The 72,089-nt window shown below is 38.1% G+C and overlaps 1 protein-coding gene across 1 annotated transcript; it reads left to right on the top strand.

Moving 5' to 3' along the window:
- The first annotated feature begins 12,715 nt into the window (after window positions 1–12,715).
- LOC145996778 (uncharacterized) lies at window positions 12,716–48,431 on the top strand. The gene is made up of 2 exons (XM_083133312.1): window positions 12,716–13,100; window positions 48,121–48,431. Exons 1-2 carry the CDS (start codon window positions 12,716–12,718, stop codon window positions 48,429–48,431), a joined length of 696 nt encoding a protein of 231 aa, XP_082989438.1.
- The last annotated feature ends 23,658 nt before the right edge of the window (window positions 48,432–72,089 follow it).

Genomic DNA, 72,089 nt, shown 5'->3' on the forward strand with positions numbered 1-72,089 from the left:
GTGCCGTAGACTATAAGTTTACGTCTACATGCGTTGTCTACACGTAATCTACGCGTAGATTACATTGGGTTGTAGTTTACATAGACTACGTAGACAATCTAATGTGCATTAAAATTAATTTTCAAGGTTTTCATGAAAGGAAAGTGACATTTTCAACTATATTGGTTCCTAACGAACTGAAAGGAATCCTATTTACAACAAAATTTATCTTCTCTTCTATCATTAACTATGGAAGAAGATAAATAGTATGCAAAAAACAACAACAGATGGCAGTCGTGAGGCATTAGTGGTCTTTTCCCCATAAAACACTAGAATATTTCCTATATTAGGTTTCTTCCTAGGTGAGAAATTGTTCGAATTTGGAAGAAAGAGCATGAAAAGTTCTCTTCATACATCAGCAACTGATACGTAATATAATTTTCTTTTACTTCCACGGCGCCCTTTGTTAAGTAATCACCTACCGCCATGTTGTTTACATAGATTACGTAATCTACGTGTATAAAATAGTCTACGTGTAGAATGTAGACTATCGTTGTTTACGCGTAGACGCACATCACTGATCTTGCTCCGTGTGACTTTTCTTGGTCTCCTGCCTCAAATTTAAAATATGAGTTAATTCAATTGAAAGAATGTTGTGAAGACCATGACAAAAGATAAGTTCCCGCACTTATTCTGAATCTGGCAGACACGTTGGGCCAAATTGATACTGGAAAATGCATTTGATGACTAATAAATTGATTCTCTTTTTTTTTGTCGACTAGCCTCGTACTTTCTGTTTTTGTACATTCGAATATATTTCGATTTTTTTTTTCTTAAACAGGTATATCGTTACTCCACAACTTGAAATATAGATTTTTTTTTAATGAAAATGTCAATTCAAAATACAAGAACAAAAATCTATATGTGGAAACAACATTTGTTCCTAAGATCACTGAGCTTACCTCCTGTGAAACGCTCCAATTATAAATAATAAAGAATTTGTGTCACTATATAAGTTATTTTCTAGTAAGGTAGTGCAGATTTAAGTGCATGTCTTGAGCATTACATATTTCTCACTATTGCATACTAGGTGGTCATCTATTGACAGGAAACGGAACGAAAAGTAGCACAATTTTTTCAGGTGATTTAAATTTCAAGAACTTACAAAATGAAGTGCTACATCTGTATGGCGAATGTGTGTTGCCTTACTCTGTGATGATTGATAAGCGAATATTAAGAGCACGTTTAGCCGGCCTTCGTGGGAGAGTGGTTAGCACAACGCACTGCGACAGAAGGGGTCCCGAGTTCGAATCCCGGCCTGGGCATAGGTGTTCTTCGTGAGTCTTCATATCATCAATCATTCTCATCGTCGCGATTATTCAAATGTTGCAGAAAAGCGACGCAAATAGGAATCAAATCAGCTTTAAGAGAAAGTTTAGTCATAGCCGTATAATTTGGCAACACACACACCACTAGCTTTCCCTTTCATGCTCCTTACAAAATATTATATATATTGATATATTTACATATATAAAGTATTGTTTATACCAACTTAGCGCACCAAAATTTATTGTAAATTGCCACTTCTGCCAACTAGGGTGGATAGTTTCAGAAACTAATCGATTTTGAAACTAATCATCACTTATGAATGACTAATGAACACCATCTTATTAATATAACCTGTTCATCTCCGACCGCGTAAAAGTACTGAGTTTTTATCATGTTTACGGTAAACATTTGAAAGAAACTGTTAAAATTGCATATCCTGTTTTTAGCCTTGAATAGTTATACAAATTATTAATTTTACGATTAATAGGACGAGCATATCCCAGTTTTGATTGGCCAGGACCCACTTTACCCTGTCGATAACGCCACATGTTGGCAATTATTTCGTGACACCCAAGGCTTGTAGAATGTAGTCATCTTCGCGACCGCAAGATGGCACCACTGAGGCAGAAGTGGTTTGTGACTGAAAGGCTCCTGTTAGAGGAAGTGGAGCGCTTTGTGGAGAAAGGCGACAAATTTCACTTGCTTTGAAACGCAGAACTATTTCCACTGAATAGAGCGGAAATGAAGGCTGTGTATTATTCCATTTACCACTTTATTCAATGCGTTTCGCGAGATTCCATTGTTTACCGTGTATTAAGCTTCAAGATTGCCTTCGCTGTTTATACCAATTCGTTTGTTCCCAAGCTTTTCTAATTAACGTCAAATTTGCTTTGTGAAGAATGAACTTGCTGTGATGTGAAGTGTATAGATGCATGCCTGAAGTATGGGTTTTCCGTACGTATCTTCATTGAAACTTAGATAGCTATTATGTGATAGCTTACGTATTAAATGTTTTGTTATTTCTCACCCCATTCCCTCGACCAAAGACGTCGGCATTTTGAAATAGTCTTGCCGTATCCTGCTTCCACCCAAATAGCTTATAAAATAGCTTTTGAGAACATTTAGACTCAGAATCACACGTAGAAAGAGGAATAAAGGGATACGACGTGATAGAAAGTCAGAGAGAGAGAGAGAGAGAAAGAAACAGAGGAGCAGAGAAGTAAGGATAGAGAGAAATAAGGAAACAGAAGAAGAAGTTAAAGATATAGAGAAAAGAGAGTAAAAAAGAAGAAAGAGAGAGAGAGAGAAACAGAAGGAAAGATCGAGAGGGAGAGAGAGAAAAACATACGAAAAGTAGAAAAGAGAAACAGAAGAAGAACGAAAGAGATAGAGAAAGCAAGATAGAAATGGAAGAAGAGAAACAGAGGGAAGAAAGTGGAGAAAAACACGTAAACAGAAAAAGAAAGAAAGGGAGAGAAAGAGAAAATATATGGAAAAAAAGAAACAAGGAAAATGAGAGAACGAGGTAGAGAAACAAATAGAGAAAACAGAAAAGGCACTAAGAGAAAGGAAGAGTGACAGAGAAGGAGTTAGAAAGAGTCAGAAGAAAAAGAGAAAGGAGAGAAGGAAGGAGAAAAAATAAGATACCCACACTCGTTAATTTTTCGTATACAACTTGTATATAAAATTGACTACTATGGCGAGTGTGTTGGCTGCTTAGCTCAGTAGATCACCACCCAACCTCTAGGCATGAGTAGCGTGTGCTACCTCTAGGCCATGTCAAACTCGCGGCCCGGCTTGGTCCTGTGTACATTTCATGCAGGATTACAGAATATGCCAATCCACTTTTCATTTTCTCATGAAACAAGCATCAACTCATCAAAACTTCACCAGAATGACTTATTTTTCCTACACATATACATTCTTGCATTCCATTAAGGGATAAGTGTTGTGTTCACTAAGCTAACTGATTGACAGATTCGTGCTGAGGTACAAAAAAAAATATCTTACTGGCTGGTGGAGGGAAGTGTTCATAATTTCTGTCGCCAATAAGTAAGTCTCTTGATTGTGAAGAAGAAAAGTCAGTTTCCGGAAAAAGTTTAATGTAACCGTGTCGTGTCGCTTACTCTTTGGCACACACAGGAGAAAAGGGGAGAAGAGGAATGTAGATTTTTCAAGTGAAATGGGAGATTGCCAATTTTTGTTGTGAATTGAACAGTAATATCGTGGAAATGTTGTGACCTGATGAAGTGAATTAATTCAGAAACCTTTCCTTGTTACGAAATACAGTTGCTGCCCTCGGTCGTGGAGTGGTTAGCTGGCGGTTCTGTGTTCGAATCAAGGCATGGCATGGCTTCTCTTTGTATCCCTTCATCAATTGCATCATTTTATCACTCATCCTCATCGTCGTGATTACCCAAAAGAGGCGGAAAAGCGACGCTAAATAAAAACAATTAAACCAAATCAAAATTTAAAGAAAAGAAAACTCACTTGAGATAATTGATGACTTAACAGGCAATATCAACGAACAATTGACAGCGAAAATGGATGTTGCATTTTCACTCGCAATTATGAAAGCACATGGTGTGTATCTCATTCGTGGACGCGATTCTCAGACATAGCGATTAAGGCGGGAACCCCCGAATATAACCAAACCTCCACCCGTACACATTCGAGGGTATACGCTGTGTCCCAGTGCCTTTGTAAATAAACCGGGACGTCAATTTCTCGAATTACGGTTCTCCCGTTAACCGTTGCTCTACAACTTTATTGGTAAATTTCAAATACAGATAATAATACGAATAGAATATAATATATGCATGATGCATTTACAATTGTGTTGATTGATTTTTTTTAAGTATTCACAGATATCCAAGTTAAGCCGTGTTTATGATGAAAAAAGTCTGTATTGATGATTCTGGCAGCCAGAATTACATTTAGTCTAGTTACCTGGGGTCCAGGTCTATTTTTAACTTGACTGGTGTTATGAGGTCAGCCATTCAACGCGCAGCTGAGTTTAGTTTGCACATTTGGTTAATTTATCTTGATTCTATTTGGTTGTAACTCCACCCCAAAGGCAAGGTGTTTCTGTCGTCAAATGGCTAGCCTCACCATGTTTTTATTTATTGATGCGCCTTATGATTTATCATGATGATAGGGATTGTGTTTTGCCTGTGTTGTTCAATTGTTGTGTTAGGTAATGATCATATACAAATGTTGATCGCGATTCTCAGACAGAACTGATTAACGTGATTTATCTCCGTGACACAACAACAGGGGATGATGTTTGCAAGGAAGTGGAAGACATTTTGCAAAAGTACAGCCTCCTTTATCTAAGTTAGTAATATGTAGTAATATAATTTATAAATGTAAGTTACAATTCAGTCATTTCCAAACTTCTCAAGAATACCAATCCTCAATCTGTGAACCTGAATTAAGGCAATACTCGTTCAAGGTAAAAATCCTACCTGATGAATTTGAAAACAGGTTTCAAGACTACAAAGAATGCGAAGGGCAATTTCCTTGTTCACTGCTCACTTTTCTTTTCATGCTGCTTGTCAAGCCCGGCTTTCCAATGGAACGTACTGAATTACATTGTGACTCAATATTGAAAGAGAAATATTACGATTTGAGTGACAATATTTTTTTTCTAATGACTCCCATAGCAGTATCCTCAAATAAGTAATTTTGTTGCTGAAAATTTAGCGATTTTTGGCAGCATTTTACCTTTGTGATCAGCTATTCTCCATCATGAAGATTAATAAAATAGACCAACAATCAATGACTGACAAGCACGTGTTGCATGCATTAAGAGTTTCTTGCTCACACAAACATAATGACGACATTGAGAAGCAAGTCTCTTAAAGAAAAGGACTGAAATTTGTGGGAAACGAAACTAGGATTGTCCGTAAACAGTTCATTTTAAAAATATGTCAATTTATTTTTGAAACATGTAAAATACTACGAAAAAATATTCCATTTTCTTTACTTCAATAACATATTAAGAATTCTCATTAAAATATGTTTATTTCAATTACAGACACATGTAATCATTTAGTTCTGAGCAGGGTTGTATGTGAAAGGGGATGGTGTGATTTCCCCCCCCCTGCTTTATTTTCCTTTATTTTTTTCATCTCCCATCGGTTGCTAATTTTTGGCACTTGGGGACTCTACATATAATTTATGTAATATATAGATGCTGAAAGAGTAATCACTAGAACCCCCCTTGGGGGGCGTGTGTGTGTCTACGAATAGGTGTATGATTGATTGATTTACTTCATTTTACGTTGCTTTTCTTCCACTTCTGGCTAATTGCGAGGATGGGGATGCGAAGTTTTACAATGAGAAAGATGAATGGTGCTGGAAATTGGAAAGTATGTATCAGGCCCGTAGCTAGAACTGACCTCCAGGGGGGGCTCACGGGTTATCAGGGGGGCTTTGTAAACCAAGTCCATTTTTCAAAAGTTTAATAGTATTAAATGAAGGTCAATTTTGTGTGTCGGGGATCATTAAGTTGATTTAAAATATAAAATTTAGAAATATCATACAAATACTATTTTTTCTATATCTCCTAAAACATCTCTTGAAGTGCTAATGACTGCTACTGACACCATCCCTTAATACACACTCCATACTATTTTTGATGGTACAGATATTTATATCATACATGTTAAAATGTACAATATTCACTTCAATCATAGTGCCTACCCTACATTCCACCCCCGGCCAAAGAATTAAAACTTGGGATCTGTTCTCATTTGACGCAGATGCAGAAGGAATGTGGATGATGACATCAAAGTCGCAGATTTCTGTCAAGCGAAAGGCTGCAAGCGGCAGGGAAGGTACAGATAAAGAGGGCTCCCTATGAAAAAACTTTCTAAAGTCTAGAGAATCTTCTAAACACTTGTCGCTGCTTAGACTTCTGCTCTTAAACAAGATGAATGAACGAAGTTGTGAACAAAATAATATATTCTGTATACAATTTCACTCTTCACGTCAAACAAATTAAAATACAAAATAGTTTTACCTAATGTCAAGGGGGCTGGCGACCCTGTCAGGGGGGGCTGAGCTCCCCTGGCCCCTGCCTGGCTACGGGCCTGGTATGTATGTAAACGTGTATTTCTTTGTAAATTCTCTGGCCTAGGTTGCTTTTTGCCCGGTAGTCGGGGAAGCCAACGGTTGGGTTCTCTCAACGGCTTCCCCGTTTGAAAGGTAACAATAGGACCTTGCCCCGGTTGTTGATGGTGGGTCGTTTGTCGGAGGTATAAATACCAGGTTCCGTATTGTTACGAGCTCTCTTATGCTCTCAGATTTTCAGGCTCTCGAAAGTGGCCGTCCCTCAATGGATTAAGACAGATTTTTGGATGCATCGATACACATAGAGAGTAAGCACCGTATGCGTAAGGACCTTTGCGTGATAAACTGCGCGGGCGGGTTAGCGCTATGGTAAATAGTGTGCTCGTGGCTCTAATAAGATGTACTGCACTTAATACGAGGACGGCGTAGGGATCTCTGCGTGAAACTGCGGGGGCGAGTTCGCGCTATGGTAAATAGTGCGCTCGTAGAGTGAAGTCTTGATATGTGCAATTCTCTGTGTTATGGGCAGTGATGTGCCGTAGATTATAAGTTTACGTCTACATGCGTTGTCTACACGTAATCTACGCGTAGATTACATTGGGTTGTAGTTTACATAGACTACGTAAACAATCTAAAGTGCATTAAAATTAATTTTCAAGGGTTTAATGAAAGAAAAGTGACATTTTCAACTATATTGGTTCCTAACGAAATGAAAAGAATCCTATTTACAACAAATTTCTCTTCTCTTCTATTATCAACTATGGAAGAAGATAAATAGTATGCAAAAAACAACAACAGATGGCAGTCGTGAGGCAAGAGTGGTCTTTTCCCCATAAAACACTAGAATATTTCCTATATTAGGTTTCTTCCTAGATGCTAAATTGTTCGAATTTGGAAGAAAGAGTATGAAAAGTTCTCTTCACACATCAGCAACTGATACGTAGTATAATTTTCTTCTAATTCCATTGCGCCCTTTGCTAAGTTATCACCTTTCGCAATGTTGTTTACATAGATTACGTAACCTACGTGTATAAAATAGTCTACGTGTAGAATGTAAACTATGGTTGTTTACGCGTAGATGCACATCACTGGTTATGGGGCAAAAGACAACCAGGAGCAGTTGATATTGGTTTGTTATGAAAATATGTATATATACGGCGAAGGGCAGAAGTGTAAATAAATGTTGTACATAAAGAGATAACTGTGAGACGGGAAAACATACATGGACGATACAACACGAGCCCACAAAGGATTATACTGACTGTGTAGGGTGACCAGACATACTCTACTTTTTGAGAATTTTACTCTTTTAGAGGTTCATATACTCTATACTCTTTTCAATTTGCAAAAATTTCCAAATATACTCTTTTCCTTGCTATTTAATTTCATTCATTATTTTACGAGTAAAAATGCCTTAAAATCCACAGAATGGAAAACGTCAAGATGTCAAAAAACTAAATTATTTACTCCTTGACTCAAGAATTTCCTATAAACAATTTCAAGTCATTTTCATATTCCATCAACAAGCAAAACATATTTCAAATTCATTTGAATTTAATAATAATGATTAGGGCTGAGACGATACCACTTTGAACAGATACCGATGCCGATACTCTTACCGATTCCCACAGATACCGATACTTGAAAATTGCAATAATTAAAATCTGTTCAAAATATTGATCAATATTGGTGTGTAAATATTCTCCTCCAATTACATGCATCAACATACCAAGAAATTTGCTTTAGAATATTCAAGAATTGCATCAGAATATTAAAATAGATATTATGTAGTCACAAAATATAGTTCTCTGTGCAAAATTGGTGTAAAATAAAAAGGAAGTTTTAATTTTGCATAATTTCCAGGATAATTAGACTGTCAAGAAGTCGCGCGGTATTTTTGCGGACCCCGTGAAAGAGCAAAATGCATGCGCACCTTCAACCTATAGACTATACTCTTTTTGGTCAACAAATATCTGGTCACCCTATGACTGTGGATCCTGACGCCAGACCTGTAAAAGTGCTGTTACAGAGGTGCACTACGCGAAAGTGAGATTCGCTTTTGGGTACCTTCTTAAAAGTAGCCCGCAGTTTGGGCATGGGAATTCTATCTGGGTGTCCGTTCATCAATTTAATCGCATCATCACTTATCATCTTCGCGATTAGCCACATGTTGCAGAAAAACGAAGTAAAATAAATAAAACCAATCAAGGGTCACATCCTACACCACTATCACGTACATCTGGATGTGTGTAGTACACATATACATACATACACACGCAATCCCCTCCCATTCATGGGCACAGACAGTCTGCTTTGTACTGACAAAGGAATAAAATGGGAAAACCTATCAGAAACTACAGAAGACTTTGATATAGCGTAGTTAGGAAAAATAATAAACGGTTTACACTTAAAAATAAAATAATTTGAATGTTTCATATTTCTCTCTGTTTATCGCTTTCAAAATTATTTTACTATATTTTGCATTTGAATATCATAGCAAGAACAACATTGGTTTTAAACTTTGCAGTCGCATAATATGTCAATTTCATATTGTACATTTACCCTTGATCTTGCAAATTTATTTAAATTTATTATAGTTTTAGTTCATTCTGGTATAACATATCTGTGCATGGATGCAACTTCATTTGCAAATGAAATTGTTCCAATCCACGAAGCATTTAATTGATGTTTTAACTACACAATCGCGCACTGAACAAAAAAATAAACAACTAAATATATTATGGATCCGCAGCATGTTCAACTGCTGATACCTAAACCAATGATTCCCATTCTTTTTCTCCAGATGTAAAATCATTCATCCCTCCGCAAGAAAACAATAGTGGGGAGGGAATATTTCTTGAGGGGGGGCAGTCACATTTAATACACCCCGATTTAGCATACAAAAATATGTATATGAGTTAAGATGCATTTATCTAGTTTAGTTATTATCTGGGGGGGCTGCCACCACGGGACCCTCCTCTGGCGCTGTCAGTGTTTATTATGTTCCAATTAATTTAAGTACCACCCACCTTCAACACTTGCATAGGCGCCGACGTTATGAGGTACAAGACTCTTTCTGCCCTCCCTAAATTCCCCATGAAGTATGCACATTATACATAAAAAATATTGTTGTAAATCTTGCCGCCGCCCCCCGTAATATTTATATGATGCCTGCTCTGAACATTTGTCTCCTTCTCGTGGACATTTTATGGCAGTGTTCATAAATGTATGCAACCGCGCTGAACAGTTAATGGATTGGCCTTGTAATTACTATAAACAAAATATAGGATTTATATTTAAAATAATCATGTATGCATCCTCTTTGCACGAAGCCTGAATATGTCTCAGAGTATAGTAAAGTAAACTTGATTCTTATCAAAGTCTTGTGCAAAGAAAAACTTATTTCTTTGAATTAACCCAGGTTCGAATCCAGGATTGTGCATATGGGTGTTCTGTGTGACTGTTCCTATATCAAAGTCATCACATCATTATCATCGTCGCAATTAACCAAAAGTGACGGAAAAAGCGACGTAAAATAACCGAATCAAAGTTCTTTGAGTTAACAAATTATTTGGTAACTATAAATAAGTGTGCACAATAACGGTATTTTATTTGGTACTGATGGACAATTATTAAGAAAGGATTTGATTCTGTTGTATAATTACTAGATAGACTTTGTACTGGTGAACAATTTCTGAAAGAATTTGGTTGTGGTGAACAATTGCTACAAATGATTTTGTTCTGTGGGCGAACATGAAAAAAAATTGGTACTGGTGAATAATCATTTGTTTAAACATTTTTTTTTCAAACAAACATTTTTCTCTGTGTAACGAGACAAACAATCTCGGACCCTAGTTTCCCCTGTCTCGATATTGACTGAACTACTGATGAACAATTATTAAGAAAGGATTTGATTCTGTTGTATAATTACTATATAGACTTTGTACTGGTGAACAATTTCTAAAAGAATTTGATTGTGGTGAACAATTGGTACAAATGATTTTGTTCTGTGGGCGAACATGAAAAAGAATTGGTACAGGTGAATAATCATTTGTTTAAACATTTTTTTTTTTCAAACAAACATTTTTCTCTGTGTAACGAGACAAACAATCTCGGACCTTAGTTTCCCCTGTCTCGATATTGACTGAACTACTGATGAACAATTATTAAGAAAGGATTTGATTCTGTTGTATAATTACTAGATAGACTTTGTACTGGTGAACAATTTCTAAAATAATTTGGTTGTGGTGAACAATTGCTACAAATGATTTTGTTCTGTGGGCGAACATGAAAAAAAATTGGTACTGGTGAATAATCATTTGTTTAAACATTTTTTTTTTCAAACAAACATTTTTCTCTGTGTAACGAGACAAACAATCTCGGACCCTAGTTTCCCCTGTCTCGATATTGACTGAACTACTGATGAACAATTATTAAGAAAGGATTTGATTCTGTTGTATAATTACTATATAGACTTTGTACTGGTGAACAATTTCTAAAAGAATTTGGTTGTGGTGAACAATTGCTACAAATGATTTTGTTCTGTGGGCGAACATGAAAAAGAATTGGTACAGGTGAATAATCATTTGTTTAAACATTTTTTTTTCAAACAAACATTTTTCTCTGTGTAACGAGACAAACAATCTCGGACCCTAGTTTCCCTGTCTCGATATTGACTGAACTACTGATGAACAATTATTAAGAAAGGATTTGATTCTGTTGTATAATTACTAGATAGACTTTGTACTGGTGAACAATTTCTAAAAGAATTTGGTTGTGGTGAACAATTGCTACAAATGATTTTGTTCTGTGGGCGAACATGAAAAAAAATTGGTACAGGTGAATAATCATTTGTTTAAACATTTTTTTTTCAAATAAACATTTTTCTCTGTTTAACGAGACAAACAATCTCGGACCCTAGTTTCCCTGTCTCGATATTGACTGAACTACTGATGAACAATTATTAAGAAAGGATTTGATTCTGTTGTATAATTACTAGATAGACTTTGTACTGGTGAACAATTTCTAAAAGAATTTGGTTGTGGTGAACAATTGCAACAAATGATTCTGTTCTGTGGGCGAACATGAAAAAAAATGTACTGGTGAATAATCATTTGTTCTTTCCAAAAAAAAAAAAAAATTCTCTGTGTAACGAGACAGACAATTTCGGACCCTAGTCCCCCTGGTCTCGATATTGACTTGTCTCGTTAATTTTGGAGACGAGTCCGAGACTTGTATCGCTTCCATCCCAAACTGTTTCCGGCATCATTTTAAAATTCTACCCGTGTTTTAAAACCTTGCCCACCATGGGCGCGGGCGTGGGGCCAGGGGGACACTGAGATTTCTGTAAATAGTTAATGTAATTCGAATGCTGAAAATAGAGATATATTTTATAACAAAAAGTATTGTTTATTATTATTTGAAGTAGGGTTACATTTAAGCTTAGAGTCTATTTTGCACTGATTATCTAACTTTAAAAACAGTTTCTTGTCCTACATGAATTAATGTTAAGTATAGAGTATAGTAGTATAGTAGTAGTAATGCAATGATAATAATAATAATAACAGCAACAAAAATAAAAAACATAATAATAATAATAATAATTATAATAAAAATAAATAATAAAAATTATATGACTCTGCCCCCCCCCCGAGAAAAAATCCTGCGGGCTACCTTGTTGCCCACCCTTCTTTTACCGCAACATTTAATCGCGCCGTCTTCCCAGCAGCGCTATGCGTGACACTGGTTGAAATCTTAATTTCCTCTTTTCAAGCTTAAGTGGTCAAATTCTGCAGAAGCAAAAATCTAGGTCTTTGCGTTTAATTGTGGTGATACTTTGTCAATTTTCGTCATTACTTTCTACCATTTGTGATTGCTCAGCTTGTTGCTGGTTTCCGGTTTGTTTCCCCAAACATGGTGCTTCAACCATGACACAACGTGAAAGCCATATAGTGTTGGCATTTTCTTAGGTCCCCATGGTCAGTGTTCACTTCCCCTATCTCTGTCATTCATCTTTTGGCACCTTGTAGCCTCATGATTGCCTACTTTCTCCTAATCGGTGTTTTTTTTTCTTGTAAGAGTTTAGCAGAAGAAATGCTGTTTTTTCTCGACGGCACGCGAATTCTACCCTATAAATGTGTTTTCTTGACCTGTCCGATATACTCACGTTGCGGAAACAATACTCTTGTAGTAACATCTTTGTTTTCTTGTTCCTGTATATAATACTGGTTTTACCGGTTCAATCTTCAGTTGCAAGTAAAAATCTCGTCTGGTTGGTTTTGCAGTGTCTACAATGCTCGCTGTCTTGTCACTGGTGTTCCTAACGCTCAAGATGTCAGCGTGCAAGATGACGATACCAGAGTACGGACTGTCGGCACCCAGGGCACCATTGCGCACCATCAGCAGCTGCTTAGAGAATGCAGACTTCGGATGCATAAAGATGAAGATGCTTGACAATCTGGACAAGATTCTAGCACGGAAATCCTTCACGCTGTTTCAAGGAGTTGAGTTGGAAACACTTCCTGGGAAAGATGAAGAATCGGACGAGGACAGTGCTGTTGAAGATGAGAGAAGTCTGGACGATCTTCTGCTATCCCGTTTCTCAAGGATGATGAGCAGCGTCTCCCTGAAACTCAGTGTTCTTCCAGGAATTGCGGTTAGAATATCCAAGGCAGAACATCAGCCTCTCAAATTTGCTCTTGAAAGCGACGATGAAGGTATGTTAGAATTTACTACTGATCGATTTGGTTTATTTTACTTCACTTTTCTGACACTTTTGCCTAATCGCGAAGGTGAGGATTGGTGATGATGTGATGATGTGAAATTAATGAAGGAACACTCACAAAGGACACACATGCCCAGGTCGGGAAAACATTTTTTTTAAAATTGTATTTATTAATTAAATTGAAAATAAGGAGGGGCTACATGCACGTACCCAAAGGGGGGGGTCGTCGTCGCCTTGTAAACGTCCAGTCCCTATTAACCTATCTGCACAGGCGGATCTAGAATGATTTTCTTGGAGAGAGACAGTGTATCTGTAGGATATTATACATATGGGCAGTGGCGGCGATTGGGTTCCAAAACCGGGGGGGGGCAAGGTACAAAACTGGGGGAGGCAAATACAGTATATTTCCCTTTGTAGATAAGGTTTAGCATAGTGGTGGGACAAAAGTGGCGAAAAGTGTGGGGGGCAATTGCCGCCACTGCAATTGCGGAATTCTATGGTAATGGGTGGGACGCCCAGACTTCATGTTTGGCATTAAAGTAACTATTCTACTGATAGTTAAGCAATAGTTTTCTTATAGTTTCTGTGCAGTTAATTATGAAACTAAACACTCTTGATTCAACATTACCTTTAAAATACTTTCACAGATTTATAACTATAGTTGAACAATTTTGTGCCACGGGTGGAACAGATAAGACACTGCCTCTTTACATAATAAGACATCTATTTAAATTTCTGTGAATTGTCAAATCATGAAAAATAAATTATTTAAGACAAAGATAGAAGGTAATTGACCTTTGAATCTTCTAGTGGAGTTGAAGGGTTAATGTAAAAGGTAAAGGAGAAATTAATAATCTTTTGGTGCCACGGGTGGGACACAATGCCTAGGTACAAAACAAAAGTAAATCAAAAACTTAATTATGTATAATATTTGAAATTTTATCCAAATTACAAGACTTTGTTGACCCACAAGTTACAGCATTTAATTTCATTTCAAATTAGATTCAGGGACACACACACAGGCATATATGTGTGTGTGTGTGTGTGTATGTGTAAAATATTCAGATCAAGACAATTACAATGGATAGTACCTACCACGTGACTATACATCACCCTGTACACCACCTCAGAACATAATGCAAACGGTACAGACACAAATTCAACGAACTAGACGAGTCGGTGTTGAACTTTGTAACCAACAAGTCGCGTATTTGACTTCCGGTCTCCATTTATTAAAGTGTCAAGTAAATGTAGTTCTGATTAATGCATTTGATTCAGTCTTTTACTCTCTGAAAAAGGATTGCTCGAACGTTGTTCGTTGGAATACAATGCTACGAATACATTTTATAATATCCATTATTCCATTTTGAGAGGGGGAACGAACCTCCGTGCCCCTCCCCCTGTATCCAGCAATGGATAAAGTGGTCTTAAAGTTTGACCATTGACCTAACGTAACAGCATTCGTCGAAAAGTGACGTATGATATGAGTTTCTGTTGTCAACAAAATACGCAAAATCAGAAAAAGTGAAAATGCTTACTTCGTTTTTCCGATTTGTAGCGACACATTTCTACAAAACCATAACAATATTCTACTGACAGATCATTGTTTAGTGTAGAAAAGAAATTACGAGAGCAAGTAACACGAGAGAAAACAATACTTTGTAAAACTTCCTGACAAATATAGATGTCTCTCTCAGCTATGTACGAACCCATGTTGCTCTAATTTTCAAATCACAGCAGTTTTCTTTTTCGAAACGTGCTTTTTTGCGAGTTTTTTAATTATGCAGCCATGCGGTGATTGTGGGTCACAGAACCGCATTGATTTTTCCCAATTGAACGAGTAAATATAAGCTTTGTGTACATTCGCTCATGCTGTGCTTATGGTTTGTTCTGTGGACGGTCAACGGTGCTTGGTATATAAGGGACGCCCAGTCAGCGAATTTTTCACTGTTTGGGTACGCTGTCAGGTATGAGTTCGACATTGGGTTGATTTATTGGTGCTTCTACTCCAAGACTAGGATGTCGATTATGGATGTATGTCCTAGGTATCGTACAAAGTATAAATATTTGGGGATCATTGATAGGCTATGTGAAGCCTGATATTCGAAGTTAATTGGCTGCGAGAGGTGTATCGTAAGAGGGGGTACAGCTCTGAAGAGCTACGTCTACACTTAACCAAGCAAGGGGGGCTAGCCCCGTGAAATAAGAACAACACTCACGATTAACTTTAAACACTACAATTGACTGGTCTGGCAGGGGGTGTGAGAGAATGAAAGACAAGGATAGAGGAACGTTCGTTACCTGTAGATCTCGAAGTGACGATCGACTCGCTGGTTCATTGATGAAACTCTGATGAACTCTCCTGAAATAAAACTCCTTTCCGATAGTGTACTACTCCTCGCTGTAACTCCTTTTGTAACGTTCGGTAACAACTATTCACGCCATAACTTTCTTAGTTCAACAACTTGTATAATTCCGAGGCACCAACTGTGCACGCGATAGATTTCAGATACCGACTGTTTGTAGAAATATTCTCCCAAGCTATTTAAACGAAATTCGAACTTCGGCCGTTGAGAGACCGCGTCTCTCAATAACGATGCTTTCAGCGTAAAGCTGTGTTTGCAGTATCTTTCCTGCGATTCCGGAAGAATTCGTATCAGCGGATTTTTACATCCGCTGAAGATCGCAGGTGGCTTTTGCTTGAAAGAAGCTCTTATCAGCTTCTTTCATACTCGGGCCCTTTTAATAAAATGATTTTACTATCGGACTATGGCGCCCGGGGTCCCGGATTCGAGTCATGCCTTCGGCATGATACGACACACCTGCCTGGGGCAAAAAATTAAGTTCACGCAGGGAAGTTAATTTTTTGGAACACGAGCCCGACCATACCAGTCAATTCTAGAGGACAATTTATTTACACCAACCCAAAAAAATACTATTATACAAGGGTGGATGTAAGGAAAAATAAATTTTACACACAACCAAAAATCATGCACTTAAATATCTAAACATGCTGGATTGTAAACAACATTGATGGCACCCGAACTACGCGGGGTCAGCTGATGCTGAGTCGCCATTTCTCATGGGTCACCGTAGCGGTGTTTATCACTATACACACGGAGCACACGAAAGCACTGTAGCACACGGAAGAAGAAAAAAATGTATCTTCGCTTCCTGGGCAAGGGCAGTTCCATTGCATATAGTTAAGGAAACGCGGAGTATGTTTATACACTTTCGATTATTTAAACATTTCCTGGAAATTAGTAAAAAAACTTAGGAAGCAGAACTAAAAAAAAATTGGCATGCAATATATACAGCAGGATCAACCTGAAGGGTTCAAAAGTACAAACATTCAAAATTATATACGAGGAATTTCCAAATTGCGATATGATATATATATACATGGGGCGTTCCGCCCCCAAACTATGGTCTGTTTAATTAATACACATCATTTAAAAAAAAAAATAATAACAGTAGTGGCAGAAATTGAGGTCGAAAAATAATTTAAGTCTTTCTGCCGGTCTGAAAAAAAACTGTTTCCCGGTTATACACTTCGAGTTTGTGTTTTTGGCATATAGTACTGGCCGAAATGTTGGTTGGCCAGAGGGAAACAGAAAAAAACCCACTTAATTAGCGTTCTTTATGCAGCGGAAGGATACTCCAGTAGCAATCGCGATAGAGAGCGTTCATTGGCTAGCTGAAGATCGTCGAACTGTTCTGGAACATCCGCCGACGAGAGTCGAATCGGGAGCACACGAATCGACGCGGACACACGCATTTGTATACGCGACGCGACATACACACAGGTGAGATATACCGGAAACTGGAAACAAGTTTATCCAATGAGTCCGAAAAACGTCACCGAAAGGCTATTCCTGGACGAAGGAGAACACACTGGCAGTTTGTGCGAGGGAAAAAGTTCTGGCTCGCGAACAGTGGGAGTCCAGAAGGAATAGACACACGAAAACGGCACTGGTAGAGCGTCCATTTTCACGTATTACGGTGATTGGACCCAAACACACGACGCGCGCGATGTATGGAACCGGTGTCGAACCCAGGAACATGTGTGAAGAGACCTTGCCATCTGGAGGAAGGGGGGTGAAACTGTCGACTGCAGACTGGGTCTTTCCTGGGGGTTAAGGGTGAGCACTGGACGACGCACTTGGAGGTGAGATGAGGTGCGGAGATGGGCACTGGGGCCAAATAGTGAATGCTCGACGAGGGGGAGGGCGTCGTCTGGAAGATCCTAGAATGGCGGAAGGACGGGGGCTGCAACGTGAATCACTGAAGTGTGACGAGGGCACTGGGGCGTTGCTGGTCATGAAACTGATGACTCGGGGGGGGGGAGAGGCATCCGGTAAGTAATGGTCATCCCCATGATAAAAGCTGACCGAGGGGTCGGAGGAACTCCGCTCTCCAAACTGATGAATCCTGATGGGGGTTCTGGTGATGGCTGCCCACCAACACTGACGACTTCTATAAGGTGCTGATCACTAATGGTGATGAGTCGTTGGGGTTGGGGTGCATTGCTGTACACGAACAACTTCTGGGGATCGCGGATCGCAAGAATAACTGGAGCTTGCGTCTCAGGAACGTGATGATCACGAAGATGAAAGGTCCCGGGGGGATGATGCGCTTCTGAAGGGTGCTGATCACAAAGATGAAAAGTCTGGGGAGTGAAGTGCACTGCTGGACGCGAACAACGTCTGGTGATCAGGCGTCCCAAGAATAGTTCCAGTAAGGTGGGGAGTGCACTGTTGTTCTCGAGGGGATGAACCTCTGGAAGGTGCTGATCCGGAACATGATGATTCCTGGGGATGCTGGATGCATCTCTGCTTCAAACTGTCCTTGCTGGGCTGAGACGAACGGTGTGAAAAGGTAGGGTAAGGGGCAGCTGAAAAAGGAACAGGAAAACCAGACCAGATCGTTTAAAAAAAGTAGGGGCGCAAACTCAAACGTTACTTCTTGAATAAATCCAAAATATCGCGATTGAAGCGAAAATCTAGGAAATGTAAAAAAATTGCAATAAAACGCAAGGTATATGGGGGGTTAAGTTGAGAAGTTATGCTTTAAGATAAACAATTGCAAACTCAAGGTACTAGCCCAAAGGTTATTCGTTAAGATGGGGACGGGTGACCGTGGCTAGAACGATAATAGGAATATAAATAATAAAAAAATAATACATTGAGAAAGGACGTCATCTTCCCGAGGGTTTTGACGATCTTGCAATAAATAAAATGTCCCGTCCTCTGTAGTCAACGTTGGGGTAATAAATTGATTAAAAAACAAAGATGGCGTAAATACGAATAAAATGGAGGTTAGAAAATGAATCAAAAACACAAGGGCAATAAGGCAATCTATATGTTCCTTCACGACAGCGTGAATGCTATGGTAATAAGATTCTTTGCGATTAGACAAAGGTATCGGTTCAAGCGACGATTTATTTCAAGAATGTAACCGATTGTAGGTCCCAGTACGGGCGAGCGTACGCAATAAACGAAGGAAAATTTAATTAATGTTCATAAGATGATGCCCCTTAAAAAAACTATTAGAGAATACATTTCTGTAACGTTGTTCTAAAACTCGAGAATTTATTGTGGCTGAATTGAAAGCATAAGTGGAATATATGAATTACAGGTATTAAATTAAATGTGCTTGCCACGAGAAGGGAGTGTGGAAGTTATAAATAACTGAAACATAATTGAAACGGTACCGCCGAAAGGCGGATATTGTCGTCGTGGTTAGCCAAGGTAACAATTTTCTGAATGCCGCTGAAAAGATTAACCCAAATGCAAATTCCCTGGGAGTAACGTAATAAAATTCCCGAAGGAAAATTGCTTTTACATCCGCTGAAGATCGCAGGTGGCTTTTGCTTGAAAGAAGCTCTTATCAGCTTCTTTCATACTCGGGCCCTTTAATGAAATGATTAGACTATCGGACTATGGCCCCCGGGGTCCCGGATTCGAGTCATGCCTTCGGCATGATACGGTATATTTTTCATCCCTTAGAAATTGTAGCATTCTAAATATAGTTATAGGCAGGGTGTCATAGGACATGTAAAAATAATCGAAAACGACCGATATTAGCGTGGAATCCATAGTTTTCGTGGTCGCTAAGATGAATAGTGACACTCCCAATGCCGTTCAACTCCACGTTCATCACCTATCGGCATGGGGGATGAGAGGGGGTGAAAAATAAAATGTCAAAAATAACCTAAATTATTGTCGAATCCATAGTTTTCGGAGTCGCTAAGCTAATTGGTGACATTCACGATGACATGAAGAAGTTCGGGAAAATAAACAATCAAATACTAGCCACGTTACCAGGTGTAGTCACTGAATACAAGTCTGTCGATGCCGTAGTAGGTGCCGATGAGGTCGTCAATTTCCCACCAGAGTTCCTAAACTCACTTGATCCGGGTGGATTGCCACCACATCGTCTTTTGCCTAAATTGGGATCTCAAATTATTTTCCATTCTAATAGAAGATTGGGATAAATAAATACCCGGGCAACGCCGGGAAATCAGCTAGTTGAATGATGAAAATCACTTCTATTTTCCTTTCCATCTGTTATCTATTTTCTATTCATAGTTTTCATATTTTTGTCATCTGTCTACTTTCACTGAATAGATACTTCTTCTCCAACAATTTATTTATATTCTGTCACTTCATATTGCATTCTATATTTATTGATTGAAACTATTTTCTTTCCATCTCGTGGTTATTGAAATATCTGGTTTGTAAAAACTCTTTTTGAAACAAATAGCGGACCAAGTTCCTTTTGTTTTATTGCGATTACATCATTCTACGTATGTAACTTCTACATGGTTCCATTTCGATTTACGTCTGTTAACTCATACTGCGAAGTTTTAGCGATTACTTACTGCATGTGTCCTTGACATTGGTTTGTTGCTTCCATATACAGTACAACCTCATTAATACGGACCCCGATAAGCACGACTTCGCTTAATCCAGACAGGGAAAAGCCCCCCCCCCCAAAAAAAAGAGAGAAAAAAGCGGAATGTAAGGTTTAAATGTGGGTAGAAGTCAACAAGAGAACTTCCCAAAGAAAAGGCAGTCAACCACTGATTAAATTCTATTTCCCGCAGACTTTGTACTGTTAGCCTGGTGCAAATTCTCAGAAATGTGGCTGTAAAAAGTGTAGGAAGCATTTTTGAGGAAAAGCGGGCAAACAACATTTTCTGAATGTAATTGATGTGCTGATTCCGAATATTTTGTTTGCCACTCTCGTTTTTGATGTTATGTGCTTCAAATCGCTATAAAACAAAATGGCGGCAATACGAAATGAGCTCCAAATAACTTTTGAAGGAACAGAAACAAAATAGTAATCTTGGTGTCAAACATTATGTTTTTGGGTATGTTGAATCCAAATATTATGTTTAGTAATCTGAAATTTGAAGCCATTTGCTCGAAATCGCTAAAAAAACAAAATGGCGGCAATACGAAATGAGCTCCAAATAACTTTTGAAGGAGCAGAAAGAAAATAGTGATCTTGGTGTCAAACATTATGTTTGTGGGTATGCTGAATCCGAATATTATGTTTTCTAATCTGACATTTTTGAAAATTGTTGTTGTTTTTTTCCTCTTTTTTAAACAAAAGAACCACAAAAATGACTAAACCTATATATATATATATATATATATATATATATATATATATATATATATATATATATATATATATATATATTACTTTATCTCAGAATGATAGAAACATAGACCTGCACCTATGAGCCATCATCTTAAGATGTTTCTTATCAGTTCCTCCAGAACATTGCCACAAACAAAGAATTTAGCTACTTCAGATATTCAAGATACTCTCCTCGAAGCTGAAACACTGGGCCAGGTAAAGCTAGACACCTTCGTGAAGGAAAGGATCATGGCCCCTGGTAAAAGTCACACACAAGTCAAGTGATTCTCTACATAAGTCAAATTCAAAGACCTTCAAGTCCCTCTATGAAGTTAAATTGGTAGTAAGTGGCAAGGGAACCATTTTGAAAACTGACAGGAATATTCTCCAGCGCCTCGTAACTGCCTATGAGGCAGGTCGTAATGTGGTTCTAAATCGCATTTTGTGTCATGAACTAATGCCATTCCAATCTCCCTTGCCAACACAAACAGAAGTCTGAGAACAGGAAACAAACCCATTCTAGCTGATGTGATGACCAAGGATGTAATTTGTCCACCTGATATATCAATTCCGTCTCCGTCATGCCTTATAATAGATGGTCAAGCATTAGTTGTTGCACTTGGAAAGCCTGCAGGAGTTTTAAACTTTGGTCAACTGGCAGATGTATTTCTTAACCTTGTTCTTTCTATGGGAAGAAGCTTTAAGAGGATTGATGTCACCTTTGATCGGTATAACGAAATTTCAATCAAGGCTGGAACAGGAGATAGGCGCTTGAAACATGCTCATTTAGTAAGAAAAGTAATAGAAAATGGATCCGTGCCAATCCCCAACAAATTCGGTGACTTTCTTGCTAACTCGGAGAATAAAAAAGATTTGGCCTGTTTTCTCTCTAATCATTTGATCAACAATGCTGCTGAAGACAAAATATTTGTGGTTTCCGGTGGATTTCACAAGGAGGATGACGTACGAACAAACAATCGTGATTTGTCTATTGAAGGATTGCAGGCAAACCACGAAGAGGCGGACACGCGTATTATAGTTCACTGTCTTAATTCTGGTGCTGATAACATTGTTGTCTCAGCACGTGATGCAGATGTATTAGTGCAATAGGTAGATTAGATGTACGAAATTGTGGTTGCGAGCAGGAACATACATTCCAGTACATGAAGTCAGGCAGAAGCTTTCATTTACGGATCCTGTCTTCGAAACTCTCATCCCATTCCACGCCATAACAGGATGCGACACAGCATTCTACATTGCTGGGATCAGTAAGAAGACAGTATGGAAAATATTTAACACTATTAAATCTTGGTGTTGACAAATTGAAACAAGAAACAGCACACAATGCAGAGAAGTTCGTGCAAGTTGTATGGTGTACCGGATGCAAGCAGCTGTGATGAAGCCAGAGTAAAGCTGTTCAGCAAAGGAAAAACACCACAAGCACTGCCCCCTCCCCCCCCACTACCGATGCTCTACGGTTACATGTACAGTGTCTCTCAAAAGTTTTAGGACAACGACATTTTAAACTAGGCAACCCAATTTACACAAGCCGTTGGTGGGTTGCGTGCAGAGTTAGGCTCAATTTCAGGGTTGCCACATGCACAATAGATATTTATAAAACACGCGAAAGAAATATAAACAAGTATTATTGTATAAAATTATTAAAAATATCACTATTATATCGCAAATGACAAAATTCTTTCTGAAAGAGAAAAATAGGTTTTCTAGTATTTCATCGCTGATGAGTCTACAGTAAGGAAAAGAGGTGAGAGGAAACGAAAGGTCACAAAGGAGAGGAGAAAGAGAAAGCGAAAGGAGAAGAGGAAAAGTAGAGGAGAGAAGAAAGAGAGGATAGACGAGGAGAGGAGATGTAGTGAGGAGAATGGAAAAAGATTCGAGGAGAGATGAGGAAAAAAGAACAAAGAAGAGAAAAGAGGAGGAAAACGAGAGGAGAGGAGAGGAGGAGACGAGAAGAGGGAAGTGGAGAGTAGAGTAAAGGAGAGAAAAAGAGAAGAACGAAAAAGAGAGAATAGTGCAGTGGAGTCGAAAATCTAAGACAGGAAAGGAGATAAGACGAGTGGAGAAGAGTGGGATGGAGATAAGATGCGAGAAAAGTAGGGAAGGCGATATGAGATAAAAGCAGAACGGAAAGAGGGGAGAGAAGAAGGAGAAGGAACTGGAGAGAAGAGGTAGTTGCAAAAAAAAACAAAAAAAAACGTCTGAGCGTCAAGAATGGATGCATTGGTCAAATTATCGACATGAAACATTCAATGACATTTTGAAATGTATTGGAGAATATATTAGATCGGTGCGAAATGCCTTTTGGCCGAGTTCAGAGCAAATTAAAATCATCCATGTAAGATCTTTGATTTTATCTGCAATTACACCACTAAAAAAATGAACGTAATTTTTAATATTTATAAGAATTATTCAATTTTTCTCCACTTCTCGGTTCGTTGAAATGGAGATTTTGTAATTCAATATTTCCCCTCCCCCCATCGTTAATTCCAAACTGAATCATTCCATTTCACACGGCGCGGACAATGAACACAATGGGATATGTCTAAAACTTACGAAAATTTTCTGCCAGCGGAAGGGTTTGAACCTACGACCTTCAAATTGACAATCCTGAACGGTAACCACTACCCTACAACCTTTAGCTCCTTAAACCAGGTAGAAGAACCACTACACTACGCATTTACCTTCGAATGAAACAACAACTTTTTTTAAGTATTCTGTCCCTCCAATATTGTAAATGTCGTTTGGTATACGTGTAGTTGAACTTTTACTTTAATTTTGATTTGCTTTCTTGTAGTATAACCGATATCTTCGAGAAATAATTTTCGAAGTAATTAAAAAATGAGAATATTGGTAGTTGTGAAAATGCGAGTTATTTCTTCTAACTTATTATTGTGATTAGGCATTACTAATGGAAAATATCTAGAGGCTTGAATATTACAGGACGATGTTCTTTTCCTGTGATACTCTAACAGACAAAATGCTTGTTTACTGATGCATGTCTTGTGTCCAGAACAGTCTTATGAAATGTATTTGCTGTTGAGTAAGATAACACGAAATAATTACACCGTTTGCGAACTATCAAATCTGTGCAACGTTATACGTAAACAGGCGGAAAATTTTATTCATAAAATCACTTCACATTTGACAGTGTTAGTCAAGAGAGACTCGTGGGACACTGTGTTAAGGTGCTGGACTAAATCCTTCTAATTTTTCTTCCTCGAAGAGCAACAATTTCTATGGAAGAGCAACAGTGATGATCTTTCTTATTTCTTTTAAATGCTTACACTTTCCTTTAATTGGGTTAAAAATAAATAAGAATATTGCTTGCATTTCTGTCATTGACGTAGACCAGAGAGAGAGACAGACAGACAGACAGATATTACAAAATAGTTCAAATAGTGCGAACGCCATTAGAAAGTCATGATAATTCTATGTTGCGTACTTAGAATTATTCATACAATAAAGAACATGTCTAATTGTGAGTTAACAAAAAAAAACAATAATAAAGAGACATTTTTGCATCACGAATGCAGTTCGAAAAAGTCTGGACAGGGATTGAAAGTAACGCACTATCCTGACTAAATCGGTGACATCGGTGACGTCTGGTAGCCTTGCATCAATGATTATAAAACTAAAACCACCCAATATTGCAGCTTGAAGACTTATGCGCAAGAAACAGATTCATTTATACAAGAGCAAAATTGAAATTTTTACACATTTCAAAAATCGACGATGTTATTTTCGTATTTATTTATTTATAGGTTCACAGTTAAATATTTTAGGGTTCGAGGGGGAAGCATGGCCCACATGGCCCCTCCCCTGGGTACTGACCTTACGTAGACAGTGGAAGAGAAATTTTGGAGAACCTTTCTATTAAATTTAGTATTTACATTCACCTTATTCTCAGATAGGTTAAACCGTTTATTGACAATCGTGAACTTTTCGTTTAATAGATAATATTTGGTTTTAAACGACGGGAGAACATTGGTCGAATTTCCTTTCTTGCTCTTTTGAGAGAATATATACTTCTACAATAGCAATCGCGTTCGGAAACCATGAAAAAAAAAATGACTTGGTTTTCAAAGGCACACAAGCTTGGTAGTCTAGCTTGCTCGCGATCAAAGTGACTCACTCACGCTATTCAAGGCCGCTTCTTATCGCACCCAGCACGTTACAAGTGACCAGAGTCTAATTTTAAAGAGAATCTGAAGAATGGTAGATTTCATCAGAGGCGGCTAGGTAGGCACCAGCTCAACATGCAATAGTTTAAGTGATAATTCCTGACAAAAAAGAAACGTATTGAATAATTATTGGGATAGTAATACGTGTATCCGCTCTTTTTTAACAATGTAAGCTCGAAGACAATCTGTATTCCATTTATTTATATTGGCAACTTGGTCAACCGGAGGTTATTTTATCGCCTTCGATAATCGAATTGTCTGATCGATTATTTTTTGTTTACCAAGGAACATGCCCCATAGGAGATTTCCGAGACTGGGTTACGCTACTCACTCGTAGCTCCCCAATTTCTTCACGATGGTGGGTTGCCACCGGTCCCATACACAGGCCGAGAACCTAGAGAGTGAGCATAGGCAGACTCGAATCCATGCCGTCCTGCAGTCGGAGGTCACGGAGGAGGACTTTTCTTATTTTACCTTTGGCCACGCACAAAGTAGAGGACGATCTTCAACCTCTTAGGTGACGAGTTCAAGCCTTAAATATGAGGATTTCAACCTTAGACGACCTCAATTTCAAAATTATAAACAAAATGCCTACTTAAACTAAACTTCTCATCAAGGCCAAAATAGTTTGTAACTGTGAAACTACCCCTGAATACAAATTGACATTTTTTTTTCCATGTGAGTAAGAATTAAATGTGTGGCATACAGAGATAGGTGATACCTTTTGAGAAACAATTAACTGTACCCTGTCCCGGCATCTCTGGAGCAAATCCGCGCATAGCGGAAGAGAAGTGGAGAGAGGGGAGAGGAGATCGAGTGGACAGAGCGAATCAGTGCACGCTGCTGGGAAGGCTGGTAACTGCAGTGGCTTTCCTCCCTCCACGCAATCGCATTCCTCTCACGTGTTCATTGCTGCTCAGATACTTGTTTTCGTTCACCTGCTCCTGAGATAAGTGGGACAGAGTGTAGTTCGCATACATGTAGCAAGTAAAGAATCTTATCCCAGAATGAAAATTCCACATAGTTTTAAAACGTTTGTTTAAGCAATGAATAACTGGAAACAGATCACACATAATTCCCTTGCCAAAATCTAGTGGTCGAAAATTAATTTCAAGACATTTCATATCTATTCACCATATTCCAAGTTATAAGGAACTTTTTCGTAGATGTTCATGAAACCGTTTAAAATTACATATAAAATATATTCACAAGCTTAGATATACTAATACGAAGAAAGAAATTCAGAGTTCAATTTCAAATGCATGTGTATCAAGTAATTTTAGAAGTACAGAGCTATATCTGAGTATTTAACTTCTTTTTTGCAGATAACGTTTACAATATTGAGGCGACAGAATAATTAGGAACAGTAGCTCCAAGAAAACAAAGGGCGTAATGTATTGGTTAGAGTTCTTGAAAGCATTGCGGTCCCACGTTCGATCGTCCATACTAGATGTTCCTTAAAAAAGAATCCCTTCCATTAAACAAGAGCATGGTAACATTATTTGTAATAGCAGTATATAGCCTAGTGGCTACATTGTTCTGCATATGGAATTTATAAAAAAAAATAAACAAATAAATGAATTGACACACGTTCAACGGGATATTTTTATATATAAGATCATGAATAATGATACTCTAACGATAATTGTGTACTGCTTCAAAGACATTGACAAATATTAATGAAATAACTATTTATATGTGTGGCAATTCAGGACATGCTAATTTTACCCCTTTTCCCACTTGAGTTCAATGCAAGGATGCAAGGATGTGTAAAAATTTCAATTTTGTCTGACCTTCTTGATTTTTCAATTCATTATTCATCCTCATCGTCGCGATTAGCCAAAGGTAAAATAAGAAAAGTCCTCCTCCGTGACCTCCGACTGAAGGACGGCATGGATTCGAGTCCCCCTATGCTCACTCTCTAGGTTCTCGGCCTGTGTATGGGACCGGTGGCAACCCACCATCGTGAAGAAATTGGGGAGCTACGAGTGAGTAGCGTAACCCGGTCTCGGAAATCTCCTATGGGGCATGTTCCTGGGTAAACAAAAAATAATCGATCAGACAATTCGATTATCGAAGGCGATAAAATAACCTCCGGTTGACCAAGTTGCCAATATAAATAAATGGAATACAGATTGTCTTCGAGCTTACATTGTTAAAAAAGAGCGGATACACGTATTACTATCCCAATAATTATTCAATACGTTTCTTTTTTGTCAGGAATTATCACTTAAACTATTGCATGTTGAGCTGGTGCCTACCTAGCCGCCTCTGATGAAATCTACCATTCTTCAGATTCTCTTTAAAATTAGACTCTGGTCACTTGTAACGTGCTGGGTGCGATAAGAAGCGGCCTTGAATAGCGTGAGTGAGTCACTTTGATCGCGAGCAAGCTAGACTACCAAGCTTGTGTGCCTTTGAAAACCAAGTCATTTTTTTTTTCATGGTTTCCGAACGCGATTGCTATTGTAGAAGTATATATTCTCTCAAAAGAGCAAGAAAGGAAATTCGACCAATGTTCTCCCGTCGTTTAAAACCAAATATTATCTATTAAACGAAAAGTTCACGATTGTCAATAAACGGTTTAACCTATCTGAGAATAAGGTGAATGTAAATACTAAATTTAATAGAAAGGTTCTCCAAAATTTCTCTTCCACTGTCTACGTAAGGTCAGTACCCAGGGGAGGGGCCATGTGGGCCATGCTTCCCCCTCGAACCCTAAAATATTTAACTGTGAACCTATAAATAAATAAATACGAAAATAACATCGTCGATTTTTGAAATGTGTAAAAATTTCAATTTTGCTCTTGTATAAATGAATCTGTTTCTTGCGCATAAGTCTTCAAGCTGCAATATTGGGTGGTTTTAGTTTTATAATCATTGATGCAAGGCTACCAGACGTCACCGATGTCACCGGTTTAGTCAGGATAGTGCGTTACTTTCAATCCCTGTCCAGACTTTTTCGAACTGCATTCGTGATGCAAAAATGTCTCTTTATTATTGTTTTTTTTTTTTGTTAACTCACAATTAGACATGTTCTTTATTGTATGAATAATTCTAAGTACGCAACATAGAATTATCATGACTTTTTAATGGCGTTCGCACTATTTGAACTATTTTGTAATATCTGTCTGTCTGTCTGTCTCTCTCTCTGGTCTACGTCAATGACAGAAATGCAAGCAATATTCTTATTTATTTTTAACCCAATTAAAGGAAAGTGTAAGCATTTAAAAGAAATAAGAAAGATCATCACTGTTGCTCTTCCATAGAAATTGTTGCTCTTCGAGGAAGAAAAATTAGAAGGATTTAGTCCAGCACCTTAACACAGTGTCCCACGAGTCTCTCTTGACTAACACTGTCAAATGTGAAGTGATTTTATGAATAAAATTTTCCGCCTGTTTACGTATAACGTTGCACAGATTTGGTAGTTCGCAAACGGTGTAATTATTTCGTGTTATCTTACTCAACAGCAAATACATTTCATAAGACTGTTCTGGACACAAGACATGCATCAGTAAACAAGCATTTTGTCTGTTAGAGTATCACAGGAAAAGAACATCGTCCTGTAATATTCAAGCCTCTAGATATTTTCCATTAGTAATGCCTAATCACAATAATAAGTTAGAAGAAATAACTCGCATTTTCACAACTACCAATATTCTCATTTTTTAATTACTTCGAAAATTATTTCTCGAAGATATCGGTTATACTACAAGAAAGCAAATCAAAATTAAAGTAAAAGTTCAACTACACGTATACCAAACGACATTTACAATATTGGAGGGACAGAATACTTAAAAAAAGTTGTTGTTTCATTCGAAGGTAAATGCGTAGTGTAGTGGTTCTTCTACCTGGTTTAAGGAGCTAAAGGTTGTAGGGTAGTGGTTACCGTTCAGGATTGTCAATTTGAAGGTCGTAGGTTCAAACCCTTCCGCTGGCAGAAAATTTTCGTAAGTTTTAGACATATCCCATTGTGTTCATTGTCCGCGCCGTGTGAAATGGAATGATTCAGTTTGGAATTAACGATGGGGGGAGGGGAAATATTGAATTACAAAATCTCCATTTCAACGAACCGAGAAGTGGAGAAAAATTGAATAATTCTTATAAATATTAAAAATTACGTTCATTTTTTTAGTGGTGTAATCGCAGATAAAATCAAAGATCTTACATGGATGATTTTAATTTGCTCTGAACTCAGCCAAAAGGCATTTCGCACCGATCTAATATATTCTCCAATACATTTCAAAATGTCATTGAATGTTTCATGTCGATAATTTGACCAATGCATCCATTCTTGACGCTCAGACGTTTTTTTTTTGTTTTTTTTGCAACTACCTCTTCTCTCCAGTTCCTTCTCCTTCTTCTCTCCCCTCTTTCCGTTCTGCTTTTATCTCATATCGCCTTCCCTACTTTTCTCGCATCTTATCTCCATCCCACTCTTCTCCACTCGTCTTATCTCCTTTCCTGTCTTAGATTTTCGACTCCACTGCACTATTCTCTCTTTTTCGTTCTTCTCTTTTTCTCTCCTTTACTCTACTCTCCACTTCCCTCTTCTCGTCTCCTCCTCTCCTCTCCTCTCGTTTTCCTCCTCTTTTCTCTTCTTTGTTCTTTTTTCCTCATCTCTCCTCGAATCTTTTTCCATTCTCCTCACTACATCTCCTCTCCTCGTCTATCCTCTCTTTCTTCTCTCCTCTACTTTTCCTCTTCTCCTTTCGCTTTCTCTTTCTCCTCTCCTTTGTGACCTTTCGTTTCCTCTCACCTCTTTTCCTTACTGTAGACTCATCAGCGATGAAATACTAGAAAACCTATTTTTCTCTTTCAGAAAGAATTTTGTCATTTGCGATATAATAGTGATATTTTTAATAATTTTATACAATAATACTTGTTTATATTTCTTTCGCGTGTTTTATAAATATCTATTGTGCATGTGGCAACCCTGAAATTGAGCCTAACTCTGCACGCAACCCACCAACGGCTTGTGTAAATTGGGTTGCCTAGTTTAAAATGTCGTTGTCCTAAAACTTTTGAGAGACACTGTACAACTGGTCCACTATCTAGCCATGGTGTGGAGGTAGTCGGTCATACCAAAACCTGTCTTACCACCACCTACTATCTTGGGATGTAAAATGGTTGACGGACAGCTCGTTCCAAAACTTCAATCGCTGCCACCAATTCCACAATCCTGCTACGACATTGTCACCTGTGGATGTTTGGGTGGTTGTATATCCGCTACATGTTCCTGCAGGAAAGGCCAGCTTGTATGTACTGCAGATTGCAAATGCGCAGATACTGGCACTAAGGAGTGCATGAATATCCGTGACTAGAAAAATGTTATACTATTTTTGTAGACAAAATAAGGTTGAATAAGGATAACGTGCGGATTTATCATACACTGGTATTGTTAATATTTCAATATAGTCTTATGCTTTGAATAATATTATAATTTTGCATCTTTACTTCAGAAATGTTCTATACTTTTTCTGTATTAAAAACCTACTGTTACACTGTTTTATTCCTAGTTCAAAAGTATGGATACGAAACATTGCATGGATGCACGTATCCGCCATTTTGTTTTTTAGCGATTTGGAACAAACAGCTTAAAATTTCAGATTAGAAAACATAATATTTGGATTCAGCATACCCAAAAACATAATGTTTGACACCAAGATTACTATTTTGTTTCTGTTCCTTCAAAAGTTATTTGGAGCTCATTTCGTATTGCCGCCATTTTGTTTTTTAACGATTTGGATCACATAGCTTAAAATTTCAGATTAGAAAACATAATATTTGGATTCAGCATACTCAAAAACATAATGTTTGACACCAAGATTACTATTTTGTTTCTGTTCCTTCAAAAGTTATTTGGAGCTCATTTCGTATTGCCGCCATTTTGTTTTTTAGCGATTTGAAGCATATAGCACCAAAATCGAGAGTGGCAAACAAAATATTCGTAATCAGCATATCAAATACATTCAGAAAATGTTGTTTGCCGGCTTTTCCTCAAAAATGCTTCCTACAGTCAGAATTTTCGAAAATAGTCCCAGTCTATGTGTAGTGTATTTAGGCCTAAGCCCTTTAAATGCACCATAATAAACGTGTTTTGTTGCTACAAAAGGAGTGTTAATGCACTTTCTACTGTTCTTTTAGGTTGTTTCAGTTAATCCGAACTTTCGTTAAACCGGTCAGCTTATCCCCCAATTAGTCCGGATAGTAGAATGACAGCACTTCGTTCCTACGCGTCAGCAAAAATTTGATGCGGCTGGTGTTATGTTACATCCGGTCGTAGCGGGCCACGAGCGGTTTTATTGTTGAGTCAGCAGAACGTGTCTGATCACGTTGAAGACATCGGAAGCGGTGGGGGGAGGGGGTCAATGGATTTGTCACGTTGTTTCTTGATGTATGCTAACCTAACACGTGCATATGTTTGTGTGTGTGTGGGGGGGGGGGAATGCGCGCGCAACCATTGCGTATGATGGAAAGACATGAAGAAATGATTTAAAGATGGCGCCGAAGGTGCTGTACCCCCCGAAAGCTTAGCGGCTAAGGTTATTGCTCTGTAAAACAAGAGGCGTCGAGGGTTCGATTCCTGGTAGAGTCAATATTGATCGATTGATAGATTGAGTTCGTTTTTTTAAGTCCGTTTTATGCACGGTAAAACTAATCAGGATTGGACCTACAGTTGAAAAGTGGTGATTCGGACCACTATGTGCCTCCACCGAGTATCGAACCTGGGACCCTTTGATTACAAGGCGACGATGTCAATATTGAATGGTCTCGATTAGTCTGTGTGTAAATAAAGGCAACAAAATGGTTGAGTTCGAAAATCGAGTTGGGTTAGTGGTTAATGTTGTCACCTGGCAATGAAGAGGTCGCGGGTTCGATTCTCTAGGTAGTTAAATTAGGCAAATTGTTTAGTCCCGCCATTATAGGTCCCCGATTAGTCCATCTGTGCATAAATAGTGTTTGAATAAAATCAATATGGTGGCCTTGGGTTAGTGGTTATTGTTGTCGCCTGGTAATGAAGAGGTCGCGGGTTCGATTTTCTAGGTAGTTAAATGAGGCCAATTGTTTTGTCCCGCCATTATAGGTTCCCGATTAGTCCATCTGTGCATAAATAGTATTTCAATAAAATCAAAATGGCGGACGCGTTTTGTGTTTAGCGGCGCGGCGCGGCGCGGCGCGGGGCGGGGCGGGGCGGGGCGGGGGTGTTTTTTATTCCGCGAGATGTTTTAACCAAGTGGTTGAGGGTTCGATTACCAATGTTGGTGAAAATTGGATATTCAATTGTATTTGTTTAAAAGTTCCGATTAGCTTTTTGTGCACAAAGAGAAAATGAACTAATTGGAAATAGGATGTTTATGCTGTAATGAAAAGGTCCCCGGGTTCGATTCACAATGTCAAATTGGCTGATAATGATGTTGTTTTTAAAGTAAAAAAAAAGAAATGTGAATAAATTAGAATCTGTTGTTTTGCCGTGTGGGGCCCCAGTAACGATTATCTTAAATGCATAAAGAGTAGGTAAAATAAGCAAGATGGCCGTTACTATTGTTTTGTGATCAAAGAGGAGTCACAGGTTCGATTCAATCAAAGGAGGCAACATTCTATGTTTCAATTCCATGTAAAAGTCTAAAGTTATGTTTCGATTAACCTCAATGCATAAAGAGGAATTAAACAAAAACAAGCAAAATGGCGACAGATGTGATAAAAGAAAAATTGAATTAGTTTTTTTATAGTGACAAGAAAAAATAGCGAATCACTGTTAGAAATAGAATGAAAATAAAGATACTTGCCTTTGCGTGTCCAGCGCTGTGCAGAAAAGCTCTCATGCTTTATCTCCGACAAGTCCACAATACACAATTTTTTTATTGTATAGTTAATTATTAATGTTGTTATTAACACAGATTCTTACCAGTGTGAAGAAAAGCTATCATGCTTTATCTCCGACAAGTCCACAATACACACTTTGTCATTATATAGTTAATTATTAATGTTGTTATTAACACCGATTTTTACCAGTGTGAAGAAAAGCTCTCATGCTTTATCTTCGACAAGTCCACAATACACATTTTTTCATTATATAGTTAATTTTTAATGTTGTTATTAACGATTGTTACCAGTAAAAGTATAAACCATGAGGATTTTTAAAGGGGTGATAAATGGAAAAAAAGCCAAGACATATATTTTATCCCTGTTTATTACCAATATTTACAAAATTCAAAAGAGCCGCACACACACACACACATACATATGTAAAATGTTTATATTGTGTCACCAGTTTATCAGCATGTTATTTAACAAGTTTTTATCCTTCAAGTTTGTTCACTCACCCACATAAGGAATTGTGTCACTATCATATCCATTTTCTGCTGCAACCACTGAATTAAAATGTTTCACTATTTTTTCCACAAGTATGTTCTCGCAAAAAAGAAACACTTCTTTGGAAAGTCTTTTTCCGTCGATGTTTTGTATAGACAAAGGCTCAGGTTTTGTACATCCATGTAGATGGGAAAGCACAAACTTCTCCTTATTACATGCATGGACAGGGGAAATATCTGTGCAACCGAAACATTGTTCGCGAAGGTCGAGAATGCAAGATTCCACACAGTTTCCAAAATATGATTTCAGATACGGCGACACTGTTTCACACATAACTTTCGCATGCTCGATGCACACAAATATCTTCATAAAGTTCCGCCACGAACTTTCTGCGATGAACACTATCTCCAGGGAACCGTAAGCTGGTTTTTTCCTTATAATGATCTGACGACGATTGTACAGTGTGGTTATCAGCAATTCATGTTGCTCACTTAGTGGGTAGGAAACACGAGGCTGCTCACCTGGAATAGCGATGTAATTGTCGATTACTGGAAACAATTCCTGAAGAGCGTGCCACTCCTGCAACTGTAGTTCAACTCCGGCCGCCCCGCTTCTGTGTAGCCTGACCACAGGTTGGAAATCCAGATGAGAGGAAAGTCCGATTGAGATAACCTTTGTTTTCGAAGCATTCAAATAGTAGACGTGATCAAATAATATCGACTGGCGTATAAGACTAGTTACTTGTTTTTGTTCTTCAGGTAAATGCTGATCGCTCTCTTTCTGAAGAACCCCCTTGAAATTAGTGTACGGTTGAAATCTTTTTTTCAGCGGCATCGAAATAGAGGATTCCATGACTAAGAACTGCGAGATACTGCATGTCGCAGCGTGCAGATATACATTTGAAGAAATGCGTGGGTGTGTTTTTGAGACGCATGCGCGCGTAGCAAACCAAGCATGTGCTGGACAAAAAAGGTGGAGGGGGCGGGGCGTTACAAAGATCAATGGTGCGAGAAAAATCAGCAGAATATCATAAACGTCATATTGAGGAAATATTGGATAACAAATATTAATTAATTTAATTAAAGCATCAACCGCATTGTCGATCTGAAATTAGGTTTATAGACAGGGGGCAAAATGGAAAATATCGACGATGTTCTAGTATTGGATTGTTTCTGTATTTCCATCGGTATAATCCTCCATCACATTTGAAGCATACTGTTTTATCCTCTTTTTGAATGTAAAATAATCCTGCTTCGGACAGAGCTTCTACAAACGGGAATTCTTTTGATTTGCCAGTTTCTGAAAGAGGACAATCTAGCATTGAACGATCCCATCTCTGGATATTGCGTCATTGTTCTGTAAAGACACAAAACAAGATAAATATTATAAGTAAGCTGTTGTAAACTGTAACGCTACAAAATTATTAATATACTATTAGGACTATATGTAACTTGTATAAAATTTCAAACAGTATTTACTGTCAATATTTTCTAGTATACTTACCGAGTATTATAAATTTAATTTACGAGTCAGCAAATAAGTTGTTATAATATTGTCGTTTTTTATCGGTACTGGGAATAAAATTTGAAATTTATGCATGGGTTTACCAGAGGCTCTATGGAATAAATACAGAAAACAGTAATGCCCACAGTACACAGACACGTAACTTTGTATCTGATGAGTGTTGTACGTATAGAATTTAGAGTTACTTTCCAAAAATCGCAAATGGTTATGCACATGTGGAGGTTTTCCGTAACTATCAAAAAATTCCTCCCGGGAGTTACTGTCTATGTAAATTGCTACCCAGTGCTTCCCGGGGCTATCTTTGGGGTCTGTATTTACAATCAACGCTGCTGGTTGTTCCACATGTACAGGTAATTCATTAGCTGCGAAAACCCCAACATGATGATTGTCAAAGGCTCTATTTGATATTAACCCGTGAAGCAAATTTAAAGTCGACAGCATTGCTGGACACTAAATAGTAATATTGTGCAACTCACCTTTTTATACTTCAAAGTAGACGGTACACGTCACAGTAGATTCCAGAACCAATTTGATCTGGGCCACCAAGCTGTTTATCGTTGTTGAAACAATGGAGAGCTATCTAACACAACGCTGATGCTCGGAATATGTAGGCGGGGTTTACAAACGCGCATGCGTACAATGCTATCTGGCATTTGTTGTGCTGTTGTAAAATGAATTTTGTACTATAAGAAAATTGTCTGTATCTGTGTGTGTGTGTGTGTGTATATATATATATATATATATATATATATATACAGACACACACGCATATTTATTTATTGATGAAGTGTATATATATATATATATAATACAATACAATATAATATATATATATGTAATTTGAAGATACAACATATCAGGGAAATCTAACAACTAGAAAAATATTCATAACATTCGACTTTTATATTATATGTAATTTAAAACATTCTTCACAGTTTGAGAAATGGAGTGCTTGTGGAAACACCCGTTCTCTGCAATATTGGCTGGTCCATCAGGATGTGGAAAGACATATTTTGTGAAGCATTTTCTCCAGTGTTTACCCCAAATGGTAAATGTAAAATTCAACAATATTTTGGTGTGATACGGGGAATGGCAATCTGCATACAATGATTTCCCTGGTTTTGTACAATTTCGGGAAGGAATGCCTAATATTGACCAATTTGTGCCAAATTCTGGACCTCATCTTATTATTATCGATGATCAGATGAGGGAATGCGATCAAAGAGTCACAGATTTATTTACAAAAGGGTGTCATCATCGTGATATTAGTCTTTTCTTTATCACTCAAAATCTATTCCATCAGGGAAAAGGGAATAGGGATATATCTTTAAATAGTTATTATATTGTATGCTTCAAAAATCCAAGAGACAGAGCCCAAATTAATTATTTATCTAGACAAGTATACCCGGAGAATCCAAATTTTATAAAAGATGCATATTACAATGCCACCGCTGAACCCCATGGATATTTGCTGTTTGATCTGAAGCAGAACACTCCGGAAGAAGTACGTTTTCGGTCGCGGATATTTCCCGACGATGATATCAATTATGTATATATTCCTACAAAAAAAGCAAGCATAATCACTAGTCGTTTATTCTGTCATCTTGGCTCCAAGAGTGAAACACGCTAAAGTGCTCCAAGTTTTGTCGGATGCTAAACCAGCTCTTCGCACAGCGATATTACAAGCTGCTGATTCTTCCTTAGTTAATTCAATCTGTGAGTGTTGTTACAATGTTCTAAAAGGGAATGTTCCTCTTTCAACACCTCAGAAAACAAGATTGAGCCGGTACAAGAAGGTGATACGTAATCTCTCTGCCAAAGGACACTCTACAAAGCAGAAGAAACAGATACTAGTGCAACACGGAGGATTTCTACCTGCGTTATTAGCCCCTTTAATAGGAGGTGTGTTATCAAGTTTATTTAAGTGAAAAAAATCTGAACATGGAGCATGCCAAAAAAATGGTTATAATACCTCAAGCATTTATGGATAACATGAGACATCCTGTCATGTCTGCACCGTCTACATCCTTATCGCAATTGGATCAGGATATGCAAGTAATTTTGAATCTCAAAGGTCTTTCGGATGATGAAAAATGGAATCGTTACAGTATTGTGCTCCAAAAATTTCTGTCTATTACTCGAAAACAAAGAGAACCTGTGTCGCTACCGATTACAGAATCTACTGAGAAGTTGACTGATATGAAAGAAGAAATTCTAGCTGCTACACCCAGCATGAATCGTAGAAAAGCCGAACTATTGTATGAACGTCTTTTACATAATAGTAATATTGATTGGGATAAATATGGGGCAGTTTTTATTAACAATAATAAAATTGAAGGCTCAAATATTGTCGATCTAGTATCGGATATAATTCGACCACGAAAAACAAGCAATCCTGGGTGGCAACTATTCAATAGAGGTCTGGCGTTATCTAATATTCCTCAAGAATATATTGGAAACCCCCGGAGACAGGAGTTTATTCAACAGATTGTTTTTGGCAACCCCGGACGCCATGTTCCGCTGTCCGGAGCTAACCAAGAAGAGGCACAAGAATTAACAGAAGAAGAAGAAGAAGAAGAAAAGGAACCAATTTCTTTTGTATCATCATTTCCAGGGCACAAACGTAAACGTACTGTTCCAGTTTGGTCAAGATACAAACCATGAGCGAAAAAATATTAGAGAATATCTGGTACAATCCATCTCATCCAGCATCCTATTCTACAGCTTCAACACTATGGAAAGCTGTAAAAAAATCCATACCATTGTCAACAATCAAACATTGGTTGACAAAGCAAACTGCATACACTTTGCATAGACCTGTAAAGCGTCGATTTCCGAGAAACTTTTATTTTGTGCATAATATCGATGACCAATGGCAGGCTGACTTGAATGACATGCAGAGTTTGCGGAATCACAACAAAGGGTACAGATATATACTCACAGTTATCGATATTTTTAGCAGGCATGCTTGGGCTGTCCCTGTAAAAAATAAAACTGGTGTATGTATAAAAAAGGCTTTCCAGCAAATTTTCAAACAAAGCAAAAGAAAACCTTTGAAATTACAAACTGACAAAGGCCGTGAGTTTACCAACAGTATTGTGCAGGAATATCTCAAAAAACAAAATGTAATTTATTTTACAACAAAGATTCCTGATATTAAAGCTAGTATTGTTGAAAGATTCAACAGAACTTTAAAGGAACGCATGTGGAAGTATTTTACTAAGAAAAGAACCAGCTGTTATGTTAATGTACTCCCAAAGCTTTTGAAAGCTTATAATCATAAAATTCAATCGAGTTTTAAAATGGCACCATCAGATGTTACTCCTGAGTAGGTTTTGAAAGTATGGCACAATATGTATGACAAAAAACTCAAATCTGATTCATCTCCACTATTGTCATTGAAGATGCCATTCAAAATAGGAGATACAGTGAGAATAACAAAAACCAAAAAACGCTTTGACAAAGGTTACATGGAAAATTGGACAAGTGAAATATTTGTGGTGGAACGTATTTTGAAAAGAAATCCTCAAGTGTATGAATTAAAAGATCTACAAGGACATAAAATCGATGGAACATTTTATACGGAAGAGTTGCAATTGGTCCGCTTACCGGATATGCATGAAATTGATAAAATCCTTGCGACCAAAGGTAAAGGAGCCAGTAAAAAGGTGTTAGTTCATTGGAAAGGTTACTCCAGATTATTTGACAGTTGGATTAGCGCATCGTTTTTGGAGTCAAAAAAAAGAGAGAGAGAGGCATAAATTTTTGTAGGTATTCTCATCAGTGGTACAAATAACCTTCATAACACATCATGAGAAAAGCAAACGCTTTCTACCTTACTTTGCCTAGTAACAGTTCCATGAAATGTTTCCCAAGTAATACTTTAACTAATTACACCACAAAGCTTCAGAACCGTGTGGAGTTGGACACCAACAAATGGGAGATGGCATTGGTAGAAGTGCATTATCCTTATTCAATACTAAACATTACAAGATTTAACAACTATATTCAATATAAATCTATGGATGATGTCAAATGGAACGAACTTCGAATATCCGAAGGCTATTACGCATCTATAAACAGCATTGTTGCAGAAATCAATAAATATTCTGAAACATTAAATTTTAGTCTCCGAAATCATCCTGCGTACAAACATGTGACTGATGATATATCTACCAAGCAGAGAAACATAAATGTACGATTGTCACCTCAACTGGCACGGATATTAGGTTTTAAACCGACCGATGATCTATCAGAAGTAAAAATTGGACGCTCGCCTCCAAATGTTGTGAGAGAAATTCCTTCCCAGATGTATATTTACACAGATATTGCGGAATCACATATGGTGGGAGATGCTGTCGCCCCTCTATTACGTATTATAAACATTAATCCTATGGAACATACTTTTGGAAGTGATGGTGTGCAAATTTTCGATTCACTACATTACATCCCAGTGCAGAAACATAATTTCGAACAAATAGAAATTGACTTAAGGGATAGCACTGGTGCACACATCCCATTCTCGTCCGGACTAGTGTGTTTGAAACTTCATTTTAGACGTTGTGGTGAAAAGCTCTGATTATGAATGACCAATATTTTCAATACTACCATCAACAAGCTGGATCTGGTGTGGGTAACATATATTACGGTGCTGCCTATCAAAAAGGACATGGCATTGGAAGTTTTCTTGGAGGACTTTTTCGGTCAGCTTTGTCTCTTATCAAAAAAGGAGCGAAAGCTGTAGGGAAAGAAATGTTAAAAACAGGGGTAAATGTGTTAGGTGATGTTGTAGACAAAACACCCCTAAAACAGTCACTACAATCCAGAATTTCGGATGCCAGATCAAATCTTAAAAGAAAAGCTGAAACAAAGCTAAAGGAAATGATTGGTTCAGGTTATCACGGGCATAAACATTTCAAAAGGAATCACTCTGCTTCGGGACAGGGAACTGGAAGGATCGCTCAGAGAAAGAAGAGATCCAGTGCCAATACAAACACCAAGAAAACAACCAAACCAACCGTAAGAAAATTCAAATAACATCAGATATTTTTGATTAGATATGGCGCTAATTAGGGAGAAATCACGTGAGTGTTTTAAAAGTGAATTGGATATTTTCTCGGTAAAACCTACTCAGACAAGCATCTTAGAACACCACACCATCGTGTATGATACGCCCTCCCTTGCCCGGGAAGACAAATGCTACCACTACCTAGATAGAGGCGGCAAAATCTCCCTCGGACAAGCGAAATAGCGTTACGGTCCAGGTTAAGTTCCTGTGTAGGAACCGGTGACCAACAGTGCATAGTAATAAGCCATATCGAATAAAAACAACGACATATGTACTTCCAAATTTCCACCTCTTTACCTGTAGCCGGGAAGCGGCTAGCTGCATACCTGAAAATCACGGGTAGCGACATGCATACGAAAATGATATAGCCCAAAATTAACATGAAAATAAAAAGTATATTCTATTCATAACCAACAAAAATGGAATCATTACAGGTCCCCACACTTGCACTCTCACATTCTCTCTCAGATTCAGTCCTCATGGGGTCATCGACACAAGAAATTATACATGACATGTACAGGTTTTATGACGACAAGCCCTAATTATTGCATTCTCAATTAATTTTACCTTACTTTTTGTCTAATCAGGTCATTTGTGATTTTGCTTCAGTGCTACTTAGATCCTAGCCAGCCCTTACTTAAGTTCACCTTTTGTTTTTAAAAAAGAAACTAGTCGGCGCGGTGACAATACATTACTTGACCAGTATAAACAAAGGCGTCTCAACGGCAATTACATTCACGTGGGCGGACGTTTTCCTTTTACAAGACCTCACGTGGTTCAAACATAACAAATAACCTCCGTTGAGTGACGCAAACATGTACTCTCTAGCAGGCGGGACTTAAACACTTCGCCGCGACGAGCAATTCACATTACCAGGCAAATACTTTAACAAATAATCACATATGCGACCGGACATAGCTAGCAGCGACACAGCGCTGACACATAAAAATGAACAAACCTCAAGTAGAATATGCAATTAAGCGGGCGGCGCTTTACTCTAATAGTACGCACTTTAAACAAATACAAAGGAGCACAAACAACAATGAATTTAAGATCATAAAAAAAATATCACAAGGAATAAGAAAAATTGACCTGAGACGAATAGATTACAAATGACAAGCGCGACGGGAGTTTGGTATGAAGTTCGAGTTGAGTGGGCGTTTTCAAAATGTCGACGAATTTCAAGGGCGTTCTCTAAATCAATCGGGCCGTCACGTGTTAAGATTCACACAGATGAATACTTTACCATCTCTCAGCTCCCGGGGTGCATCCTGGCGTCGTTATGGGCGATTGAAAAACACATAGTATCCACGCGAAAGGTTTCCTTGGTCGTGACGATGAAGATGCAAAAAGGGTTCAAGCACCTAGTTCCCCGGCTCCTCTTCCTCTCGGGATCGGTGGATCTCCGTGGTATGGCGCGGTTCGGACGTCGCATCTGAGCGGTCGTTGTAGGCGTCGTCGGCGTCGTCGGGGCGTCAACATCTCTCTCCACGTCTCTCTGTCGCGGCTGGTAAGCGTCGTAGGGGCTTCAACGTGGCGGATGGTAGGCGTCGTCGGCGTCGTCGGGGCGTCAACATCTCTCTCTACGTCTCTCTGTCGCGGCTGGTAAGCGTCGTAGGGGCGTCAACATGGCGGATGGTAGGCGTCGTCGGGCGTCAACATCTCTCTCTACGTCTCTCTGTCGCGGCTGGTAGGCGTCGTAGGGGCTTCAACGTGGCGGATGGTAGGCGTCGTCGGCGTATCAATAGGGCGGCGTTCGACGTTTTCTCTCTCTCTCTCCATGGCGGCGGATAGGCATCATCGGCGTAGTTTCTTCTGACGTCGGGCGAATCGACGTAACGCCCTCATCTCCTTTCTTCCTCTAGCCCGCCATAGTTTCCGGTGTTCCTTGTTTCTCAAAAATTATAAATGGCGTAAGGTAATCACGGAAACACGGTTTCGCTTCAACTTCCCCCTGCGGTTGAGGTAGGCGCACTCGTGTAGACTTACTGCCTATCACACACACTGGTGTTCGCACAACACAACAAAGTCCACTGTACACGAAAGGTAGCACAAAGGTGCTCTCGTTCCAAGAATCGCGGCAAAACTGTATATGGAGAGGTAGCACGGAGCTCCTCTCGCTACAAGGATCGCGGTAAGACTGTGTAACGAAAAACCATGTCCTTCGTTTTATTTGGATTTTGAAAAAGGACGCTATGCGCACGTTGGAGTGACGCTTCCGAAGGGGTCAGTCCACTTTGCTCTATTGTCTCCCAAGTGGGACGAGCCGTGCTCGAAGTTGAGTTCGTGCGGATTAAGCTTCCGCCTGGCTGTCGCCCATAGCTCAATTGCAATCGCTGTCCACAAACTGATCAATTAGAACCGATTTGATCTGGCGTCCGTAATTGTCGCTTGATCGTGACGAAACTCCACATATCCGTCCTTGCACACATGCCGCTGCGCTGGTATAAGTTTCACATGAATCTGACCGTTGGAAACCGAGATATTTAAATGTTTGTCATTACGGTCGAATTTCCTAAGCATTAGACGCATAGCGTGACCCTTCAGGTGCTCGCCCTTAACACACGCGAACCTCTCGTTCTTCCCGTCGGCTTGGCAAAAAATCAAATATGTAATCTTACAAATTGAAACACTCAACACTTTGAATCAACACGTCTTTTTACCGCTACATACATGAATAATAATGATAATAATAATGACGGTAAATCTGACTGTCACAATCGGATACAAACCTGTTAGTTGTCTGGCAGATAATGCCCCCACCGAGTTTGTAATACCTGGACATGGTGATGATTATATGGATTTAGCACACACAATGTTGAATATAGATGCCAGAATTATAAAAGCGAATGGTCAGTTATTGCTACCCACAGATAAAACAATTGGACCTGTCAGTGATTTTCTCAATGCAATGTTCAGCGAAGTACAAATCTACTTAAATAACAAACTCATCTCGTTTCCATCTCACATGCACCCATACAGGTCTTATTTTGAAAAAGCACTGAACTATGACATATCTGCAAAATCATCTCATCTCCAAAGAGCATTGTGGTACAAAGATACAGCAGGCGCTTTTGATAACGTTTCGGAAGACAACAAAGGCTTTACAAAACGTAACCAACTAACAAAACAGAGTAAAACATTTGATATGTTTGGTTACTTGCATTCTGATATTTTCAATCAAGAGATCAATGGAGTGGAAATGCGAATAAAACTGATTCCTTCGAAAAACACTTTCTGCTTGATGGGATTAGATGACAGTGAAGGCAAAGTGGAAATTCTGGATGCTACACTATATGTGAGAAAAGTATCGGTCAGTTCATCCATCAAACTTAGTCACAATCGCATATTGCAAAAACATACAGCAAAATACCCTCTAACAAGAGTACAACTTAAAGCTGTAACTATTCCAAAAGATATTGTTTCAAAAACAATTGACAATGTGATACTTGGACGTCTTCCGAAACGATTAGTTGTGGAGTTTGTTACCAACGATGCATTCAACGGCACTCTGTCTACAAACCCATTCAATTTTCAACATTTCAATTACAACTTCTTTACTTTATATGTTGATGGAGTCCAAATTCCCGGCAAACCACTTCAACCAGACTTTGAAAACAACAAGTACATAACAGCATATCACACATTACTCTCTGGAACAGGGATACACTATATGGATGAAGGAAACAATATATCGCGTGAGGAATACCCCCAGGGATACGCATTACTTGTTTTCGATATAACACCAGACGCAGCTGCAAGTGCCATATCCCACTGCAGTCTTCAACGGCAAGGGGCTGTTAGCTTGGAAGTCCACTTCAAATCGGCTTTGGAATCTACTGTGACTTGTGTTATCTACTCTGAATTTGACGCTCTCATGGAAATTAATAATCAAAGAGATATTCATCTGGATTAATTGTATAACAAGGTGAGTTGCACAATATTACAATTTAGTGTCCAGCAATGCTGTCGACTTTAAATTTGCTTCACGGGTTAACATCAAATAGAGCCTTTGACAATCATCATGTTGGGGTTTTCGCAGCTAATGAATTACCTGTACATGTGGAACTACCAGCAGCGTTGATTGTAAATACAGATCCCAAAGATAGCCCCGGGAAGCACTGGGTAGCAATTTATATAGACAGTAACTCCCGGGGGGAATTTTTTGATAGTTACGGAAAACCTCCACATGTGCATAGTGTTCATCGCAGAAAGTTCGTGGCGGAACTTTATGAAGATATTTGTGTGCATCGAGCATGCGAAAGTTATGTGTGAAACAGTGTCGCCGTATCTGAAATCATATTTTGGAAACTGTGTGGAATCTTGCATTCTCGACCTTCGCGAACAATGTTTCGGTTGCACAGATATTTCCCCTGTCCATGCATGTAATAAGGAGAAGTTTGTGCTTTCCCATCTACATGGATGTACAAAACCTGAGCCTTTGTCTATACAAAACATCGACGGAAAAAGACTTTCCAAAGAAGTGTTTCTTTTTTGCGAGAACATACTTGTGGAAAAAATAGTGAAACATTTTAATTCAGTGGTTGCAGCAGAAAATGGATATGATAGTGACACAATTCCTTATGTGGGTGAGTGAACAAACTTGAAGGATAAAAACTTGTTAAATAACATGCTGATAAACTGGTGACACAATATAAACATTTTACATATGTATGTGTGTGTGTGTGCGGCTCTTTTGAATTTTGTAAATATTGGTAATAAACAGGGATAAAATATATGTCTTGGCTTTTTTTTCATTTATCACCCCTTTAAAAATCCTCATGGTTTATATTTTTACTGGTAACAATCGTTAATAACAACATTAATAATTAACTATATAATGAAAAAATGTGTATTGTGGACTTGTCGAAGATAAAGCATGAGAGCTTTTCTTCACACTGGTAAAAATCTGTGTTAATAACAACATTAATAATTAACTATACAATAAAAAAATTGTGTATTGTGGACTTGTCGGAGATAAAGCATGAGAGCTTTTCTGCACAGCGCTGGACACGCAAAGGCAAGTATCTTTATTTTCATTCTATTTCTAACAGTGATTCGCTATTTTTTCTTGTCACTATAAAAAAACTAATTCAATTTTTCTTTTATCACATCTGTCGCCATTTTGCTTGTTTTTGTTTAATTCCTCTTTATGCATTGAGGTTAATCGAAACATAACTTTAGACTTTTACATGGAATTGAAACATAGAATGTTGCCTCCTTTGATTGAATCGAACCTGTGACTCCTCTTTGATCACAAAACAATAGTAACGGCCATCTTGCTTATTTTACCTACTCTTTATGCATTTAAGATAATCGTTACTGGGGCCCCACACGGCAAAACAACAGATTCTAATTTATTCACATTTCTTTTTTTTTACTTTAAAAACAACATCATTATCAGCCAATTTGACATTGTGAATCGAACCCGGGGACCTTTTCATTACAGCATAAACATCCTATTTCCAATTAGTTCATTTTCTCTTTGTGCACAAAAAGCTAATCGGAACTTTTAAACAAATACAATTGAATATCCAATTTTCACCAACATTGGTAATCGAACCCTCAACCACTTGGTTAAAACATCTCGCGGAATAAAAAACACCCCCGCCCCGCCCCGCCCCGCCCCGCGCCGCGCCGCGCCGCGCCGCTAAACACAAAACGCGTCCGCCATTTTGATTTTATTGAAATACTATTTATGCACAGATGGACTAATCGGGAACCTATAATGGCGGGACAAAACAATTGGCCTCATTTAACTACCTAGAAAATCGAACCCGCGACCTCTTCATTACCAGGCGACAACAATAACCACTAACCCAAGGCCACCATATTGATTTTATTCAAACACTATTTATGCACAGATGGACTAATCGGGGACCTATAATGGCGGGACTAAACAATTTGCCTAATTTAACTACCTAGAGAATCGAACCCGCGACCTCTTCATTGCCAGGTGACAACATTAACCACTAACCCAACTCGATTTTCGAACTCAACCATTTTGTTGCCTTTATTTACACACAGACTAATCGAGACCATTCAATATTGACATCGTCGCCTTGTAATCAAAGGGTCCCAGGTTCGATACTCGGTGGAGGCACATAGTGGTCCGAATCACCACTTTTCAACTGTAGGTCCAATCCTGATTAGTTTTACCGTGCATAAAACGGACTTAAAAAAACGAACTCAATCTATCAATTGATCAATATTGACTCTTCCAGGAATCGAACCCTCGACGCCTCTTGTTTTACAGAGCAATAACCTTAGCCGCTAAGCTTTCGGGGGGTACAGCACCTTCGGCGCCATCTTTAAATCATTTCTTCATGTCTTTCCATCATACGCAATGGTTGCGCGCGCATTCCCCCCCCCCCCACACACACAAACATATGCACGTGTTAGGTTAGCATACATCAAGAAACAACGTGACAAATCCATTGACCCCCTCCCCCCACCGCTTCCGATGTCTTCAACGTGATCAGACACGTTCTGCTGACTCAACAATAAAACCGCTCGTGGCCCGCTACGACCGGATGTAACATAACACCAGCCGCATCAAATTTTTGCTGACGCGTAGGAACGAAGTGCTGTCATTCTACTCGGATTAACGAGGTTTTACTGTACTGCTATATCATTCTATACTTGCCAACAACCATTCGTCTACTATGACAATGTTCGGCTGGCCCCGTGGTGGAGTGGTTAGCACATCGCGCTACAAACGCCAGGGGTCCCGGGTTCGAATCCTGTCCTGGGCATGGATGTTTGTGAGTGTCTATTCATCAATTTCATTATATCATCACTCATCCCCATCTTCGGAAAATAGCCAAAAGTGGCACAAAAAGCGAAGTAAAATAAAGCAAATCAAATCAAACTATTAAAGTGTTCGAAGATTTTGTACAATACATGCTTTCGTAGTTAGTTTAGGCGGGTCAGGTTTAGTTGGCTTAGCATTAAAATAAGATCACTAAATGCTTCCTACTACTGATCGCAGAAGGGAATACCAATAAATTGGACTCTTTCGAAATGAAAACGGTGATGGTTAGTATCAGGAAGTTTACAAATTACTTCTACATTCATTTCATTTTACAACTCCAGCCCCCTCCGAAAAAAAATGTACGCTAGTGTTAAAGACCAATGATTTTAAAAATTGTACAAATTTTAGTTTAAATAAGATCAATTTTACGAGATGCCAAGTTGCTGAGTGGATAGCATCCCATTTCACCTAATGGATTATCAGTAATTAGATCTGACATATTTCCGTTTTTTTAGGCGAAATGGAATATCCCGTTTCGCCTAATCCCATTTCGCCTAAACCTGTTGGAAGGGAATTTTGATGGTCTCTGATGTAGCTAACGCAAGGTGATCAACGTCACCACAAAATAATTCGGAACACGTGCCGATGCTAATTACGAACAGTCACATGAGCCAAATAGTCAGGTGTGTCAGTACACCCAACGGCGAAAGAAACAGTAAGCGAATTGTCCATCACCATTTTCATTCGGTCTATATTACAGAATGTGATGATATTGAATTGAAATAATGATGTCAATAAGCAGAGAATAATGTCTGCTTCGAACTAATATAGTTTCATTCCTTAAAACAACACAGGATGTAGAATAAAAAAGTAATGAAAATAGTGGTGGACAATTTGGCATACCATTATCTTTGCCGTTGACTGTACATGAGCCAAATAGTCAGCAATGTAACAGTCGTATGCTAAGCGCTATTTAAGGTTAGGTTAGGTTACGTTTATAATGCAATAAACTATCCTTAAGTGTTAATTAATTTACAGAGTGGCTCAATAAGTCACTTAACACCCCCAGTACAAGGCCACTGCGGCATGGAACGTGAAAATGGCGATGACCAATCGTACCCACAGTAAAGTGACTTATTGAGCCACCCTGTAGAATGAATTAACATTAAACAGAGAACGTATCTCCCTGTTGAGAGATTGTTAAAATTCCCTCATTTGAAATATTTCCCTTTCAAGCAGTTTAGGTGACATGGGATTTCACGAAAGCAGATATACCGTTTCGCCTAAAATAGCGGCCATAAATCACATTACCTTGTGCTTATAAGCAATTAGGCGAAACGGGACTACACGGCTGAGTGAGGCTATAATATAGATTAAAAAATAAAGCATGTTTTTAAAGCAAATATTCGACTGGTATCTGCCAGCCACATGTCACAAGCTAGGAACTGATCATGATATTCGGAAAACATTTTGATGCCTTTCTCTTTCTTCTACGCAGGTCGAAGACGAAAGGACCACTTCCACATGACATGGGCACCCCTGTTGGTTCTAGGATCCTTCGTCCCTGTGGCCCTGTTCCTGGTGAAGGCGATGACCTTCAAGGCCCTTTTGGTGGGGAAATTAGCCCTTATCCTGGCAGCCTTCAACAGCCTCAAGCACGTCCTTGGGCACAAGCATGCCCCTTTTGGGCACGTCGGAGCCCTTGGGCCCTACGGCCACCACAAGAGGGCCTTGTACAAGTGGAATCAAGATGGCGCACATTCGATGGCCTATCAACACAATGCTACTGCGGAGAAACAAAAACGGTAGAGGTAAGTTTAGGTCTGTTTAAGGTGGTGTCCGAATCCCCGCACCGCTTGAGTCCGAATTCGTGACAAAGCTGGCGTTGGAGGCGACTGATGTAGTAGACAAGTGTACGCTTCAATTCGCTATAGCGCTACACTCGACAGCCATGTTGCAACTTTCACTTTGCAGAATCAATGTTTATTCAATAGGCGATCTGAAACTCAGTGCTATTGGAATATTTTATGGATAACGTTGTTCAGAGAAATTCTAGGCTGTTCGGGGAAAAGTACGTGAGTCAAAAAATGCAATTTTACAACTGACGATGTTTTATGTTTATTCTTTTTAATAGCAAACATTATATAAATTATACTGTTGAGGGTGGATCATCTCTATTTAGAATTTTTATATTTTCCCAATATAAAATAAAATAATAATATTTTCCTTTAATTGATTTAGTGTGACTTAGGGAAAGCAACATAAAATTGCAGTTTCTGACTTATATGCCGTTTCCCGAAAACCTTGCAATAATAACAGAAGATATCACGTTAGTAAATGAATGGAAAACATTATGATATTTGTTTGGCATCTGCTTTCTGCTTCCGTATTATGCGCCTGACGTTCAAACTGACACCTGATGAGAAAACTGGCAACTGTACTATTCGGGAACCTTTCGATTCGGACAGCACAGGAAAGCGACGGGAAGCAATGTAAGGAAGGGGGTAGCTTGAGGATTTGGACACTGCCTAAGACGAGACGACACTCATTGTGGTATTTGAGCTGTAGACAAGACCGAAAACGCCACAGATGACGTGTGACGAAATCAGTAATCCAATATCAAGTTAACATTTCTTTTATTTATTTACTGTTTTGAACTGTCTCTACAGTGTCCGAGGTTTGAAATTTATCGCATAAAAAGATGGATAGATTAGGTTTTTGTACGATAAATTTCAAATCTTTCCTTTCATCTGGACATTGATTGAAAACATTCCCATATGTCGGCACATCTGGTACTGGCCTCTGACACGACCAGTGTTGCCAGTAATGCCAGAACACTTCGTAATTTCAAAAACATATACTTTTTTTATGAATATATCATAATTAACCCCGTAAAATCATCTGTATTGCATAAAATGGATAAAAATTTGTTGTTCTTTTATCAATTCGATAAATATTCATACAGACCATCGATACAAATCGAAAATTATTACAAGCGATTCCACAGTTGTCTTTTATTCATGTTTGTTCTTATTTCGTATAAATATGTTTTACACTTTAGTAACTTTTTCAGCAATCTGAACGTGAACAAAGCATGATTTTCTTGTTTAATGTTTATAAAATGTTCACATCTATGTATTCTCACATTTGTTTTAGTATTGCAAGAATTATATATTTCCAAATGTTTTTTACGCTATTCATGCCTAAGCCGCGCGTCAGGCTAAGTTTGCAGCAGGTTTTATGTATCAATCCGCGCGAGAACTGAGCACAGAATCTTCCGTGCCAGTCTTGCTTCAACCGCCGAGCTGCTTACATCGCAGACACTGAGGAAATCCACAGTATTGCCAACCGCACAACACATCAAAACCCGCATGCATGTCAAGCGGAATATATTTGTGTTTCTTTTTGTCTCCTGAAACATAACATTTTAGAAGTACTTTCGGCGCATAAATTATTTAAAAAATGTGTCATTACTTAATATAAATGCGAAATATCTTCGAAACATGAGAGCATGTGCATGGACATCCGCAGGATTTTTTCCAGGGAGGGGCACGGAATATATTTTTTTCCAGGAGGGCAAACAAGTCACATTTCCCCCAAAAGAGTGTAGTTCCCTAAAAAACATTGCTTAAATTTGAATTTATGGTGTTAATGCAATAATTAACACACATTATTGTGGCTAAAATGAAATTATATGTTTGAAATACATCATTTTTGGTTGACTTTCATTTTCCAGGGGGGGCACGGTCCCCTTGCCCCCTCTTTCGGACGCCCATGAGCATGTGTATATATTTCGAGCACGAAAAAATAAAAATGAACAAAGATATATAAGTAAACAACGACAGGCCCTCTTGAATTTAATGACAAATTATTGTTTTTGGTTTATAAAAAAATACATTTATGAAAAACTTTGTTACTGTAAGACACACGAACTTCAAGTTATACCAGAAAAAAAGCATGATTTGTTATTGGGGATATATATACAATCAGGTGCATTGTCTGCTGCTATTACTCTGGTTTCAATTTATGAATCACTTCACTAAACCAGGATTCAAATCTTGGTCTGTCCATTTCTTGCCAATCATCCATCCCTTTCTTTGCACGGAACAGTAAATATGCGCCTTCAACAAAGACTTCATTGCTGCCAGTGGGTGAAACAATAAGCCTCCCCCTTCCCCTCTCCCTTTCTCGTCGTTTTCTTCAGCCCTGGCGGTGGTTTTGCACGGTGGTATATAAAAAAAATCTATGTAACGCCCACGCCCCTCCCCAAGTTAAAGCACGTCTGGTCCAAATAATAAACATGTTTCTTCTTTTAAAACCGGGGACATTCTTTTGTCGTCAAACAACAAACAATCGTTTCCTCTTCCTAAACTCAAACCGCAAATCATTCAACACCCGGGATACAGTTCGTGCGCACATTGACGGCAAATCACCTCACGCCCTGTTTTACTTTGATCTTGTTTCCGTAAGGAGGATTATGCATTTTAAACAACTTGCTTGATTTGAAGAGCTTTTTCTTTCGGATGAAGCCCACAATAACACTCGCTGAACCGGAGACCTCGATTCAGCCATTCTCGCCGCTGTATAGCACGATTATTAATCACAATAAACATAGGGTTAAAATAGTGGGATGTGCAACACTGGTATCACGGATTCCACGCGCTCTGCAACGTATTCAGTCTTGCTCGACTCGCACTTGGGCTTCAGCGATTTCTCAGCGCAATACAAACTCCAGTCGGCGAATCTGCGGATCCAAGTTCGTCTGCACAGTGATTGCAACCGATCAAGTCCACACCTGCTAATGGATGTATTATTTTGTCTGTATTTTACAAATTAAATAACTGTTTTCTTGCAAGTATGCAGTTGTGTCGGAATAGAACCCGTCTAAGTGGAACTATATTCTGCGCGCACGTTTGGATCTACATATGCGAAAACCTGCTGCAAGGTTAACCTGACGCTTGGCTTAGTGTAAAGTAAAAACTTCGGATTTCTTTTTCAATTTATTTTTAAAAAAAGATGTACGACAAATTTTATTTTAGGTTTGTCTGTAGACAATGTTAGTAACCAGTGTAAATATCATGTCCCTATCGCTGGTCGTACAAAAGTTACGCGCGTTCAATGTTTTGGTTGCGTAACTTTTCAGACACCTTGTACTTAATTTGCACTTTCTTTCTGCAGGACGTTGCTTGACTTACCAAATCTCAGGAAGTTCTTTGGAAATTGAAAACTGGTTCCACAAGCTGCAATCCTAGAGGCCATCTCCCTGCGTAATTAATGATACATGATATTAATTAATAACAATGTTCACCTGCCGCCATTTAATTTATTAATTTGCAAATGTCGATATCTGTACTTTAATATTATTTATTGGATATATTTTAAATAATAAAAATTTCAAATAATTTAAAGTATTATTATATTCGATTTTACTCCTGGCTCAATGTATCAAAATTGTTGTTGTTCTATTTTGTCAAATCCAAGTGTCGTTCATAACGTCTAGTAATGTCTCTTACAGGTTTTGTTTACAAGTTTACCTTAACGATGGTAGAGCAAAATTATCATTTCCCTGAACAAAATACACTTCCCCTATCCGTCACTCCCAGTACCTCTCCTTCTTCGTCTTCTCTTCTCTTTCATTTAATTTCTTCTCTGTTTCTCTCCCCATCCCACGTGCTCTACACCTCCTCTCTCTTCTTATTCAGGGGTCCCGGGTTCGAGTCCTGACCTGGGCATGGATGTTTGTGAGTGACCATGCATCAATTTCGTCATATAATCATCCGCATCTTCGCAAATTAACGAAAAAGTGGCGCAAAAGGCGAAGTAAAATAAAGCAAATCAATCAATCATATGAAATCGTCTTTTTCTGCTACTTATTCTTCATCTTCTCTTCTTTTTACTTGCCTCCTCTGTCTTCCTATTTTATTCCCTATAACACGTCTTCTCTTTCTCTCTCTCTCTCTCTCTCTCTCTCTCTCAAATTCTTCTTCTTCTTACTTCTCTTCTTTTCGTTTCCCTTCTCTATCTTCACGTGCTCTTGTCTCTTTGTGTTCTTCATCACTTATTTCTTTTCATTCGCACGTGCTCCCCTCTTTTCTTCTTCTTCTTCATCTTCTTTTAATTTTCCCTCTCTATCTTTCCATTTTTATTTCCTTTCGCACGTGCTCTTTTCTCTGCATCTTCTCTTCTCTTTCATTCCATTCCCCTTTCATGTCTTTTTCAGTTCTATTCCCGCCTCCCTCCGAATTTCTTCTCTTCTTCATCTTATCTCTACTCCATTTTCGCAAACAGTATGAAATACATAGAATATTATTAATTTTGACATCGCAGTAGAAATGTTATTTTCATAACATTTGCAAATTTTGGTGATTGTTGCATTAATTCTCTGTCGCAATGTTTTAATTTCTTACTGCGTACTTCATGGAAGCTTTGGTTAAGCAATTAAACAGTTTACCTAATATCTACCTAACAGTTACCGTCAGATGGTGCTAAAAAAATATTTGCTTGATTTATCCATAGTGCATATACTTTTCTAATGCCATCGATTGCGTGGTCACCATTATGAATTGCATTAATACCTCGCTAATATTCGATAACAATTGTGTGATATCTCTTTTGTTTTATTTAAATTGTATAATCTGTTAGTGTTAACCCTTATAATCAAATTTTCGCAAACAAACTACAAAAAAAGTTATTGTACAAACACCACAATCTTGAATGCATACATCTTTGCTAATATTGGGTTAAGAACAATATCGAAGTTTTGACAAATTGTATTGATTTGATTTTTATTTTTAACATCGCTTCTCTGATACTTTTGGCTAATCGCGACGATGAGGATGAGCGTTGGTATGATTAAATTGATTAAGGATACACACAAAGAACATCCTTGCCCGAGATCACTAGCGTCATATCGCCCTGTGCTAACCACTACGCCACGGAGGTAAGGCATGACAAAGTGTAGATGATGTATATGTTATAAAAAGAATTTCTAAATGAGATGTCCGGCGCTAGACACTCGTGTAATGAGTTGGTGTTTTAAGTCCACTTTATGCACAGTAAGGCTAATCGGGACTGGACCTACAGTTTAAAGTGGGATCCGAACCACTTGTGCCTCCACCGGGTATCGAACCCGGGACCCCTTGATTACAAGGCAATGACGCTACCACTGCGCCATGGGGGAGGCCCTAGACACTCGTGTACTGTGCTGAGTTAATGTATTATTCTACGTAACCATTGAATGTTGATACAGGACATTGGCGAATCGTGGTGTTAAGATGAAGGCAAGCAATGCAGTACTCCGAAAATAATAAATTATGCAGCACTTTGCTCCAGTTTCTCTAGGAAAGAAAGGGCATTTTAAATAATAAAAATATATATCCTCCAGTTCCTCTCTAAACAGCCATGCTTCTTACTTCAAAATTCTTGGTCACGTTACTGATATAATAAAATACTTACTATTACTTGCAGTTTCCATTGCACAATTTGAAATATCCATGTTTGTTTTGGTAAATTCACAACACACTAAACAAAAGGGAACACTCACTTCGACCACTCGTTCTTCCCACACAAATGGAAAATGTTCCGAAAAGCTCCGACAGAAAAGTGATACCAACCTCGTTGTAAAAATAATTGTTCACGTAAGAGTAAAATAACTTATTTGAAGCTTAATATTAATTCAGCTTTGGAATAATAGGTCATTACAACAGATTACAACAGGAAGAAAATGAGCCGGTTCTTCTTCTCTTTTTTTTTTAGAAAATGTACCATAGCTATTAATAAAAATAGTGTTTCGAGTTTGATAGCATTTAGGACTTAACGTTTTTGCTATTTACATGTCTCAGAAGAGGGTATCATTCCTATCTTTACATAAGCTTCGTCGATAAAATATCAGTTTATTAAATTTGTTTGTATAGAATATGGAAACTCACAATAAATATCGTGTAAATTATTTGGTAGTTGTCAACACTGACGTTGTTATTTGAGATTAGTGAGGCTTGGGGTGGACAACAGCCAGCTGTTCTGCAGATTCCAGCGTTCTCCAGTGCCAGGGACACCATTCTTGTCTTAAACTCTGAACGTCAACATTATTGACATGTTTTACAAATCGTGAAACTTAAAGTAATGCTTTAAAGTCTGTGCACATGGAATAACAGTTATAATTATTTATTTCAATAATTCTGTGTTTATATAAAGCAAATATTCAGATAGCTCTGAATTTTGACCCAAAAAACGAATTGAGTGGAGTGAGATCAAGGTTGCTTGGAGACGTTTCATCCTCGGGTTCGAATCCTGGCCTGGGCATGGATATTTGTGAGTGTCCATTCATCAATTTCATCATATCATCACTCATCCCCATCTTCGCAATTTAGCCAAAAGTGGAACAAAAAGCGAAGTAGAATAAAGCAAATGAAATCACAAAACGGAGTAGAGTCCAATATGAGGGGGAACTGTGTGTCAAGGTAATGTCGCACTGTAAGCATGCAATGCGTAGGGGCACTATCCTGTTGAAAACTACTATGGGTCCAGACTTATGGGACACCGTGAGAAAGATACGGCGAACAATCGTTTGTTTACTCTTCTCGCAGTCATCGCAGGCGCCCCCGTGTTGCACATTTATAACTTCTCTCGTTTTCTTCCTTCTCAAAAACTGTAATAAAGTTAAGTTGATCGATTTAATTTACTTTGCTTCGCTTTTTCTGCCACATTTTTGGCTAATTTGCGAAGATGAGAATGAGTGATGAGATGAAATTGATGAATGGACATTTACGAACACCCATGCCGGGATTCGAACCCAAGACTCCTGGCATAGTAGCGCGATGTGCTAACCACTCCGTCACGGTGGCCGATTGTAATAAAGTTAAATATTATGTTCAAGTTTTTCATTTAAATAAACTTATGCACTGACAGACTTGTCGTGACTGAACCACTGATATCTGAACCAACAGGTGCCGCCACCGGGCATCGAACCTGGAACAACTCTGCTTTTGCTGAACGGTTTTCAACTTCATGATGAAACAAACGCTTGGTACGGAACAAAGTTTACGTAGATGTGTCAAAGAACGCTGCACAATTTGTCAGTTTTTCTATTATTGGCAGAACAATACATCTGAACACGCCCACAAAAACAGAGTATTCTTTCAACATATTTTTTATTTTTATTTTAAACGAGGTTCAATTTTTTTTTCTTTAAAAAAATCTACACCTGAAAGCAAACCTCTGGTGAAAGAATGTAATTTGATCGTCAGCTGTTTCTTGGGATATTATTTTTTACTAATTCATCCTCTGTGGCCGAGGGCTATGATGTTTACCGTTGAATGAAAACGATTCGATCGCGCTTCACGCTACTCAATTGTTTCCACTCGCCGGAAAATGAGCCTGAAGCCAGCTTTGCACGTTGTGGGAACAATGACCAGTGTTTCAAATTACGTTATTGCAAGAGCTGGCTGCTCGTTTAAATAACAGTAACGCCGTTACTTTGAGGGGGTTTGCTGTAACGAAATTAGCTGTTGTTGTACTTCTTCAGAACACTTTTGTTTTCTTCAAGTTTGAGCATATGGCATGCAGTTCTGAAGGTTACAGAATTCTCCCTGCACACTGCGGCTCAAGATCAGTAAGCAGTAGCAACTACGTATGATCAAATCCTGATATCCGGATATTCTATCCGAATTTTAAATATCCGGATATCGGATAATTTTCTATCAGAATTTTAAGTAGTGTAATTGGTGATATTATAAACCCGAGAAATGATGAGCCCCCCTCAGGCAGATTTGGCTACACTTAAAACTAGCTCAAAATGTGCATATGAGCTTATTGCTCAAGTGTGGTACTCTGTCTAACCCAAGATTTTTGTGAAAATGCCCTCGGCAATTTTCCGTGAAATGATGAGCCCCCTCAGATTGATTTGCCTACACTTACAAAAGCTACATCTGTGAGATTGTTGTCCATAAGCTTGTTAAAAATATGCTCTTCTTGATATTGCTATGGCTACACTTAAAACTAAGCCAAAAATGCTCATATGAGCCACCCACATACACCCACACCCACACATATTTACTTCCGGTCCACTTCCGGTCCACTTCCGGTCCATTTCCGGCCTACTTGTGGCCTACTTCTGGTTTATTTCTATTGCATCATGTTGTGCAACAAATTATTATCCAATATTATGCAATAAATTATTAGGCATGTGTTGTTTTCTGATTGGTTGGTTATGACATAATGTGATGATGTGGTATATTCTGATTGGCTTATTGTTTCAGATGTTTCCAATGCGGTCCGTGCTTAGGCTATATAAAGAGATTTTGCATTACATATCAGCTAGTATTGTGAGAGTGGCTGAGGAGTAAGGGTATGTTGTTGCAGTGCTCCTCATATTTTTTTAAAAAACACAAAAATATAGCAGATTTGTATAAATTGAATTATAGGTTTGTTTGATTTAATATACAGAATTTTTTATATATTGAACAAAGGGTTTATATCTGTCAAAGTTTGTTATACGTGACACATGGTATTAGGTCATTGCCTTTCTAAGACATGCCTGTGTAGACATGTATTTGTGGTGGCTCAGTGATTCTGTAGATTAATACTTATTCTACCTTTGTACATGTAGGCTATCAGCTTTATACAACCTGTCATAGTTTTATTAAGTATAGAGTTTTGATTTGAACCCCAAGAAATTTTATATAATAAACCAACAACAAAAATACCAAAGCCAAACATATTTACACACTAAGTATATACACTAAATATACAAAGCACACTGTTGAACCCAACTGATATTTTTTATTAAGCATAGAATTTTGATTTGAATCCCAATAAATATATATAATAAACCAACAACAAAAATGCCAAATCAAAAATATTGTAATCAATGCAATAAGAATATAACCAGCCCCAATTGGGCTAGGCACCAAAACAATTGTGATTCAGAAAAATGCAGAACACCCACAAAAATATGCCCAAAATGCCATAGAAAATATAGCATGGAATATTTCACATATAAACATATGGGTACTTGTTCTGCACAGTCATCAACATTGCCCCCACAACCATCTACATCTGGTCTGAAAAGTAAGCTTGAAACACCTGTTAATGCTAGACCAGCAAAGCAGCCACGCTATGCACCACCTATCCATAGCAGTTTTAATGACCAACTTAGGGATCACCGTTTTGAATCAGAGCCAAGATGTGACATTAAGAATTTTTTGAACAGTATAAATCCTGATGTGCAGGCAATTCTAAATGCACAAAATGGCTCTTATAAGCTGTCCCTCAAATTGTTTACACAATATAAGAAACCAAATGGCACAAAATTTACACAGCCTCACATAACAGAAACTGTAGCTGTATATTCAAATGCAAATTTAGACAAAATAATAAGCAGTTTGATAGAGCAATTGAATATTAAACACTCTGAATTTGCAGCAAAAGTATCGGGATGGAGCCTATGTGGAACTCCACACAAGCTCTATGTTAATATTTCTGAATTCAGCCCATTACAAGGTTCTACATATCTGCCATTACCTGCCAATATCAAAAACAAAAAAGCCGTGGTTAACATAGAAAATAATGATGAGAAATGCTTTTTGTGGTGTATTTTAGCTGCTTTGTTTCCAGTTTTAAGGCATCCTGAGAGAATAACTTATTATAAACAACATGAAAATGATTTTGATGATGCTATGGAGGGCTTAGAATATCCAATGTCTGTTCAGAATATTGATAAATTTGAAAAAAAGGCCAGGGATATCAATGGTAAACAATTATCTATTAATGTATTTATTTGTTCTACTGGCCGTGGCAATTGCTTGATAGCACCTCTCAGAATCAGTACACCTCATGATGATTCTGCTGTCACGATTGATCTGCTCTTAATTGAAGGGGATGACACATACCATTACACTCTGATACACAGTCTTGAAGCTTTAGTCAGAAAACAACAAGGCAAATCCAATACAATATTCAAGTTGTGCAGAAGATGTTTGACTGTATTTGTTGGTAGAAAAATGGTGAATGGGGTTCGGGAACAAAATGCAGAAATTGCTAAAAACAAGTTAATTGAACATTTAAAATACTGTGGCAACCATAAACCTGTTCATATGGTGATGCCTAATCCAAGTGAAAATGCCAAATTCAAAAAATTTGAAGCTCTGTTGGAACACCCAGCATATATAGTTTGTGATTTTGAATCAAACCTCAAACCCCTTGCATTATGCAGCCCAGATCCTGATGAATCTTCAATTACATCATACCAGTTACATGAGCCTTCTAGTTTTTATTATGTTGTTGTACAGGATGGTGTTGTTAGTGAAGAATATTTATACATGGGAGCAAATGCCATCAAAGAATTTGCACATAGAATAGAAAATGAATGCCATGACATAGCATCTAATGTCTTATTAAAATCAAAACCTATGTTGCCTTTAACAGAGGATCAGATTGAAGATTTCAACAATGCAGAAAAATGCCCGGTATGTGATTCTGAATTTTCAGATACAAATATCAAGGTGCATCACCATTCTCATACAGATGGTAAATTCAAAATGGCCCTGTGTAATAGCTGTAATATTAAGATCCAGAGACCAAAATTTGTCCCTATATTTTGCAACGGTGCATCCAATTATGATTTTCATCATCTGATCAGGTACGAGGGGTTTGACAAGCAGAATTTAAATATTTAGCAGAAAATAATGAGAAATATATTGCTATTAGCAAGATAATTAAAGTTAATGGTGTTCCCATTCACTTAAGATTTCTTGATTCCTACAGAATTCTGTCAGCTAGCCTTGCCACTCTGGCCAGTCAATTATCTGATGATCAATTCAAAATCACATGTGCTATGTTTCCAAATCAGGACCTGAAATTAATTAGGCGGAAGGTTGTATACCCATATGACTATGTTACAGATTTTTCTAAATTTGATGAGTGTTCTCTGCCACCACAACAAGCATTCTACAGTAAACTCAGGGCATCTGGAATCACTGATGATGATTATCACCATGCCCAGTTGATGTGGAGCAATTTAAAATGCCAGACATTTGGTGATTATCATAAGGCATATTTAAAACTTGATGTGACTCTCTTGGCTGATATACTTCAGGCATTTAGAAAATCATCGATGGAAAATTATAAACTGGATCCAATGTATTTCTACAGTGCTCCAGGCCTAGCATGGTCTGCAATGTTTTTGAATATTAAAATGCAGTTGGATCTGATCCAAGATCAAGATATGTATCTGTTTATGGAGCAATGTATACGAGGAGGCATGGTGCAATGTTCTCAGAGATATGCCAGAGCAAATAACAAATATATTCCTGATCATGATCCAGCACTGCCATCAAATTATATACTTTATGTGGATGCCAACAGCCTGTATGGTTATGCTATGATGGATAAATTGCCATATGCAGGGCTTGAGTGGGTTGAAGATTTCAACATTGAGGATCTTCAGGACTTTGATGACAGTGACTATGGCCTGTTCTTAGAGATTGATCTGACAATTCCTGATGATTTACACAACACATTTTCTGATCTGCCCCCAATTCCTGAGGTTAAGTGTTCACCTGGCTCTAAACAGAAGAAGCTAATGATGACTCTAGAGCCAAAACAGGATTATGTCATATATTACAAAAACCTCCAGTTCCTAATGAATCATGGTGTTCAAGTGACCATAGTTGGCAAAGTTTTGAGGTTCAGGCACTCAAGATGGTTGAAGCCATATATTGATACAAACACAGAGCTTCGAACATCTGCAATGAGCCAATTTGATAAGACCTTGTTTAAATTGATGGTAAATTCAGTGTATGGCAAAACCATAGAAAATGTCAGAAAACATACTGATGTTAAATTAATTACTGACCCCAGCCTGAGCAAAAAATTGATAGCAAAGCCTAATTTCAATTATAGAAGAATTTATGATTAAAATATGGCACTCTTCAAGATGAAAAAAACAAACATTAAGTTTGATAAGCCTATTTATGTAGGGGCTGTGATATTGGAATTGGCCAAATTACACATGTTAAAGCTCTATTATGATGTGTTCAAGCCTATTTATGCTGATTGTGTAAAACTGATGTACATGGACACAGATAGCTTTATTCTTGATATTCAGACAGAAGATGTTTATCAAGATATATCACAGCCTGCATTGCTTGAATATTTTGATACCAGTGAACATACAAAGATTCAACCTGGCAAGTTAAAAGATGAGACACTTGGTGATGTTATTGTGGCATTTGCTGGGTTAAGGGCCAAGATGTACAGCTTTGAAACATGTAGTGGTGTTGTTGCCAAAAAGGCCAAGGGCATTGGCAGAGTGACTGTAGACAAAGAGCTTGAATTTGAAGATTACAAAAATTGTCTCAAAACCCAGAGTTTCATAAGAACATCAGAATGCAGAATTCAGAGTGTGGATCATTTGTTGACTACCAATGTTGTAAGAAAAATTGCTCTGGACCCACATGATGATAAGAGATACATTTTATCATGTGGCATACATACTCTACCATGGGGGCATTGTGATTTGAAAAGTGGCAAACAATGTCCAAACACAGAACATGATTTTAAATAAATAAACATGCCTATGAACTTATTTGGGTTAAAAAAACAGGCTATTATGGACCTGCCAACACCAGCACCCTCTTCTGATATACAATCTATCATATATAAACTAAGTGCTTTGTTAATTATTCATCTGAACAGCATACTTACAGATGTTGTTGATAAAACAGGCAAAACATTATACATATTTAACAATAATTTAAATCACTACCAGTTACCTGTAGGTGGTCAATTACAATTTATTACAACCCCCGAGGGTGATGTCAAGGTTTCAATAGGGAGAAATATTTATAGAATTAAGCACTCAAACATGATTTCTGGCACTGTATATACTGTTTCTGCTGGTGATTGTTTATATATTGAGGTCCCAGGATCCTATGACAAGCTTATACCTTTTTTTATAGAATTAAGAATTAGATATTTTATAATAAATAACCACTAAAACAAAAATGCCTAATGATATATTTGGCCATACAAGGCACGAAGATCACAGTGATGAGATTCTGATGCTTGATGTCAGAGTCAAAAAATTAAGAAGTGATTTACAAGCTTTACAAACCACACTCAATGCCAGTCTTCAACTAGAAATTACAAATTTACAATCACAATGCATGGACCCTCTTCTTAAAATTGATTCAGAACTCAAATTGCTGCTTCAAAAATATACTGACTTGACCACATTAGATAATTTTCAAAATTTAGAGGAGGCTGTAGCAGCTCTTCAAGCCAAATTTAAGACTCAGGCTACCAACTCTGAGCAATTGATACAACAATTGGAAGAACAGATTAATAATGTCCAAACACAGCTCCAAACAATTGTCAAAAGCATAAAGCCACAAGAAGATTTTGATCTAGTAATTTCCACTCTAAAGGAACAGATTCAATAACTACAGATACCTAATCTGGACCCCTTGAACAATGCCATAGCTGAGGTTAAAGAAAAAATTGAGACACTTGAAAATTTTATGAACAACCTACCATCTTCTGATGCTTTGAGTGCTATAACTCGTAGTGTTGCCAACATCAAGCTGCAACTTGAAACATATGAAGATTTTGGAAAAATTCAGAGTACCATAAGCCATCTTGAGGGTACAATAGCAGCAGTGCAAGGTGATCTGACAAATGTACAAGAAACTCTAGAATCTCGCCTGCCTGGTATTGTAGATACCCTTGTCAGTGTCCAGCAACAGATCACAAAACTTGAAAACCTCAACACTGAATCTGAGCTATCTCATTTTCATCACTTGATCGATGATATCCAAACAAAACTTGAAATTTTACAACAATCAACACCCACTCAGGCAGACATAACTCTGCTCCAAGATGCTATGCAAAGTGTGGCTGATGCTTCTGAATTAAATGATGTAAAATTCGTACTTGAATCTTTGCAGAATACTGTATCAAATCTGCCTACATCACAGGAACTTAAAAATATTAAGAGAGCTGTGAATCGCATATTGAAATCAGAAGATATCAAGAATATCCAGACAGAGATCAAACAACTTACTCAGACAGTGGCCACTCTACCAACTAATCAACATATTAATGAACTTTATGCTCTGTTTGAGGATATCAGAAGACAAGTCCATGATCTTACTGCTCAAAATTTCTAAATTGGCAGTTGTTGAAAATCTACACAAATTGTAGCCAACATCAAGCAACAGCTAGGGACCATGGAATCCAACCAAGCAAATGCTCTGTCTGTTTTTGCCACACAGCTTCAAGAGATTGTCCAACAATACAAGAAACTTGCTGTGGGCATAAGAATTAAACCAGGGCACGATGAGATTGTTAGGACTATCAATGAGCACCTTGAATCTGTAACAAGTAGATTGCTTACAGCAGAAAAAGAAAAAACTGGCCTAATCGAGAATCCTAAATATACAGTAATTCTTGAATTGTACAGTATCCCCAACAAAGAATATGATTCACCATTTACACCAGGTGGCAAAATACATATGCTGTCCCCTGCACAATTGTATTACCAGTTTTTTGTTGGAGGCACACTTAGACCAATCAAGATCAAATATTGGCTACAACCACAGGCACACCACTACCCTACCTTATCAATAACCAATGCTGACAACAAAGCAAAAATCACCAGTGTTGAGTTAGAGGATTTTACAGACCCCAATACATTAGAGACATCTTATGCTGAAGATGATGGCTCTCTGGAATTTAATATACAAATAGGAGACAAATTATATTTAGAAAATCCTGTAGTATCAGCTGCTGAACATCCCATAGTTGCAATATTCTTGTTTACATACTATGTCTAGACAAATTATTGTTGATGAATTACACAGACAAGCCAGACATAATTTTAAGAGACTGCCAGTGGTCACAAAAGGCATAGATGATTTATGGCAGTGTGACTTGGTTGAGATGGCAAGTGGACAGCTGAAAAACTTAGACAAGATCAACAAGGGCTACAAGTATCTACTCACTGTCATAGACACATTTTCAAAATATGCCTGGGCTGTACCACTCAAATCCAAGATTAGATCATGTGTTACAGAAGCCTTCAGGACAATCATCAATCAGAGTGGAAGATCACCGCGCTATTTACAAACAGATAATGGCAAAGAATTCTATAATTTGGTGTTCCAACAATTTATTAAAAGCCAGTCAATACAACATTACTCGAGTTACAGTGATCTCAAGGCCTCTATTGTAGAAAGATTCAACAAAACCCTAAAAAATCATTTGTATAAACAATTCACCCTGCAAGGTAATTATAAATGGCTCAGTATCCTACCAGAACTTTTAGATAGATATAACAACTCTGTCCATTCCACAAACTACATGAAGCCCTCTGAGGTAACTTCATCTGATGAGCAAAAATTGATCAGTACTGTTTATTATCCTAAATACCAGCCAAAAACAAAAAAAGCTAAATACAAGGTTGGTGATCAAGTAAGAATCAGCAAATATAAGCACTTATTCAAAAGAGGCTTTACCAGAAACTGGAGCACTGAATTATTTACAGTGGTTCAAGTTAAACCTGGGACCCGATACACATATATAAATGACCACCGAGGAGAAATTCTCAAAGGCAGGTTCTATGAAGAAGAACTCAGCAAAACTAAGCAGCCTGACACATATCTCATAGAAAAAATCATCCGCAGAAAAGGCAACAAGATACTGGTGAAATGGCTAGGACTTCCAGAACACAGCTGGATCGAGGCAGACAAAGTGATACTATGTTATAAAGAGACTGCCAGAGCCTGAACAGCAGATTAAGAGAAATGGCAAGCTGCTGCCTGATAATATTAGATGTCTTATTGTTGGGCCATCGGCTTGTGGTAAAACTACACTAATGATTGATAATTTTTTATTGGCACCCAACTGGTTAGACTGGAAAAACAGGCACTTGTATGTTTTCTCTAAGAGCTTGGAACAATTAAAATATCAGCAGCTGATGAAGCTATATGATGGACTGGATATAGCCACTTTTGAACCAGATGTTAAGCCACTCCATGAATGTCTCGATAATTCTGTTGTTGTGTTTGATGACATTATACTGGACAATCAAAACAAGGTTAGAAATTTTTTTACACAGGGCCGACACAAAAACATAGATTGCTTCTACCTGGCACAGACTTTTTCTAAAATACCGAAGCAGCTGATCCGGGACAACAGCAATTTTATATGTGTGTTTCATCAAGATCATACCAACCTCAAACACATACATTATGAATATGTAGGTGGGGACTTGAGCTACAATGATTTTTCCAAGTTTTGCAGTTGTTGCTGGAACCAGGACAGCTATGGGTTTGTCACAATTGATATGACAAGGAAACCCAATAGTGGCAAATACAGAAATAAAATTAACAATTTTCTAGACATTGAAACATATATAAATAACCATGAAAAGGCCAATCATTGATGATCTTGAATTAAGAGATTATCTTGTAAAAAGATTTAAGGGATGGAAATCAGAGAACCGAGGAATCTATGAACAACACAAGCAAACAGAACAACCTATTATTGATGCTATTAGTGAATTAGGTAAAAATATCAAAATTGTTACAGAGCAAAATCAAAATTTGATCACAGAGCTTGTACCTGTAGCTGCTAGGAACATATTAGATTATCCAATCACCCCACTTTCTAGTATTCATACACCTAGTCCTGTTCCTCCTCGAAGAATTGAAGCTACTCAGGATCCTATTGAATTGGGTCTTCTTGCTCAAAAATATTTAAGCACACCTAAAGACAAAAAAGATGAGGTCTTTGGCTTATATGCTGACACAGAGCGTGATGGTAGCATCATACATAGAATTGGCAATTTTAGAGTAACATTTATGGGAGATGATCTAATTGTATATTCAGAATCTCATCTTGGAGAAAGAGGTGGTTTTGTTAAGTATCCTGGAACACCTGGATTGTGGGAACTGATGACTAGGAAAAGGCCTGGCAGCTATACAGATCAAGACTATGAGCACTACAAAGAAATATTAATAAAATCAGATGCTCTATACCAGAACATGATTCCCACACAAAAAAGAGTCAAGTCTAGCAGTGGAGCAAAATACAACAATTTAATCAAGCCCATATGGTCACAGATCAAGACTGCTAGTGGAATCAAACAATACAACACCCTGCCTAAAGAATTTTTCTGGGTTGATGATGTCAGGAAACTTGTAGATAGGTTGCTGGTGATAGCTGGGGAGAAAAATGCTGGCAACCACAATTTTTACAATGAAAAAGTTGGAATCATGCACATGATAAGCACCAAATTGTCTAATTTTATAGTGAATGACACTAGGGGGATTGGATATCTTATAAAAATTATTAATACTCTACCACCTAAATTTTGGAATATCTCTTAGGGTCGGGGGCTGGTTAATGACATTATAAACAAGCTGCCATTTGAACTACACATTCCAGGCTATCAGTATTGTGGTCCAGGCACAAAATTGGACCATAGATTAAACAGAGGTGACCCTGGTGTTAATCCCCTAGATGCTGCTTGTAGAGACCATGACATAGCATACAACACACATTCTGATCTTGATAGGCGACATGTTGCAGACAAGAAATTAGAAGAGGCTGCATTTGGTAGATTTGTAAGCAAAGATGCTTCTTTAAGTGAGAGAATAGCAGCATTGGGGACCACCATAGCTATGAACACCAAACAAAAACTGGGGTGGGGGTTGTGATAAATTAAATAAATGTAAGCCTCTTAATTAAGCTATGTAAACCCAGAATATGTATATAATAAACCTAGGATGAAGGCCAAGGGTGTTATGTATCAGATACCTTATGCAGGTCTTAAATCTCTTAAAACTATTGATAGCCTTCTAACAAAAAGCAGCGCAAGAAAAAAAATTCTTGTCTTGCCAAGGGCCATGGTATGAAATTATTACTTAATACCCCTCAATTAAAAAAAATTACAGCAATCTAGGAAAAAATCACATGTAGGGGGCTTCATATTTAGTATCCCGGCCATCTTAGCAGCTTTGGGGGCTGTGGGGAGCTTGGCTGGGGGATCAGCTGCTATAGCAAAAACAGTAATAGATGCCAAGAAGAATAAGGCAGAATTAGATGAATTGAAGCGCCATAATCTGGCCATGGACAAACAAGTCAAAGGTGTTAAGAGAGCCATGAATAAGTTTAAAAAAACAAGAGCCGCTTACAAACCAAGATAATGAAGCTTTAATCAAGCCACTGGGCATCAAAAATTTTAGAGGTGTGTACATGTATGATTCTTTACCAGAACAACCACTCAACAAAGAGTGTGGCATAGTTAATTTGGATAAGTACAAAAATCAGGGTACTCACTGGATCTGTTATCTTAAATATTTAAAAGATGAGGCATTTGTGTTTGATTCATTTGGAGGTGTTCAACCTGAAAATTTAGTAAAATATCTAAAATCAACTAATCTTTATTACAATAATGCCCGTGTTCATAATTTCAAAGATGTTAATTGTGGACATCTGTGTTTATCTGTTCTTAGATATCTGTCTCAAATAAATAAACCATCAATTGAAGATTTTCAAAAAGCCTTGTGGTATCTGAAACATCATGGGAGTATTCCATCTCACCAGCCAAAATTCAATATTGAAACTTAGATTACATGATGATATAGTGTATCCCAAAACAATAGCTCTCAGAGCATTTTATGGCATGTACTTGATCCCCAATATTACACACCACAACAACAAGATTGCAGTTGGTGACCAAAACATTGTCATCACTCCAGGGCAGTATAATCTGTCTACTTTAAGTGCTCAGTTACCCAGAGGTATAGTGTTAACTCAAAATTCTGTCACTCACAGAGTAGAGATTGTGTCTGCTACAGAGACAGTGGATCTGGGTACTATAGGAGAGCTGTTAGGCTTTCAGAACAACACAAAACTTGAACCAGCCATCAAACACACTGCTATTAATATACCTAAATTCTTAGCTATAGAAACTCTAAATATTCACTGTAATGTGGCCGAGGGTATGATCACCAAATGAAATGGCATAGGCACTCACAAACAAACTGGCATCATTGCAACATTCAAACCTAACTCTGAATTTATGGAACCGATCATCTACACTCCATCACCAACATTATATTTTCCTGTGTGCCATAATAGAATAGATTACATTGAGTTGATGGTCACTAATGAAAAAGAAGAATTAGTTGATTTTGCTGGAGCCACAACAACTGCAATCATAGAAATTAATATTTAAATAAAAATACATACAAAAAAAATGGAAAATATTGAGAGTTATGAGCTACAATCATTCCCCCCAAACCGGAGGACCTTTGCAAATTTAAATCAACCCAACACAGAGATTGAGGTTGATCTTGATGTAGGATATGGCTTTATATACCCCCACAGAGCAGATCTATACATCAAATTTGATGTTCTAAATCTCGATGGTACAGATTATCCGGCAAATTCAAATATAAGATTGGTAGACAATTTTGTGCCACATCTGTTCTCTGAAATTGAGATCAGAAAACATGGTGTTGTTATGAACAGAGTAGATTACCCTGGCATTACCTCTACAGCTTTGGCCACACTAAAATTATCCAAGACCGAGGCCTCATACTACAAAATAGGTGGATTTGAGGCTGGTGATAAAATAATATCTATGAGCCACACAGTATTGTTTCCTATGCGAATGTTGCCAGGATTCTTCTCAGATTACAAAGATATTATGTGGAAGGGTGGTTTAAGAATTACATTTAGAAGAGCTGCCAATGATAATAATGCTTTGATGAGGTACAGTACATTAAACTCTACAGGGGAAGCTATGCCTAATACCCTACCTGATGAGGGCAAATGCCTTATTCAGACTATGGAGCTAAGAATTCCAGTTGTTGAATATGAAGCCAGTTATGCTCTTAAATACAAAGCAGATATATTAAAAAATCCACAGGTGCCTTTACAATTTTATACATATCAATGTGTGCAGAAGCCTGCCACTGGAAGCTATTATGAATTTGATGCTACAAACTCATTCTCCAGTATACAATATGACATGCCAGATTTTGTGGTGGTACTGTTTCAGACTGGAAGACACAATAATCAGGGAAAAAAATCAAGTAAATTTGATAGCTGCAACATCAAGAACATATATCTTAAAAATGGTAGAAATGAGGTGTTTCCTAGAGAAAATTATAATTTAAACATGTCCAAGGATGATTTTCTTAAATTATATGAAGCATTTACAGCATACAAAAGGGTCACTACTGGCAATACTGACATGTATTACTCACCAGATGTATTCAAAGCACAGAGACCCATGTTTGTCATCAACACCTCAAAAAGGAAACAAGTTGTGGTTAATGACAGGACAAACATTAAAATTATCTCTGAATTCCATGATACACTCCCTGATGACACCATATGTAGTGTTATTCTTATAGGTGAAAAATCATATGAATGGCTTATTGCAGAAAGGGACCTGAGTCACATTTTTGAGGTATCGGAGTTAAAGTATTTTTGATTTTCCTAGTTACAGACACATCTTTTAGTGCAGAATGGACGTCAGTCACACGAGGATATAGCCAAGAAAATGCACAGTGAAAAGTGTACTTTAATGCAGAAAAGTACCTGAGTCACTGACTCGGGTCCTTTTCTGCAATAAACTTAGCCGTATTTATACGTTGTACGAACTGTGTACGCTAATCTGTAATACAGCTCGGGCGGTAAAAATGCTGTCAAACTTATTGACACCAGTAACATTATTGATTTAGCAACGTGGTGGCCTCATGTCTACAAAAAAAATGTGGCATCTGTGAAAACTACCATGTGTTCCTACAAGAATAGGCAGTATTTTCAGATTTCCAAGTATCATTACTTTGAATACTGTGTTGAACATAAGGGAACTGTCAAGGTTTCCGAAGTCATCAAAGGTTTGACGTCTCACACCTTCTATCTGTCCAAAGGTGCAAGAATTGTAATTCCTACGCCACGTACGTTCCCAGTTGCACGTATGCCGATCAAGCTTACTAAATTAAAGGACATATGAACTGCCTTGTCGTATGTACCGGACGACGTCAAATGATTTTATGAAGATATTCTTCAGTGGCCCACTACACACGGCAATGAAACAGACTCAGATGTAGAGTAACACATGCATGTATGACCTCGTACATTATTGTACTTCAAACACCGACAAAAAAGTCCAGAAAGTGCAGTACACTGTCATTCATTGATGAATTTATAATTTTCTGTGGCATATATAACATAACCTAACCTAACCTAGCTTCTGTGGCAATGACAAACGGGCGTTTGTAGGATATTTCTTGTCTTGTTTCTCACAGTTTTCACTTTTATTGCAGAAAGGTACCGGAGTCACAACCTTTTCATCTCCACTGTCTCTACCAGCATACTGCACGGGGGGTGCATTGAGAGTTGCAAAATTAACTTTTCTTTATGCTGAATATTTGAGCCAACAACGGCACATTTCTTTCTTACACTATCAATATTATACAATTTTTCTTGTTTTTCTCAGAATTGTGCAAACGTGACTCAGGTCCCTTTCTGCAATAAGCCATTCATATGTTTATGATGTAAGAAATGAGAGAGTCACAGAGCAATTCTAGAAAGCCTCTGCACAATGCATTGTCTTAGTACTAGATATGCAAGTTGGGCCTGGTGCCCAATTAAAATATTCGGGTTAACATATTAATACTCTGAACTGACTGTCAAGTATTTAAGCACACTTGACAGAGTATTACACTAGAGGCAATAAGCTCATATGAGCATCTTGGCTTAGTTTTAAGTGTAGCAAAAACAATATCAAGAAGAGCATATTTTCAACAAGCTTATGGACAACAATCTCACAGATGTAGCTTTTGTAAGTGTAGGCAAATCAATCTGAGGGGGCTCATCATTTCACGGGAAATTCCCGAGGGCATTTTTACAAAAATCTTGGGTTAGACAGAGTACCACACTTGAGCAATAAGCTCATATGCACATCTTGAGCTAGTTTTAAGTGTAGCCAAATTTTCCTGAGGGGGCTCATCATTTCTCGGGTTTATAACATAACCAATTACACTACTATTTTAAATATCCGGATATCCGGTAATTTTCTATCAGAATTTTAAATATCCGGATATCGGATAATTTTCTATCAGAATTTTAAATATCCGGGTATCGGATATTTTATATCAGAATTTTAAATATCCGATCTGGATATTCTGATACCTGGATTATCCGGTTACCTGGATTATCTTAATTATCCTGATATCCGATATCCGGGTTACCCGGAAATTCGGATTATCCGAAATATCCTGATATCCGTTATCTCGATTTTCGGATTATCCTAATTATCCTGATATCCGGATTACCTGAAAATTCGGATTATCCGAAATGTCCGGATATCCGGACAGTTTTACTGTTTATCCGTTTCACGGGCTATCTATCCACATATTCTCTTATTCGTCATGTTTGTATTTCACAGTACAAATCCTTCATCAAATCTGTACTATCCGGATATTCGGATTATCCTAATTATCTGTTGGATTCGAAACAGATGTAGGATAACTTGAAATCCAGATATCCGTTATCCGAATTTTGTGTCCATACTCCAACGTTATAAATGCACAGCAGCATCTATTTCCATGCACTTGTGACTCTTTTTGCACTCACGTGTCTAGTTGGTTGCGAAGTGCAATGGCTACTGCGTTGATTTGGTGTGCACTGTTTGCGCTACGTTCTGGATCAGTGTACAGTGTGGTGTGTGGTCATCTAGCATGTGCTAACCAATCAAACAACATTGAAAGCAGCAGGCAAGCTGCCCGTGAAGAGAGGCAGGCTCCAGAATTCTGCAGTATTTGGAAATTTGAATTTTATAACTAGAGAAGGGATTTTAAGGTGCAGCTCCTTTCGAAAAATATAGCCGTTTTACTGCCGATCGTTTGAGATATGTATTTTAGGACATGGAATCAATTAAAATTAACACACTTTACCTATTCGGCAGAACTACGGTCAGTGGCGCAACCACAGGGGGAGCATTGCCCCCTCCACCTTCGACAGAAGTAAATTCTAGGAAGGGGGGCAAACATTGACGGCCTAGGGTACCTGTAGGGGGGAACAGAGGAGCAATTGCCAAGTTCGATTTTAAATTTTATGCAAATAAAAATACATTTTCTAAAATTTTCTTGTTCACTTCGCTCGCATTCCCTTCTCGAGTTCAGAGCCGTAGCTAATAGGCCGGTGGGAGTCGGCCATGGGTACCGAATGATCTAAATTTTAAAAAAAGTTGTGGAGGAGAGAATGCGATGGCGTCCAGTAAAATTATTGGCACCCTATTAAATCAATATTGCTTTCAATAGCAAAATTTGGATCTAATAATTTTCTTGCTCGCTTCGCTCGCAATGTAACTGTTTTCTGTTATGTATTTAAATAATATGTGTTGTGTATATATGTATTGAATTAACTTACAATACGTATACAATG

The sequence above is a fragment of the Lepisma saccharinum genome, chromosome 13 (assembly GCF_977018435.1).
Source record: "Lepisma saccharinum chromosome 13, izLepSacc3.1, whole genome shotgun sequence".
Taxonomy (NCBI): domain Eukaryota; kingdom Metazoa; phylum Arthropoda; class Insecta; order Zygentoma; family Lepismatidae; genus Lepisma; species Lepisma saccharinum.

Excerpts from the sequence above, each read along its gene's own strand:
- LOC145996778 (XM_083133312.1), top strand. The coding sequence starts at position 12,716 with ATGTCAGCGTGCAAGATGACGATACCAGAGTACGGACTGTCGGCACCC. Across the intron at positions 13,101-48,120 it reads TCTTGAAAGCGACGATGAAG|GTCGAAGACGAAAGGACCAC; the intron begins GTATGTTAGAAT and ends TCTTCTACGCAG.